This window comes from Vigna unguiculata, chromosome 6, assembly GCF_037176805.1.
Source record: "Vigna unguiculata cultivar grain cowpea cultivar isolate G323 ecotype 2 chromosome 6, ASM3717680v1, whole genome shotgun sequence".
NCBI lineage: Eukaryota > Viridiplantae > Streptophyta > Magnoliopsida > Fabales > Fabaceae > Vigna > Vigna unguiculata.
The window spans coordinates 34,612,600-34,684,688 of NC_140797.1; the positions used below are offsets into that span (position 1 = coordinate 34,612,600).

The 72,089-nt window shown below is 30.2% G+C and overlaps 5 protein-coding genes across 9 annotated transcripts; 4 read left to right on the forward strand and 1 right to left on the reverse strand.

Annotated features, from left to right (window-relative positions):
• Window positions 1-7,901: 7,901 nt before the first annotated feature.
• On the forward strand, window positions 7,902-12,123 carry LOC114186580 (calcineurin B-like protein 3). The gene is made up of 10 exons (XM_028074533.2): window positions 7,902-8,103; window positions 9,000-9,045; window positions 9,129-9,283; window positions 9,606-9,688; window positions 9,877-9,936; window positions 10,574-10,682; window positions 10,847-10,899; window positions 10,983-11,063; window positions 11,193-11,305; window positions 11,945-12,123. The coding sequence occupies exons 3-10, from the start codon at window positions 9,160-9,162 to the stop codon at window positions 12,000-12,002; spliced, it is 681 nt and encodes a 226-aa protein (XP_027930334.1). The 5' UTR covers window positions 7,902-8,103; window positions 9,000-9,045; window positions 9,129-9,159; the 3' UTR covers window positions 12,003-12,123.
• Window positions 12,124-13,370: 1,247 nt separating this feature from the next.
• Window positions 13,371-16,867, forward strand: LOC114187599 (FKBP-like peptidyl-prolyl cis-trans isomerase family protein). The gene is made up of 8 exons (XM_028075884.2): window positions 13,371-13,583; window positions 14,066-14,248; window positions 14,355-14,389; window positions 15,180-15,273; window positions 15,472-15,532; window positions 16,108-16,153; window positions 16,417-16,487; window positions 16,580-16,867. The coding sequence occupies exons 1-8, from the start codon at window positions 13,519-13,521 to the stop codon at window positions 16,670-16,672; spliced, it is 648 nt and encodes a 215-aa protein (XP_027931685.1). The 5' UTR covers window positions 13,371-13,518; the 3' UTR covers window positions 16,673-16,867.
• Window positions 16,868-21,077: 4,210 nt separating this feature from the next.
• Window positions 21,078-33,419, forward strand: LOC114187950 (Got1/Sft2-like vescicle transport protein family). 5 transcript variants are annotated; one of them, XR_014995825.1, is made up of 4 exons: window positions 21,078-21,512; window positions 25,127-26,757; window positions 28,061-28,219; window positions 32,154-32,290. XR_014995825.1 is itself a non-coding variant. In XM_028076398.2 (4 exons), the coding sequence occupies exons 1-4, from the start codon at window positions 21,325-21,327 to the stop codon at window positions 33,115-33,117; spliced, it is 672 nt and encodes a 223-aa protein (XP_027932199.1). In that variant the 5' UTR covers window positions 21,113-21,324; the 3' UTR covers window positions 33,118-33,419. The 5 variants fall into 5 exon arrangements, 2 of the variants coding, with proteins under 2 accessions (XP_027932198.1, XP_027932199.1); XR_003605364.2 differs by having other exon boundaries at window positions 21,079-21,512; window positions 25,127-26,778; window positions 27,013-28,219; XR_003605365.2 differs by having other exon boundaries at window positions 21,079-21,512; window positions 25,127-26,778.
• A 10,774-nt stretch (window positions 33,420-44,193) lies between these two features.
• On the forward strand, window positions 44,194-47,997 carry LOC114188024 (LRR receptor-like serine/threonine-protein kinase RGI3). Its single transcript, XM_028076507.2, has 2 exons — window positions 44,194-47,143; window positions 47,395-47,997. The coding sequence occupies exons 1-2, from the start codon at window positions 44,329-44,331 to the stop codon at window positions 47,850-47,852; spliced, it is 3,273 nt and encodes a 1,090-aa protein (XP_027932308.1). The 5' UTR covers window positions 44,194-44,328; the 3' UTR covers window positions 47,853-47,997.
• Window positions 47,998-51,488: 3,491 nt separating this feature from the next.
• LOC114186560 (kinesin-like protein KIN-14F) lies at window positions 51,489-62,373 on the reverse strand. The gene is made up of 18 exons (XM_085674891.1): window positions 62,178-62,373; window positions 61,706-61,875; window positions 60,062-60,225; window positions 59,364-59,507; window positions 57,382-57,741; window positions 57,067-57,135; window positions 56,714-56,938; window positions 56,524-56,605; window positions 56,332-56,427; window positions 56,071-56,250; window positions 55,228-55,334; window positions 54,501-54,681; window positions 54,215-54,377; window positions 53,883-54,136; window positions 53,413-53,576; window positions 53,143-53,334; window positions 52,337-53,046; window positions 51,489-51,850 (listed from the first exon to the last, which is right to left on the reverse strand). The coding sequence occupies exons 2-18, from the start codon at window positions 61,863-61,865 to the stop codon at window positions 51,691-51,693; spliced, it is 3,411 nt and encodes a 1,136-aa protein (XP_085531017.1). The 5' UTR covers window positions 61,866-61,875; window positions 62,178-62,373; the 3' UTR covers window positions 51,489-51,690.
• Window positions 62,374-72,089: the final 9,716 nt, after the last annotated feature.

Here is a 72,089-nt window from a genome sequence, read left to right on the forward strand (position 1 = left end):
TAACCTGAGATAAAAGTAGTAGCATTTTCTTTTTTTCTTTTTATTTTTGTGTGATATTGAGGTCTCCACTTTTTATTTCATTGATATATCTTATTAGGTTTAATTGTACTTTTTTTTACAATATTCTTAATTTTGGTTTTTAGTTTTGTTCCATAATTTTAGTTTCTTAGTTTTCTTTATTGTATAAAATGTGGTTCATGGATTTTATTTATATAATTTTCATTTTTTCATTTTTTAATTATTTATAACTTTATTCTATAAGACTCTGAGATTCATTTTTTTTTCTCTTTCTTCATTATTTTCTTAAGAAACTTTATCTTTTTAGCTTTTCTCTTTCCATATCTCTTTTAAATTTCTTAGTTTAATTAATATCTATTTCAACATCGTATAAATATCATATTTTGGAATGGAATACACCAACTTTTTATATTTATTACTTATAATAGAAGTCACTTTTAAGGAAATTTTTCTTTGATAAACAATTAATAATATGTTAAATTTAGAATGTTTGTTGAAACTCATATTGACTTAATGCACGTGAAACTACTAAAAGGTTGAAAACAATTTTATCAAAAATTTATAATTTTGAATTTATTAGTTTGATAGAAAACTTGTACATGTTAACATGATACATTTTAAAACAATCTAGTTAAATAACAATCATTTTTAGATGTTATTATTTTGTGAGATTTATTTTATTTAAATAAAATAATATTAAAAAATCATAATATTTTATCAAGAGTGTTACATTTCTCCATAAAAGACTGATCCCTTTATGTGAAGGTTTCAACAATTTTTTTTTAATTACAAAGTTTAATACCCTTCTTGTTTCTCTGTTCTAACATCAATAATTACCTTAATTTGCCTAGAAAAATGACGTTTCTGTTCAGAAATTTTGATAATTTATCTGAATGCTTCTATATTTATGTTTATTAGTTTGATATGTTTGTTTTGTGAAAAGTTTTGTGTATCAATTTTAGTTGAAAGAGAAATAAAATGAAATTTTCATTTTGTATCTTTTAGGGTGCTAAAAGTGAGTCATGATTCACTTCACTTTTTATGTTTTAAATATGAGTTAACTCAATCTGATTTTATTTTTATGAGTTGAAAATTTTGAAGTTTGGTTTAATTTACTATAGATTAGTGGATCATTTAAGATTGTTTTTCTTTTTTAATTAACTAAATCTACTTTTATACAGCTGTATAAACAAAGTATTTAATTATTTCATCAAATATTATTATAAAAATACAATTAAAAAATAAAATATCAACATATATAATTTGATACATAAATAATTAAAAATATAAATTATTTAAATATTATTTTTATTAAATCTTTTAATTTGTGAATAAAGTGAATCGTATTTAATTTTATTCACATTTAAAAAATTTTAATATTTTTTAATAAAATATAAAGATAATGATATTTTAACCCATTTTTTTTACTTACTTTTAATCTGTCATTTTAATTATCTTTAAATTATCACACCACATTATTTCAAAAATTAAAATAAATAATTGAAAAATAATTAAAATGATAGATTAAAAATGGATAAAAAAAGTGAGTTAAAATATTATTATCTCATCATCTAATTTGAATGGTAGTGAATTGTTTCACAAGTTATAATTCATTTGAAATAATTAAGTTTCTAACGAAATTAATTTAATTTGATGAATATATAATCTAATCAGTCGAAATGACATACTATAGTATAATACATTTATATTCTTTTATATAATTTAGTTAATTTTTTTTATTTCATAAAAGAATTTAATCTAAACTTGTAAAAGATATTTTAAAACGCGTTGAACATTGTGAAACGGGTTTATTGGGTTCCCTAACTGCAACTAGTTAGTAATGTAATAAACTTACTTTGAGGTGAGATTTTGGGTGGTGTATGAAATAAAATCTTGTTCTGACAAAAATATTTTAACATCTTTGCATTAACATGAATAAATCATAAAATGACAAATTGAATAACATCATTCATGTTCATCCTTTTATAATCATCATTGTATTTTCACTCAAATATTTTTTATTGAGTTACAAGATGGTTGCTAATTTCTTCTTCATCTCACTTAATTCTTCAACTTACATTTTACATTTTGTCTGCAATGAAATGGTTGTTTGTAGATGACAAAAATTATGTCTTCACGGGTATTATTGTATTACGAGTATTTATTATTTGTAAGTAATATGGATATTTTAATATTTGTTAATAAACGAGTTAAACACGCTATCATATTATTTGTATTCGTATGTATTTATTATTCATAAAAATTAAAATTAAAATGTAATTTATATTAAATTAAGTTAAATTTTATTAAAAATAATTTTATATTTATATTTATTATATTATATATAAATAAAATTATAAAATAATTTATATTTATTAGATTAAGTTTAATTAAAATTAAAATTTAATTTATATTTTTATATTTTTTAATTTTATTTCAATTTTATTTTAGAGATTTATAAAATATACTTTTTTATATGGGTACTATGATGCATCAATACTTCAACTTGGGTCCATGTCCGACACATATGTGTCTAATACTTTAATATACTTTATTGATATTTATTAATGAAATATATAATTTATAAAGTCGTAGTACACCACAAAACAAATATTTGAATAATGATCAATTTTAATAACAAAAAACAATTAGTCACTATATAATGACAAATTTATGTATCAATTTAAAAACTAAAAATTATTGACAACTAAAATAGTTTTAAAAAATTATAATCGGTCTCTAAATTGATAATTAAAATAGTCTGTATATGAATTTGTTTCTAAATTGGTCACTAACATTAGTTGCCAAAGTTTTGACTACCAAAATAATTGACTTCTAGATTGGTCTCTAACATTAGTTATCAGGTTCTGGCTATTAAAAAAAATTAGTTTCTAATTAGAAAATTGGTCTCTAAATTGGTTTTTAACATATTTTTTGTTAATAAAATTGATTATTATTTAAGAATTTTCTCGTAATGGTACTTTTATACTGACAATAATTTATATTTTTTATGTTGACAACTTTAGTACATATAGTTTTAATTTTGATTCACATTTAATAATCATATTTTTTTTATGTTTTTAAGAATTATTCTACAATTTTTAATATTCATATATCACATGTCTATCACGTATCACATTCTATTATTTTGAAAATTTACGTATCAATGTATCAGATATGTGTGGTATCCGATACACTTATCGTATTTGTGTATCACAAGTATCTACATATGTACGTGGATTTTAAGAAATCTATAGGTATTTTTTAAACGAGTACTTAACAAATAATGATGCAAGTAACAAGTTAACTTTTTTTGTTAACGATCGAATTGCATATAGTCATTATCCGTCTCTAACTCGATTCATTGACATCCCTAAATTTGTTGTGTTGGAAATCACTCATAATTTAAAACTTAATAAAACATCTTACAAATGTGTGTGAGACAAAGTTAATGGACCATTACCTTTAATAATAACAACATGACATAATCATTCAATGTCCTCCAAAACATTTAAAACAACACAAAGGTACAAGTTATTCAGTTATAGACTTTTGCAAATTAATATTTTAATGTTAAAATCAATTTGCATTAAATAATTATGATTTATTTGGATACAAATAACGGGTTTGATATTTGACAAGTGATTGAAATATATGGTAGTTGCTACCTTACTTGGAAGAAAAAAAAAAAAAAAAAACCTTTGTTGTAAAGTGTTAGTTGTAAGACTAGTAGTTGCTTCTCCTGAAGAAGAGATGTTCCCACCTACCATTATTTAAGTCCTCCAATTTTATTAAACTCTCAATTTCAAAATATTTCCTTTTTTTAAGATGTTGCATGTACTTTATCTAATGAATATTTTTGTATTGAAGTGTGTATAGTTGACTAGTAAAGTTTTCATTCACAGTTGTATTCTAAGATGGCTTATTGAAATTGTCTTGATATAATATTAGTAGCTTAATTTTAATATATTAATACATTAATTGTATTAAAGTGTACACGGTCTATTTTACTAAATAACACTTTTAGTGTGATTTTGAAGTAATTGTCACAATATCTAATTATTTAAAAATTAATTATTGATTGGTGAAATTTTACATATACATATCTTTATGGGTTAACGCAAAATACCGATTAATTTACCAAAAATGTTTATAAGATTAAAGTTTTCCAATGACAATAATTTTAAAATAATGTCATGCACACGAAATACAATTTAACCCCTAGCTATTTGTAATTTTTTTAAAAAGCGACCCAAATTAGTAATATAGAAAAAGAAATGATCTCTTTTTGATAAATTAACCCAAGACACTTCTAAATTTTTAAAGCACCTTCCAAACCATTTTACATGTGATTCATTTTAAATTTTCATATTAGATACATTCCACCATTATTAAACGTCAATTTACCAAAATAACCTAATTGATTTTACTTAAAAGGTATTAAAACTCAATCAAATAAAAAATACTAAGATTAAAGTGAATCATAAATATAAATATATAAATCACATTAATAATTAAGCCTTATATTATCATTTAGTTATTTTCATCGAATATAATTATATTCAAAATCATAAGACACTCTCACACCTCAGAACATACGTATGGCCAATTCTTTTAGTTTAAAAAACACTTTAAAATTAAAGTTCAAAAATGGGTGTTTTAATTAATAATGTGAAGTATAATAATTGTATCTAATTAAAGTATATATATATATATATATATATATATATATATATATATATATATATATATATATATATATACCAAACTAAATAAACAATATCTTTAGAAAAAAAAAGGAAAAGTTCATTTGATACTTTGTTTTAAAAGTTCATTTCTTATGCAATGTGGGATGATAAAATATTCGTATTGTTTTCACAAGAGAATATGAATTACGAGATGAGAATGTAAAAGCATAAATATCTTTTTGGTTCTTATTTTTGTAGTATTTGTTGCGGATGATCCTTATTTTGACAGAATGTTTAAAATGATCCTCATTTGTACCGAATGTTTAAAATGATCATCATTTTCGTGTTTTATTTGGTAATTTTCTGTAACACTGTTTAAATCATTAACGGAGCATTGTACATGTGACACGGTTTATATTAGGGTGTGTTACGTGTACTGTACCTATGTTAATTAACGTTAATTTATCAATTTAGGGAAAATTTTTGCAATTTGGGAAATTTCTTCATAAGAGGGTCTTATCAGGAAGACCCAAGAAAAGAAGAAGGTTGGAAGAGTGGGAGTTGAGAAAGGATAACACACAAATCAACAAAGGAAAAAAATGTAGCATATGTCGTCAGATTGGACATAACAGGAACAATTGCCCAGATAAGCCTGTGAATGAACAGACTGCAACACCTGCTGAAATTACACCAGATACCCAAACTGCTGAGAATGCACCAACTACTGAGAATGCACCAACTGCTAAAACTCAAACAACTCAACCACTAAGGAATGAAGTGGAGAGTCAAGCAGCATCACTACCAACACCAGAAGAACCATATCAGCAGTTTAGGATGAAATTACAGATTAGGAAGATGTCATGATAGCAGCTACAAACGTCTTAGTTATTTTTTAGAATTTCTGATGTATAATTCATTATTGATGTACTTCATTTTGACTTTTCTTCAACTTCGTTCAATTTCACTTTTGCCAAACATTAATGTAGTGCATTTTGATGAGGATTAATTGATGTTATGAATTTAACTTTTTCCAGTTAGATAAATTTAATTTTTTCCAAGCTTAGATCAATATCACTTACTTATTCAATGCTCAGATTAAGATATCATTTTGAACATGTTGGGACTAATATCAACAGAATCAAACTCATTCATTTCTTCATTTAACAATAATACAAAACAGATTGAACTTTAAAAGATTACACACAATAACAGTACAAATAATACAATAACAACACAAGGGAACCCTATTACTAATTGTAACCTCTTCTCATCAACCTTCAATAACTTCTCCAAATCATTAATATGCCTCATTTGTGTCATGATGATGACATCCTTTTCATCAACACCACCATTTGAAAAAGTTGCAGCCCACATGATTGGAACCACCACTCTGTAAATCAATAAACCAAAAATTAAAACCAAATTATTATTAAAATAAAAATAAAAACAAATTGTACCCAAAATTTTCTACCAATATTATTTAGAGTTCTTGCCATCCTCAAAGCTGTCATCTCTCCGCAGTTACAAGTCGGGGTTAATCCATTTGTCATTGAACCACCAACAGTGCACGAAGTTATACAACACTGTTGCCTCCAACGATTACAACTAGAGGTAAAGGAAGAAGATTGGGACCGTAACATACCTATATAATGGGATTGCAGGAAGAAGAAGATTGCAACAACACCAATTGAAAATGGAGAAACAAGATTGTCAAAACTCACCAAGTGTCCAAACATTGCTTACCAAAACACTAGCTCACTTATTTATTCCCAAATATCTAATTACTACACCTGTACAGTACACGTAACACACCGTAATACAAATTGTGCCACCTTCCGTTAATAATTTAAACGACGTTACAGAAAATGATCAAATAAAACATGAATTGCGAAAATGAGGATCATTTTAAATATTCTGTAAAAATGAGGACCATTTAAAACATTTTGTCAAAATGAGGACCATCCACGACAAATACTACAAAAATGAAGACCAAAAAGGTATTTAAACCTATCGAATATTAACTACTGACAGTTAAGAATAATAAATATGTACATAAGGATGAGATAAAGTAGTTTTTTAAAAAGATTAAAGGATAAATACGATGCTGTGAGGAAGTAGCTAATGAAATAAATATATATTTAAAAGATAAAATTAACAACATATTATTTAAATATGAGAATATAAATAATAAGAATATTTAGAGAAACAATATTAAGAATATTTAGAGAGAAATAATATTAAGAATATTTTAGAGAAATAATATAGATTTTACTTTCTGATTTGTGTATGCCGTCATCAGAATAAATACAAATTATGTTATACTTAACAATCATATTAAAAATCTTTTAATATTTAAATGTAATATAGGGTTAAAAATGAAAAGGATAAATTAAGTTACGAATATGATAGATACCAAACTCATCTGATTTTATTACTAAGTTATGAATATTTTTATGCCACAATGTTTATTTTAATTATTATATTATGCTTATTAATATCGATGAATATTAATTTTAAATTTTTTTATTTCGTACTATCTTTTAATTGATATAATGGCAGTATCATATCCATTATTTTTATTATATTTTAAATTTGATTGAAAACATATAAAAATGCAAGTGTAAGATGAACACTAAAATACACAATATAAAAGTATAAAACAAAATTCCATAAATAAAAAAAATGAGAAATACTCAAAAATATATTTGATTGATTAAACAAAATTAAATTTATACAAACTACCATATAAAACTGTATATTATTCTGTTATTTTTTATCCTTAATTATTTCAACAAATAACTTCATTATATATTTATGGTCTAATAAGATAGTAACTGAGCATTGATAAGTTACTAATTACTGATTTTTAGTTCCAAGTTAATTTTTCAGTCTCTCAACAAAGAAATTTACTTGTTAGACCAGAAAAATAAAAATTAATTTAATTAAAATATAATAGCAAGAATGGAAGTCCCACTTTCCAAAATTCAACTTATACTTATAGTTTTGAATCAAACTCTAAAAAAAATCACTGATTTTGTTAGAAGTGATGAAATCAAACGAAATTTGTAACAACTTATGATTATTTGGTAGTTTGAAATATTTTATAGATAACTTATAACTTATAACTTATCTTCTATTTATTAATTTTTCAGAGATAAGTTTATGATATGAAAAATTGAGTTAACCTTTGATATAAAATAAATTGTCAGAGGTTCTTGTGGGTTGTACTCTATCTGTCATCGACAACATCACTTGCGTCACCTTCATAAACACATTCTTTCCAATCATCCATTCCACTTCCCCAAATTCCTTTTAATTCCAACCAAACCCTTAACTTCTCCAAATCTTCTACGCACTTTCTTTTTCCTTTTCTGGTGTCTGATCTTCTGCCTCCAAGGTCTGATTTTTTTTCCCCTACCCTTCTGGGCTGTTTGTTTTTTCAATCATGGTTGAAGCTGCATAACAAGATTTTATGGTGTATTTTGATGTGGGGTTCTTCAGTTTTCTGTAAATTTTGTTTCTTTTATTTTGTGTGTTGATTCGGTGCCGGTTCCCATAGATCGATGGGTTTTTTTCATGCTTGTGAGGTGGTGGATATGTGTGAGCTGTGAATTGCGCTGAATTCATAATTCGGTAACCTTAAAAGTTTGTAATTTTTTTATGTGGGGATGTTGAAATTTGAATCTGGTGTTGCTCCAAGGCGATTTTGAGAGGTTTTGTGTGAGGAGCTTGATGTAGGGTCATGGATTCTGAGTTTGTCAATTATCAGTAATTTTATGTTTGTGTTTTGAAGATTATGGACTTACTGAAAATTTGTTTTTGATATGGGCATGTGACCAATGTAGCATTACCCCCATCTTGCTGAGTAAGGTTTTGTTTGTTTCTATTTTTGTAGTTGTTATGTAGGGTGTTATCTTGAGTTCCTTAATGCCTATTAATTTATCAAATATTTGTGGAAATTTACTTCAACATCGAAAATTTTGTAACTAGCTTAAGGAGTGTCAATATATAGACATATACACACATCATTGAAATGTGAATTTTTATGCACATTTTCTTGTGATTCAAAGTGAAAGGAAGAAAGCAATGCACAATTTATATAGCCTGGAATGTTGATGTTTGTAGTTCGTGGTGATAAGTACTTTTAATTTTCAATGAATTCTGTGTGTTTGAAAGTGGGACTAGTGGTGTTGCTTTATTTTCAATTTGGGTACCTTCTGATATGAAAATGGCATCAATATCATGTTTGAAGTCTGAAACTAGGTTTCTTTTTCTCTGTTGTTGCCTTTTCAGATCTTGCCATTTGGGATTGTTCACCGGAATTGGAAATGGTTAAAAGGTTGGTTTGCCTTGTGCCTGATTATAATGACTTTATTAAGGACGAACTAAATGAAATTTCTAACTGATTTATTCTTGGAACAGTTATGGAGTGTTCTGATTTGCGAAAGATATCATGTTGCAGTGCTTAGAGGGATTAAAGCCTTTATTTGCTTCCATATTGAGATGTTGTGATCTGGACATATACAACCAGCCGAGAGGCCTTGAAGATCCTGAACTTCTTGCTAGAGAGACAGTGTGTACGTACTTACCCTTACTATATGCTTATAATTCATTACTTGTCTTTTTGTTCTTACATAATTAGATTACAAATAAATTCTGATTTTTCTACTGAGAATATACACTTCTGAATTCCTTTATCTTCTATTATTCCATCATATTTTGAGGTAATTTAACTAGTGGCAATGAACAAAAAAATAAAAGAAAAAAGAAAAGCATTAGTATGAAAGCTATAATTATTTTGTTTGTAATGGTGGATTCTATTGCCGCGAACATTGCTGCTAGGAATTAAATACATAATATTGTACTGAAAAAAGGGTATATATTTTCTTGTATGTGCAGTCAGTGTAAGTGAAATAGAAGCACTTTATGAGCTCTTCAAAAAGATCAGCAGTGCTGTTATTGATGATGGGTTGATTAACAAGGTTGGTCTGTTTTAGCTTGGCCTTTTCCAACAATGAAAGAAAATATATGCCTAATTTTAAGTTTTATTTATCATTCCGTATCTATGCTGTTTATTCTATTGTTCCATTTTGTCATTTACTTTCTTTTGAAGGGTTTAGTTTTAGAAACTCTATCAGATGTTATATTCAACTTTAGATATCATTTGCAGGAAGAGTTTCAGTTGGCATTGTTCAAGACAAACAAAAAAGAAAGTCTTTTTGCCGATCGGGTATTGCTTTCGTTTCATTTTATTGATTTCCTATGCAAATATCTTTACTTTGACACATGAAACTCTCTTTCTATGGTCATATCAGGTTAATATAGACACAGATACACAGAAAAAAATTGGTTCTCTGTCTAATGCTTAATGTAATGACTGAAATTTTGGTACTTCTCCCTTTTTTGCTATGTTCCAATGCAACTGTTTTAGCAGTTTGACATCTATATCAATCACCTTGTCTAGTCATACTCATTTCTAGATGTTCAGTTGTCTCTGTATTTTATAATTTCTTCTCATTGGTATGTGTATAATATTGCATATTATGTCTACTATTGCATCATATTTGTTTACACATACTAGCTTGAATAGTTCACCGAACACAAGGATTGCGAAAATTATGATAAACTTATGTACCTTGAAAGGATGCTATTTTAAAAATTAGTCTGTGCCTGTTTGCACATGCAATTAAAAGGATGGCATATTTAATGCAGTACGAGATAGTTTATTTACTTGCACAAGTTGTGTATGCACACAATGCATGCTATGGTATACTACAGCCTTTAGCTTAATATGCAACCAAAGTATTATATTTTGTGTTTGTTCAACAGAAACTCATGCGTAATGAATTTTTCTCTAATTCTTTTAGGTATTTGATTTGTTTGACACAAAGCACAATGGAATACTGGGTTTTGAAGAGTTTGCTCGTGCTCTCTCCGTTTTCCATCCAAATGCCCCTATTGATGATAAGATTGAATGTATGTTGTAAGGGTTTTTCTTTTTGTACAATTATTAGTTTATCATTAATTTTGTGTTCACCTTTTAAAATTTAGAACGATGCATGATTGAAATCCAGTCTTCAGTTTTCTTCACTGACCTTTTTAAGCAAACAAAACTAAACCCAAATGATATCATGTTTCAGTTTCCTTTCAACTGTATGATCTCAAGCAGCAGGGTTTTATTGAAAGGCAAGAGGTACTTAGTCAAGTTTGTTTAATTCTAAATTTTGTTTCTCTTCATTCCAGACAATCCTGATTTTTGTATGTCTTTTTATGCAGGTGAAGCAAATGGTTGTAGCTACACTTGCTGAATCTGGCATGAACCTATCAGATGATGTTATAGAAAGTATAATTGACAAGGTTTTACCCCATTCTTCTTTCACCTGCATTTCTAAGTTCTAACTGTACCCACTTGTCTCAAGAGTCTCATTCTCTCTGTTTGAAAACACACATGGATGGTTTTAACATTTAAGTTTTGGATTTCTGTAGACCTTTGAGGAAGCAGATACAAAGCATGATGGCAAGATTGACAAGGAAGAGTGGAGAAACCTTGTTCTGCGTCATCCATCACTTCTGAAGAACATGACCCTTCAATATCTCAAGTAATTATTCAATTTATATTTTTTCTTGTCAATTTCTGCAGTACACTTTCCAAAGTAGACAGAGCAAAATAACTCTTAGTAAGAGGGTTCATGCTTAACTCAACTTCACATAACCGACTTGTAAAGTAAAAATTGCACCCCACTTATATATATATATATATATATATATATATATATATATATTAATTTGGCCTTATTCCTAATTGATACGAGATCTCCAACACCCCTTCCGTCGATGAATGAACATCACGTGAGATTAGACAATTTGTGAATAGTTTAACCGAAACTTGATAACAAAACAATGACATAATAGTTTCAAAGAACTTGATTAGGATAGGCTCTGATATAATCTTAGGAAGTGAGTTTATCTCAAACTTTAATTTTTACATAACGACTTGTAAAATGAGGATTACACCTGTTTATATATTATAATGTGGTCTTATTCTAATCGACATGAGATCTCAAACAATAACATTGATCTTTATAACTTCATAACTACTCATTACTGAATCTTTGTTTAGAAAAGTATGATAGTTGCAAGTTAAGTGTTCATCATGAGTATCCTACTAACATATATTTTGATTTGTCCTTTGTCTTTCACTGGGCTTTTCTGATACCCTTTTGAATGTGTTTGGGCAGGGACATCACCACAACATTCCCAAGCTTTGTGTTCCATTCACAAGTAGACGATACTTGAAGATAATTTCTCCTATGGTTCCATCCTTTTGGGCTGCAGGGCCACTTGTGTAGAAAAGGGCATGCCACTTTTACCATACATTTGTTACATCTTTGAATAATATATTTTGTTTTGTGGATTCTTTTGCTGCTTTTCTTTATCATTTTTTTTTTCTTCAAATTCCGCACAGATTTGGTTCCATTTTTCAAATCTAGGATTTCAAAAGCAAGATGGAAGGTTGTGTAGAGTTTGGTTTAAATTGTGATTTATATTTATATTTTATATTGATTGAGAAAGATATTTGTGATGCCCCAATATTTAGAAACTATAAAGCCTCATTTTTAATGCTTTTAACCAAGTTTGAACGTGTTTGAAGTTCTTAAAATTCGTGCTTTTCTATTTGAAAAATATGAACGATAACATAATTTTTGTTCTGAATTAAGAATTATACATCCAAATACACCTTAGAAAACACATAAATTGAGGAAAAAAAAAATTAAATTATCTTCTTTTACAACATTGTGCCGTTTTAACTTTCAAAAAGCTAAGGAAAGTAAATGAGTTCATAAAAAAATTTAATATAAACTTTTAATTAAAAAGCTCAAATATAGCTTTATGGAGATGGACATAGTGGGTATGGATCGTGCGAATATGGTATTAAACTTTAGGCTTCTGTTTCCTACACCCTTATAATTACTGTCTGCACCCCATGTAATAAGATGGTCCCTAAAATATTTATTTATTTATATGAGAAAGACAATTTTACAAGAATAGAGGAGAAGTAAATTGAAGTTGTTCAATAATAATTATTATTATTTTAAAATCACATAATAATTTTGAAAAAAGTTGCATGAAATCTACGTTTCTTTCAATTCTTATGGTAACATCTAATAATTATTGTTTATTTATCAAACTCTAATTTTACTTAAATTTTATAATTGTTCAAACTTCTAAAAGTATTTATACCTCAAATGCATAATAAAACTTAACATTTAAATAAAAAAATTCAAATAATTAAATAAAAAAAGAACCAAGTTCAGTTAATTTAAAAATAAAAATTTAATTGACTTAAACAAAAACCACAGAGAATCAAACTCTAACACAGAATAAATTAAATGGATAGAAAATATAATTAAGTTAAAAAAAAAGCTATATTTGAAATAAAAAATGTATACTTTTTCTAACAAACGAAAAATAAAAAGAACATTTTTTTTAAATATACTCTAAAATCAAATTTTCTCTCTCTCTCTCTCTCTCTCTCTCTCTCTCTCCTTTATTTATTTTTTGTCTAATTAAATAAAAAGAATCAGTACAACATTATGATATTTTCTCTCTGTTTTTAGTTTTGCCTTTTCACTTTGCATTTATAATGGAAGTTGCAAACAGTAACTAATTCTGGGCTTGGTGGGTGAGTCCATACTCATCAGCAAGTACCTTACTTTTGGATGGAGTCATAGAGATAGATAATGTTTTGTTTGATGATTGAAATGAGTGGCCACACAAGTATCAACCTTTATTCTCAATTTTCAATTTGAGTATGGCAGTTCTATCTTTTCTCTTGGTTCCATCTCCATGTGCTGCCTCTGTGCATGCATCTCCAAGGTATGAAATTTCTTTCCAATCTCATTTTTCTTAGTAATTATGTCCAAATGTGTCATACCCTTGAAATACTTATTTTACATTAATATAATTGTTTATTGTAAGTTGAAAGAGGCCAAATGGTAAACCTTTTTGTGAGAATCAATCCAAATTTTCAAACATTATGCTTGAAGATAGAAGACACACCCAATCTATGGAGAGGGTTTCTCTGATTTATTGTAATGGGGAGAGTTTCTCAAGACTGTGCAAAAATCTTAATGTGGTGAAATGAAATAAAATATTTTTTAGATGGTGAAATCTTAATGGGAAGAGGTTCAGAATAATTCATGTCTTTCTCTATTTTTCTTTTGTGACGTTGCTTTGTGTTTATCTTATATCTTTGCTCCTCATTATGAAAATGGATTCTTTTGATGCATAAAGTTGTCATCATGCTTCTTGAGAAGCATCTTTGTTGACCAAGTGCTTCAAACCTCTGATAAATTCAGGTGCTTGGAGGATGCAAAACTCAGATATGCTGAGTCTAATAACAGAGTCTCCATATTAACAGTGAAAAGATTTTCAAGAAGGATGGTTCTTCAATTTCTGGGGATTAATCACATGATATGGCATGCTTCTTCTGCTCTGGCTGCACCAATTATGCCAGACATGAAGGAACCTGAACTCATACGGTTTGTCTGTCTTTCTTCCTTTTTTTAACCTAATCTAATATTGTGAAATGAAAAATGTTAGTGTATCATGATTTGTGATTTACTATTTTTTATGTGAAGCATCTAGGACTTTGAAGCTACCTAGTGGAGTGAGAATTCAAGGTAAACAATTTTTGAACTTCCATGCTACATTCCATCAGTAAAATGAAGCATGTATGTATGACATAAATTGTTGGTGCAAAAACACTTTGATGATTCACACTTTTTGTCTTCTTTGATGGAAAGACCAACAACCTTATTTTCTTTTTATTTGAGTGTGTATGTGTTTTTTCCCACATCCCATTGTAAGTATAGAATTGTATATGTTTTGAATGTACTGTGTGTATAATGCAGACCACAGTATGTATTTATACTATGTTACAAAATCAATTATAATAAAAACACTTAATAATTAGAAATCAATCATCCTAACCTAATTTCCTAGATTATATAACAGTTAATTTCCTATATTTTTTAACTGTTGATTACATTATAACACTCCCTCTCAAGCTGGAGCATATATGTTATATGTACCAAGCTTGTTACAAATGTACTCAATTTGAAGGTCTCTAAGGGACGGTAAATATGTTAGCCAATTGATTGTTAGAGTTGACAAAATCAGTAGTGATATCTCCAGAGAGCGCCTTTTCTCTAACAAAAATGACAATCAATTTCAATATGTTTGATTCTTTCATGGAAGACCGGGTTTGATGCCTGATTACATTCTAATAGTAGATTAAGCAACACTTCATTCTTCCATGTTTCTTCAAATACACGAGTGAATATACTTGATAAAATCATTGAACTATAATGCATTTTAGTGATTTTGCTATTCTTTCCTATTGAAATAAATCAAGCTATCAATACAAGTCTTTGTACATAAATAGGTATTCATATGAAGTTTTCGAATTAGATATTGTTGAAGGGGAAGGACCAGAAGCACATAATGGAGATGTGGTCAAATTCAATTGTGTATGCAGGCGTGCAAATGGATACTTTGTTTTCAGGTAATTGCAAACTGAATTTTTCACATACATGATATTCCACTGATTACCATGATTCAAATCATTATTGTATTCTAACACACACAAAACACAACCATTCAATTTCTAGTTCATATTTTCCCCCTTAATTTCCCTTAAACCAGTTTATCTGATCCAAACCTGTTCTACTGTTGCATGGTTTCATACTCTAATTCATGATAGTACAGTGGACCAATTCAGTGGAGAAAGTACACCTGTTACACTTCCCTTGGATGAGAACCAGGTAAGTTTTTTTCATTCAACTTGTATGTTTACTATTCAAATGTAAATGAGGTTGTATTGTCATTTTTGTCATGAGCATATAGATGTATTATTGTCAGTCTGCTGAACCTTCAAAATATATTGATGTTGATATATTAAAGAAGTTTTTAATATATTTTAAAACATCAAAATTGTATTTATCGATGTATTTTGAAGACTTAGTAGAGGGACAACACCACAGACTCAGCAGAAAGTCTAAATTCTGTAGTGTCCTTGACAATTTAGTTGAGTGTGGGGGCATTCTGTTGCTACTTAACTCTAGTCATCGTTGATTATGTTTTTCAAACATTCTTCCAAGTTGAGTATTCCATTAACCATAAAATTCAGCTCTGACTTCTTATATATATGGCTATTGCCTTTTACTCTGTTCATTGTTTTTCTGCATTTTAGACTTTAACTTCTTCACCAATTAACACATGACCATAGTCATAACAAGATTATATTATTTATCACTTGACATTCAAATTCTTGGTTCTTGTTCTTTTGAAATCAATTATGAGGTCTCATTGTACTAATTTGCATTTCTTTTTTATGCAGATTATAGTGGGCTTAAAGGAGGTCCTCACAGGCATGAGAGTTGGTGGTATGTTCTTCCATGGCATTTATGAGTTGCTATATATATATATATATATATATATATATATATATATATATATATATATATATATATATATATATATATATTACTCCAAACTTTGGCATGCAATCCATTTATATACGTTTCTAACATATGATTATAAACAATATTTAAACATAACAATGGACATGATACAAAAACATGTTAAATTAAGGTCAATTAATTAATGTTGTCATTGTAATTTTTGTGGCATTTACTTGTACTTTTAGGAAAGAGAAGAGCACTGATCCCTCCTTCAGCAGGATATGTAAACGAGAACTTGAAACCAATACCTGAAGAGGTTAGATTAGATATTCTTTTAATTGCTAAGCTAAATTCTCAATAATTATATTTGATTGTAATAGTAGATTGATGTGCTTTTGTTAATTGCAGTTTGGCCCTCGTCGCAGCCTTTTTTCTCATGCACAGGAGCCGTTGGTTTTTGAAGTGCAACTCTTGAAAATTTTGAGCCCTCCAATTTATTAGTTGTGCTTATTTATTTTATTTTATTTTATTTTAATTCTACTTTCAATTTTAGATATCTTAATTGTGGAGTCTTATTTGTATTTAAATTATACCAATTGAATACATTTGATGTTACAAATGTGATTTTATTTTATTTAATAATTATGTAACTTTAATATGTCATAAATCAATATTATGAGAAGCTAAAATAGTAAATTTGAGAAACTAATTATAGTATAATTGTAGTATTTAAGGGACCTAATTAATAAATTATAATTTGAGAAACTAAAATAGTATAAGTAATGTCAATTAAGAAGAGAACACAACTAACTTTGAGTGTATATGTTGCCTTTGCCAAGAGAATCTTTTGTTTTGGTGTCAAGTATGATTGTACCATGATTAGGTACAATAATGGATTAACAATATCAATCTAAAATGTAGAATATACTCACTACATTGTTCATTACACATTCTCAACCCGAATAAATCATCATCAACATAGATTCTCAATTTAAAATCACATATAACATATACAAATTACACATGAATAGTGTTCAAAACAACATGAATCATCAACTCAAAGTAGTTGTTTTTACAAGTTAGTAAAACCAACTTCAAATTCGTATGTGAAGAAAATTCCTTACATTAACTATGACAAATTTTATTATAAAAAAAATTCTTTAACTTTTCTCTACTTAATATCTTAAGATGTGTCATCCTAAAAATCGAGATAGGAAACATATCTTAAACCATCGTATCTCATGAATGCATCAATTTGTTAAAATAAAATGATCCAACATTAGTGAGATCGAACGATCTATATACACCCATGAGAGCATCTAATGTACTTAAGATCTTAATGGTTTTGATGATAACAACTACTATAATTGAACTGAATTAATATTTTATATATAATCTAACTTGTGTGTTAATGTTGCTGAATGTCACAAATCCATTTTTTTTCTTTGATCAAAAGTCTATAAGACTTTGTTTGATGTGTTATTAGACAAAGTATGTTATTTCAAAATTCATTTTGAATTCAATTCTGATGAATTTAATCAAGTCGTAATAATCAACATATTTCTAGATAACCAAATATATGAAAGATTTAATAAATGAATTATATATATAGCTATATGTTTTAAAGTTGATACACATTTGAAAAATTAATATATATCTGATTTGAAGCTTCAACAATAATTTTCCAGATGATGTATAAAAAGTTGAAGCTGAAAACGAAGAACAACAATAAAAAAAACAAGTTACACCAACACAAGATTCATATTGTTCTCTACAAATCTTTCTATCATTCATTTAGTGTGTTCAAAAGAGGGAGTATGAAAGTTATTTTAATATTTCTGTGTATGTTTGATATGTTTGGTGCTAGACGACTTAGTATAGTGTTATAAAAAAAAAGTATAAGACTTTATTCACCCCTTCTAGAGCGTATCACACACACTAATTCAACAATTCCATATATACATGTAACAAAATGGTAAAAACTTCACATATTTTAAAACATACACTTGTAGTCATCATATGTTGTTTGAGCGATCTATCTTCACAAATGAGAAACCTAAATTAAGATTTTAATAAATTATTGATGCCATGAATTTATTAAAAAGAAATCTTGCTAAACTTATTTTAGTCTATCTATAGAGGGCGGTGGCTGCCGGGGGGGGGGGGGGGGGGAGGTGGGTGGGTGGGTGGGTGTGTTGGTTTGATTGGATATTATCTAACTTATTATGAGAATTGGATTGTGAAATCTATGCTTATTGAAATAAATGATTTTATGCTATTGATGGTAAAATTTGTGACGAGGAAAGAATTGGAAATTTCAACATATATGATTGTTTTGGTTTGGTTTTAAAAATTAGATAGTGAATCCTTACGTTTTTAAGTCGATTTGAATAAACCTTTCATCTAAGTTGAGATATCAATTTGGTAGATTAGCGATATCTGAGATTGTTCTGATATAAATTAAGAGTATTTTGGTACTAGAAAAACAATTGAATTACTAAATTAGATAACCTATATCACGTGTAGAAAACTCTGCTAAGGTGTTGGAAGGTGTTTTAAGTTGGGTGCCAACTTTTCTTGTTGGGCACTAGGCTTGAGGGGTTTTTTACGTGGATTGAATGTGATAGAGGACTATCCCTAAATTCCATACAAGAAGAATTTGAAGATTGACCTTTACAATTCAAAGGACCTATGACAAGGGCATGGAGCAAGAGATTGGAAAATCGCATCTATTCAAGACTCTTGATACTACAAGCAACTGCAAGTGAAAATTCAAAGGATATGAAGATCATGGCTTGGAGCACTTTTGAAGGATAGTTATTAGGAAATTAATTTATATTTTTGAACTTTGGGTTTTCTTTTCGAAAATAGTTATGTTCTATGTTTTTGGGCTTTGGATTTTCTTTTATAAATTAATTTATGTTTTGGTTTGGGCCTTCTTGTAAGGTTCTTAGGTTTTCTTAAACTCGTGTGCCTATATATAGAGGTACCAAAAACTATTGTAAACACTTTTAGCCATATATTGAATTTGATTTTATTAAAGAGAGGATTCTCTTTGTTCTTGGCTTAGGCCTTCGGTTCTTATCAAAGATTAACATCTTTATGACGAATCTTCACTTGACTTATCAATCTGCTAGATTGTGGCGTCCTCCATCTCTGTCTTATTCTGCGTTCTTCTTTGATTTATTTGTGTCGTGCCTCTTGAGGATTCAAATTCAGAAACGATCATATAAGATCGTATCAAAATGAAGTATAGTTGTAAAAATTGGAAAATAGTGAAACATGGAAAGACGATGGTATGTGGTTAATGTGCGTGTTAGGTTGTAGAAAGATTGGGTTTTGTGCCATGCAACATATGGTCTAGCATTTTATTATTTTATGTGTGGACATGTGATATAAATGAGTAGGAAGAATGATGTCCAATGGAAATGATGATGATTTCTTGAGTTTGGTTTGAGGTTGTGATTGAAAAATATTGTTAATTTGTGAGTTGTATGAATGTGGTTAGTTATAAGAAAAATTAACTCATTATTTGGTGTTAAGGCATCTATTGTGTGAGCTTGATTGTTAAGTCATCCTAATTCTACTAAACTTACATACTCATATAGAGAATAAATTTTATGTGGCGAGAGTTGAAGGAGGTTCCAGTGTCGGAATTTGTGAGAGAACACATTTCTGGCTAGGCTATAATGAACTAACCATGTCATAAGGGATTTTAGACCATGTAAATCTGGGCAGGTCGTAACGTATTATAATGTTACATGGTAGGTGCAAGACTTCATGCATATTTAGCTCAATACATGATATTTTGGAATTGAGTACAGATAATGACCATGTTTTAATGAATTATGATTATCTAATATCTGGGATTTCAAATGAGAAACTAATCACACTCTTAGATTGGAAGACTAGATTTAAGAAATTATCATCAATATAAATTTTAAAAATAAATTTTATAAAATGAATAAATTTGTTATGTATTAGAATTATACATTGTAAAGTTACATTATAAAAATTGTGGAGATTTTTATTAAAATTAAACATATTATTAATATTAGTGAACACACATGCGATCTGTGTTCACATTTATTTTTAGAATATAAAGAATATATAATTAACTTTAAAATAGTTGTTAAATATAAAATTGGAAAAATAAAATATATACACAAAAGATGTTTTCAAGATGAAGACAAAAGAGATTTTTAAAATAATGATTTGAAGTAAACTATTTATAAAATAATTAATTTAAAATAATTAACTTTTAAAATAACAACTAAAGGTAAAATTGAAAAAACGAGATGTGAACACAAAAAAAATCTCTTTATATAATTATAGATTTTATATTATAAAATATTTGAAATTAAATATAAGATATCTATATATTTAGATATCTTTGATGAAAATTTATTATTCTTTCAGAGCATATTAAATATTTATTTTATTTATATTTTTTAATTATATTTATGTAATTTAATTTTTTCAATAATTTAGTGATGTAATTATATTAATAATATTTTTATTTGTACTTATTCACACAATCTTATATTATTTATTAAGACATGAAGATAAAAAAAATAAATTAATAAAATAAAGTAATAATCACATAAAAAATATAAAAGTTTTAACAATCAATCAACATAAAAAGAAATTCAATGTAGGTTTAATTTAAAACAAAAAAAAAAACTTAAAACTTAAATTTAATCAAGTTCACAATCTTTAAAATAAATAGATAAAATTTTATAATTCAATCATATTAAATATTTTTGACCTCACAAACTTAGAAATAATAACGTATCAATTCATCTAACACTCAAAAGTTGAACATGGACATTTTCAATTTCATATTTAACCCTAAACATACGAATAATTATGATTTTACATCTTTATATAATTTTGAACTTCTTACCTGTATAAAAAAAAAAAAGAAGAAAAAGAAAAAAAGACTGAGAAAGGGTGGTAAGGTATTGTAGCAATCCAGTGGTGATTTCAACAATACAGAGCAGAAGCAGCTATTCAATTCTCAACAACAACAACAGAAGCACTCAGCACACAACAGTTAAATCCACACATCAAATCGCAAACCCTAATTCATTTCATTTCCCTCTTTTCTCCCTCCAAGCAAGGGTCACTCGCATTTGGAATTGGCGACCAAAATGCAAGGGTGGTTCTCGGCACCGAGCGGTGGTGAGGAGGAGGCGAAACCCTCGTCGTCATTGCTTGCCGATTGGAACTCCTACGCCACCGCCCAATCCTCCCAGGACAGCTCCAATTTGGGTCTTTCCTTCGATCTCGAATCCGCCGTCAGGTCCGCCAACGACACCGTTTCAGGCACCTTCAGCGTGTAAGAAACCCACTTCAATCTCTTACCACGCCTCTTTTTTATTTTTGCTTCATGTGTTTTTATGTAAAAGCAAGTATGGTTTTAATTATGAAGAGAGAATGATGCGTTTGGTTCTGTGTGTGGTGAGAATCGTGTAACAGCTTAGTGTTTGTTAGTGAAATTCCAGATCCGTGCCTGAGAAGCTTGGGGTGGGAAATATTTGTCCCTAGTAATACAAAATCATAAGTTAGTCTAAAACAATCACAATTATCGGTCGAATTAGGCTCAGTTTGGATAAACTTGTCTTTGGAAGCACTTGTAACTTACATAGAAGAGATTAGGAAAGTATAACGGACTGGGAATCTAATTTTTCTAACTCACTTTGGCTCTATTTAGATAAACTGATCTTTTGAAGCACTCATAAGAGAATAAAACAAGGAAGTAAAACAAGGTAGTAAAATGGATTTGGACTCTAAATTGAGTGATCCAGTCTAAAGCGTAAAAGTAAGCAATTTTGATTGTTGATGAGAAATCGATAGTGGATGTTATTGTACATTCATGCAAATCACTTTTGTCTTAAAATATCATTGGTTGATTTTCTTTCTTATCAACAAGCGTACTTCTTCCACTCCATAAAGCGAGTTACTTGTTTTAAAGGAAGCAGATACAATTAACTAGACTTGTCCTTCGTAAGTTAAAATCAACTTGTGCTTTTAATTTTAAAAGAAGCTCATTTATACAACTTCTTGAAAAGCTGAGGATATAGGTGCAAAGTTTTTTCTTATGGAAGAAATTTGATTCATTTTACCTTTATATGTTCTTTTCTTGTTAGTGTTTTAGGGAGAAATTTAGCCCAACAAAGTCTTAGTTTATAAGCATGAGACACTTTACTTTAGTCCTTGAAAAGAACCAATGTGACTGAAATTTGTAATTTCTAGGGACTAAGGTGTAATTTTTCTATTTTTAAGGATGGATGAGTACCATGTCTGTAGCCATTGGTACAATCCATTTAAACATGAAGATATTGTTAAAATAACTTTAGCATGGATTTTGTTCCCTTTATTATTATAGTTGTTGTTGTTGTAGGTTTTGATTCGTTGTACTTCTAGTTATTTTGCATATTTAAGAATAACTTTAATTACTCAACAGATAATTCAACGGGTTTAGAAAAAAAAATCATTTTTAGAATGTTAATTTAATTAGAGTCATGTACACTGTTGATTCAGAAGGAAGTTTGACACTCAACTAGATTTGTGCTAGGCTAACAGAACCCTCAATAAGGGATAAGATAGATGTAGCTAGGTGTTATTAAGCTGCTTAAGGGCAGGACTACACCAATATGGAAAGCATTATTATCTTGGGATTAACTCTATTGCTCGTGAGGTTTTGGATCAAGGAATTGCCTAAGGTGTTTCACACCATGAAAAGTGTTCATCATATACAAGGGATAAATCTGTTTTGGTAACCATGTCGTGTAGACCAGTTGGATAGAGGGGACTAGAGACTAGTTTCGCTGGTCCCAACTTTTACTCTGGCTCAAAACTTAAAACTGGCCATTTATGTCTTTGATGCCACTGGAAACTTGAGCCTCCCAAAACCTACCTGTTAACTATAATAAAGAGGGAGACATTGAACTAAAATCATGTGTTTCTGAGACAATACAAATGCTTTATTTATATAGAGAAAAAGGAACCAATACAATAAATATAGGAGATTTGATATCCTCTAATTGTAAAGATATGGTACAGGAATAAATAAAAATATTCCTAAATACATATATTATCTAGATATTCTTGGTTATATATGATATGCTCATTATTTCTATAATTACAACTCTACCCTACAAGGTGGACCATATAAGTCAAATGTGCCTAGTTTGTTGCAAATATAATCAATCCTTGGTCCTCTTAGAAACTTGGTGAATACATTTAGTAAATGTTCACTATAGTTGGCAAATCTAGTGGTGAATACATTTAGTAACTGTTCACTATAGTTGACATTTAGTAACATTTAATAACTTTTCTCTTATGAAATGAAAATTCACCTCAATATGTTTGCTCCTCTCATAAAATACAGGATTGGAGGCTACATCCAATATTGCCCCATTGTCACATATAAGGTGCATTTGGGAAGTTTTTTAAAAAATTGAAGCTCTTTGAGGTGTTGTTTTTTCCATAGCTCACAAGTGATTAATGCCATTATCCTCTATTATGCTTGTGCACTTGATCTTGTGACAACATTTTGCTTCTTACTTTTCACAACATTAAATTACCTCACCCAAGAACACATTAAATAAGTACAAGAGATTTGATATCCTTTAATAATAAAGATATGATATGGGTATAAATAAAAATATTCCCAATAATACATATATAATCTAGATATTTTTAACTATATAGGATGGTGCTCCTTATTTCCGTATTATAAAGTATCAAATGTTTCTTAGTTTTCTCTTCCATTAACATGTTATATAGGGCTATCCAAGATGCAGCCCTTATCGATATATACCTTGTGGATTTCTTCTTTTAAGGCCATGTCTCATTCCCAGTTTCTCCCCAATCCCCCGCCCTCATTGTTGTGTACTCATTCTAGCATGTTCATACCTAATTTCCAGCTGCCAGCACAACCATTGCTCCACGATTGTCATTTGATCCCATGTATAGCGACCCCAGCATGTCTTTATTTCCATCACAGTAGTTAGTTTCCCACTGGACCTACCTCCACTGGAATGTCATGCAGTCTCATGAGTTGGTACTGACATTGCAAAATCTCCTTCACATGTTGTATTCATCTAATTGTTCTCTACTTAGATCCGTGGTGCTCTCTTCCATTCAACCTCTCCTTCATTGTGTCCCTTCGAAAGGTGCCTTTTAGTTTTTTGTTTTGGTACCCATTGTGACCTTGGGCTAGACCTGCACCATCAGATGGTTCCAAAAACATTTTGAGACTAAGTTTCCTACTCTCAATCTATTGTCTGTACTCCTCTCCACTTAAAGTTGGTTTGGAGGGGAGCAAAGCAACTATGACACATAAGCTTTGCTTATCAAATGGCGTTCTGAGTAAGATTAAATATACCATGTCACCACCAACACTGACTTTGGCTATCAGCAGGCACTCTATGTGAATCAAAATTGATACCCAAACATGCAACATTTTGTAATTCACCATTCAAATCTTGGGTTGGTAAGATTACATAGACCATCTCTTCCTACCAATGCCCGAATGGCTATTAGCAATCACTTTGTGGACAAAATTGACACCCATATATTCAGAATTATCAAATCCTCCCTTCATCTATCCTTTGAGCATATTTTTCATATCATTAGGAGGATGCTAAGGTTGTTTACGTCAATGGCACCTAGTATCTCTGTAGGTGCATTAATTATTTACTTAAACCTGATGTAGATTCAATGGGCTACAAGAAAAGTAATTATTACTGCAGATGTTGATATTTAATGTTATTTTTATTAATATTTCCTTTGTGTACCTAACTTTAGGGTTAGGGTTTTAGGCAAATGTCTTGCCTCTATTCATATCCTATATATTTACATCAATAAGAAACACAACAGTGCAAGTATACACTGTTTTTCTGTCCATCCTATTTGTTCAAGTGGGTTTCTCTTATTTGTTCTCAGGTTTGGTCACTTATCTGAAATGGCTTCAATAGGTTCTGCTCCTTTCTTTTCGGCTACTTCGACCATTACAAGTGCAAGGCTCAATTGGAAGAATTATTTGTCTTGGTCTGCCTCTGTTGAATTATGGTTCCTTGGTCGAGGATACCATGACCACTTAGAAACTGAACTCAACTCTATTCCTGATGCAAACAAATCCCAATGGCAAAAGATTGACTTCCAACTATGTGCTGTTTTATGGCAGTCAGTTGAGCCTGATGTCTTAAAGTTGCTCCGATCCTTCAAAACTTGTTTCTCTTTTTGGAAGAATGCACAAATTTTTTTTGCTAATAATATCCAGTGTCTCTTTGATGCAACTGAAAGATTGACTTCTCTCAAACAAACCAACCATGATATGGTCTCTCATATGATTGAGGCTAGGGATGCGGTAGAAGAAGTTAAAAGATTCCTAGTGGCAGACTCATTAGAGGAACTCAATAAGAAACTTGATAGATATTATATGGTCTTGATTTTGAGACACCTACATTCAAATTTTGATCATGTTCGTGATCAAATTCTAACTAGTGATCAAATCCCTTCTATGGATGATTTAATCACTAGATTCATCCGTTTGCCTTACCTTATTAAAGATGACAATCAACATGAAATTATTGAAAATTCTACCATGACTTCAATAGGTTCTGCTCCTTTCTTTTCGACTACTCCGACCATTACAAGTGCAAGGCTCAATTCGAGGAATTATTCGTCTTGGTCCACCTCTGTTGAATTATGGTTTCTTGGTCAAGGATACCATGACCACTTAGAAACTGAGCTCAACTCTATTCCGGATGCAAACAAATCCCAATGGCAAAAGATTGACTTCCAACTGTGTGCTGTTTTATGGCAGTCTGTTGAGCCTAGTGTGTTCCAGATGTTCCGATACTACAAAACTTGTTTCTCTTTTTGGAAGAATGCAAAAAATTTTTTTGGTAATGATATACGATGTCTCTTCGATGCAACTAGAAGATTGACTTCTCTCAAACAAACCAACCATGATTTGGTCTCCCATATGGTAGAGGCTAGGGATGCGGTAGAAGAAGTTAAAAGATTCCTAGTGGCAGACTCATTAGAGGAACTCAACAAGAAACTTGATATATATTATGTGGTCTTGATTTTGAGAAGCCTACATTTAGATTTTGATCATGTCCGTGATCAAATTCTAATTGGTGATCAAATCCCTTCTGTGGATGGTTTAATTACTAGACTCATCCATTTGTCTAACTTGATGAAAGATGACGATCAACATGAAATTATTGAAAATTCTACAATGGTAGTCCCTTGTGGAAGAGGAGGAGGTCGGAACATACGAGGAGAACGTGGTGGTAAGAGTGAACGTTTAAAATGCTCATATTGCAAGAGAATGGGTCATACTCAAAAAAATTGTTATTCCTTGCATGGTTTTCCAATAAAAGCTGGTCATGTGTCTAAATTTGAAAGATCAAAATCTAAATTTTTTTATGGAGAGTATCAAGAATTTTTGAGGTACAAGTATGAGAAATCAATCAATGAAGGTCAATCCTCTTCAATTCCAAGTGTGTCAACTACATGCATTTCTCAATTTCTGGAAGGTCATAGTCCATAGATTCTTCATTCAGGTGCCTTGGACCATATTTATGGTAACATTTCTTCATTTTCTTTCATTTCTTATCGAATTTTTTTTCATTTTTTTACTCTTGTCAATTGATTCAAAGTGACTTCTTAAGGAGCTGGTCAAGTTTCTTTATCCCCTTCACTAAATTTATATTGCCTTGTTCATTCCTTATTGTCCTTACAATTTAATTTTTCTAAGTTAATTGACTCGGTCTTTAAGCGGTTTTGTGACCTGCATTGCTAATTCTTTTGTTATACAGGAGCATGGTACGAGTTGTCTAATTAGAGAAGGATACGAGTCATGGGGTCTTTATTATCTAAAACAATGTCCTTTAATATCTTGTTTTGCAACTCCAACTTGAAAACTTTTACATGATCGTTTGGTTCACTCAAGTTTATCAAAATTGAAGATGATGGTTCCTAGTCTCAAACACATCCAAGCATTAGATTGTGATAGATTGTGAATCTTGTCAGTTAGAAAAACATGTTAGATCTTTTCCTAAAATGTTTGAAGCACAATGTCTTTCTGTTTTTTCTAATACTCATTTTGATATTTGAGAACCAAGTTGTGTTGCTTCTTTTGGTTTCATTTATTTTGTAGCTTTCATTGATGATTTCTCTTGACATACTTTAGTTTACTTATTGAAAGATAGATCTGAACTTTTATCCATTTTTAGCTCTTTCTTCGGTGACCATAAAAACCAATTTGGAAAGACAATAAAATTTCTCAGAGGTGATAGGGACTATTTTTCTGTTGTGTTTTCTTCATTCTTATTTTCTCAAGGAATTTTACACCAGTCAACACGTTCTCATACTCAACAACAAAATGGTATAACAAAAAGGAAAAAAAAAATCTTATTGAAATTGCACACTCTCTAATATTGAATAATAATGTCCCTGTTCATCATTAGGGAGATGTAGTACTAACTAAGTGTTTCTTAATCAACATGATGCCTTCTTCCTCCCTTGAGAATGAAGTTCCATGTTCTATAATTATTCCAAATGATCCTCTATACGATGTCTCTTCACGTGTTTGGATGTACTTGTTTTATTTATAGTGTCTCTCCAAATCTTGATAAGCTTTTTGCAAAGGCTATTAAATATGTCTTTTTGGAATATTCTCTCCTTTAGAAAGGGTATAAATGTTACTCTCCCTCAACTTGAAGGTATTATATGTTTGCTAATGTTATCTTTTTTTAGGACACCCTTACATTCTTGTCCTCCATGGAACATTCTTTATTTGTTTAGTAGGTCCTTCATGTACCATATGTGATTCATTGATTATTCCTTCTTCCTCTCAAATTGAAGTTTGAAGTATAGATGACATTGTTCCATCGCCTCTTCTCACATACCGGTGTTATGCACAAATCACTCATTTCTTGCCTGAAGATACTTGTGACTTAGATCCTTCATCCTCATTGACTTCTCCTGACTTTGACCATGCTTGACCTTTTGCTCTTAGAAAAGGTATTTGATATACTTGTAATCGTTTGTCTTGTTCATATTACGCTCTTGTTTTCTCCTTGTCCACCATTATTAGGCACTTGGTCAACTTATGGTGGAAAACTATGATTGATGAAATGAATGCACTTGAACATAGTGGTACTTGGGAGTTTATCCCTCTTCCTCGTGGTAAAAACTCTGTTGGTTGTAGATGGGTCTATGCTTTTAAGGTTGGTCTTACTTGTAAAGTAAAAAAGTGTCAAAGCTTGTCTTGTAGTTAAATGATTCACTCCAATTTGTGGTCTTGACTTTTGTGATACCTTTTCTCTGGTGGCTATATGGTAGTCATCTATCATTGGCCTCTTCACCAACTTGACATTAAGAATGGCTTTCTTCATGTTGATTTGGAGAAGGAAATTTGCATGGAGCAACCTCCTAGATTTGTTGCTTAGAAGGAGTCTGATTAAGTTTATAAATTACATTGGTTTCTCTATGGCTTGAAACAATTACCTTGAGCTTGGTTTGATAAAGTTAATCATTGTGCAAACTTTTGGATTCAAACGGTGTGAGGAAAATTCAATGTTTCATTCTCATACTTTTTTTGGGAAGTGTGTTTGTTTAATAATTTATGTTGATGATATTGTTATTATAGGAAAATGATATCCCTATAATTGCTCAATTAAAAATACCTTTTTTAGCTACTTTTAGACCAAAGACCCAAGCCATCTAAAATATTTTCTTGGTATTGAAGTGACACAATAATAAGGTGTTGTGTCATCATTTCATAAAGAAAATATGATCTTGATATTTTGGAGGGAACAAACCTGACAATTGCAAGCCCATTGATAGGAAAGGTATAGAACGTTGGTGGGAAAACTCATTTGTCTCACTATAACATGACTTGATCTTTCTTATTTAGTGGTAGTTGAGAGTTAATTTATGCGAAACCCTCACATTGATTAGTGGAATGTTGTTATTCACATTCTCAAATATGTAAAGGAGAACCTTGGACATGGATTGTTGTATGAGAACAAGGGAAACACTGGCTAGTGTGATGTAGATTGGGTTGGTTGTCCCATTGATAGGAGATCTACCACAAATACTGTGTATTCCTTGGAGGGAATCATATGTATTGGAAAGTAAGATACAAAGTGTTGTCCGGTCTAGTGCAGAAGTTGAGTATAGATCTATGGCCCTGGTTACATGTGAACTCGTGTGGGTTAAACAACCCTTTTAAGAGTTGAAGTTTTTGTGAAAATGAGTAGATGAAGATGTATAGTGATAACGACAGCTATTTATGTTGCCTCCAATCCAATATTTCTTGAGAGAAGTAAACATATAGAGATTGATTGTCATTTTGTTAGAGGTAAATTGCTGTCCAGGAATCCTATCACTGGGTTTGTTCGCTCTAATGAGCAACTCACAGACATTCTAACTAAATCTCTAAGAGGACCTAAGATTCAACTTTTATGCTCTAAGTTTGGTGGATATGATCTATATACTCCAACTTGAGTGGGAATGTTGAAACATAATGTTATTTTATTAATATTTTCTGTGTACCCAAGTTTAGGGTTAGGGTTTTAGGCAAGTGTATTGCGTTCTTTTGTATCCTATATATTTACATCAATAAGAAACACAACAGTGCAAGTACATATGCTGTGTTTCTAACCATTCTATTTGTTCAAGTGTGGATAAAGGTGATACTCAACTAAAGTAGTCCATCAAACATTTCATACTACTTAATGAGACTTGATGTTAAGTGTTGGAGTAGATATGAAGTGATAGCATAGCTTTCGCTACTTGTGAATTCATTTGGTTCACTGTACATACTAGACAAGTCAGCTGTTTGCTCATTCATCTTGTAGAGCTGTCAAAGTTTGCTTGCCATCACCATTATATTTCTTCTTCACCAGCTTATATCCAATTTCACTTTATTACACTTTTTTTTTTTAAATTCTCTCTTCTCTTTGTTTGAAACCATGTTTACTAACAATGAGAAAGTGAGGAGTTCACTGCAAGGGGTAGAAAAAGAATGGATTGAAGACTTGGACAAATAATGGAAGGCCAACATAGCTTGGTTACTCAAAGTTAACCATTTAATGTCTATTATATCAAAATCATTTTTTATTAATTTTTTGCAGTGTGCCGTTATTTGTTAAAGACATTTTTTGTAAGCACTTTGAGAATCCCTTCAAAGTTAATTTTTTTAAGGAAGAGAATCAAAACACTTAAGTACTCCACTGAGCATCTCATAATTCTTGATGTTGGACTTAGGTACTCCATGATACCAAAATCGGAATCATACTCTGCTCTATAACACTTGGCCTGTTTGGCTAGGACCTCTGCATGAGTAGCCTTTTCCTAAATATTGACAACCCACTCTTATTTAATTTATTTGTCTTTGTGTGTGTATGCGTGTCTCTCAATGTCCTATATTTTAGACATTGGCGTTTGTGATTTATAGTCTTGTAATGTTGGATATAATACTTAAGCATTTCATGGTATCCAAGTCCTTATCAGTATGTTGATTCCCATCAGTTGGGAATAAAGTTTGTATGTAATTGTTTTTTTCCTTTACACACCTCTTTCACGAAAGGATTTCTAACAAAATGTAGTTAACAATAGTATTTATTTTTTAAATACTAAGGAATGTCATTCCCGTCATTATGTTACTGGGATCTTATTCCCAAAAGTAAAATTTGATAACGTGAAACAAAATTCCTGTGTTTTCCTAATATCAATGTGATCATCTAAGTGTACACATGATATTTCTCACTTCTCTCTTGTGTCATAAACTTCACTGTAAGGTCATATTAATTTATAAGGCTGAGTCTTGGTGTCAGGAACTTTTGTGAATTAATGTTACAACCTATAAAGCTCAGATATGGACATAGACACGGATACGACACAAATACGACATAGACATGGACATGAAAATATTGCTAAATTTAGAAAACGTAAAACACGGGACACGGCCTGTATATACATATTAGTTTCAAACTTTCAACTAACACACTGACGACTAACACAAAAATGAATCTAACCTATCTATCTAATATCCAAAAAAGTGAAAAGTTGTGATCATATTTTTTCCTTAATTTTGTAATCATAATAGAAACTTATGTGGTATCTTACAAGTGTATGGGTTTTTTAGAAAAATGATTGAATTGTGGTTATTAATATTGTGTTGATGTCATGTCAAATACAAAAAGTGTTTTTCAAATTGGACACTTGAATGATACATGTGTCATACGAGTATCGTACGCGTGTCGGTGTGCAATATATGTTGGACACGGGACACGCCATTGATGAGGCGTGTCTGGGCTTCATAGGTTACAACTGAAAACAGGTTTCTGATGCAATTGTCTATGGGAAAATTGGCTATTTTGTCTGCCTTATATGCATGTGATAAGGTGGTGGAGTTGGAAATAGCTTTTGTTAGACGAGAGCTCTAGGGCCTAAAATTGGCCCTTTTAAAACTTATAAGCCTAGGTTAGCCTGAAAACTTAAAAATGTACGTTGTGGTAAGACTTTTTAATTGGTAAATAGCCTAATTCTAAATAGGATAATGGGCCTAAAGTTATACCTGATGTAGCTTAGACAACTTTACCCTTTAAACATGTCAAGTTATATCTTCAAAAAATTTCTGTAAAAATTTAATAGCATAGTATTACTGATTAAAGGATGTCAGCGAGTTAGGCCTTACAGCTTTTTAACTAAATAGATTTTTTGTGAAAGCTTAAGCTGGAAAAACTTGTGGTAAGTTTGCCTTATTGGTTTAGGCTTGACTTGGTTTTAGAGTATAAAATGGCGCAGAAAGAACATACATTCTCCTAATTTGTTTTAAATGGATTTTCTACATCATAGCAAAAGAACATGCTGGTAAGAAAGCCTTTTGTAACAAATAATGATGATTTTTTGCCTGGGCTTATCAAGTAATTTGTTTCTTATTATTTAGGGTTTCCAAAGGCGTGAGAGATCTACCTGGCAATTTTCAGTCTGCTACTAGTAATGTGCCTTCTGGCAAAGCACTTGTATATTTTGGTTTGCTTCTGGCAAGTGGAGTCTTCTTTGTTTTTATAGCATTTACATTATTCCTGCCCGTCATGGTGGTTATGCCCCAAAAGTTTGCTATATGCTTTACACTTGGCTGTGGATTTATTATCGGATCATTCTTTGCTCTCAAGGGTCCAAAAAACCAGCTTACTCACATGATGTCAAGGGAGGTAACTTGCTACAATTTCATTTCCTATTGCTGATATGTTGCTTCAATGAATTTGTTTGGTCTCTTTGATTCCCGCTTTGCTGCTTCTTCCTTACTGTCGCTGTTATAATTGTTTTTCAGAGGCTCCCTTTCACATTGGCTTTTCTAGGCAGTATGATTGGTACCATATATGTATCAATGGTGCTTCATAGCTACATCCTCTCTGTGGTATTCTCTGTAGTGCAGGTATCACCTTCACGTATCCTTAAAAATTCTTCCTTGTAGCTTAGCCATGCCCATTCCCCAATCCCCAATCCCCAATCCCCTTGTGTTATTCTTTTGATTTGCTGTTTATGCTAAATATTTTTTGACTTCTGTTGTATTGAATTTATTATAACAATTAGGAACACTTCTTTCAATCTAGCAAAACCAATATAAATTTAGGAACTGCTAATTACACACTCTTGATAGTGTGCTTTATGTGATGTGTGGGTAGCTGGGTGTGTGGAGATAGATCTTCTGTACACATTTTTTTATTCTTCTGTCATGCTTCTTTATAACTATACATGTCTTTACATTAAAAATGAATTTTTGACTTCACTTGCAGGTTCTCTCACTTGGCTATTATTCTATATCATACTTTCCTGGTGGATCTGCTGGAATGAAGTTTCTAACTTCTGCTCTTACCTCTTCAATAATGAAATGTTTTGGACGGTGACCAATTTTTTGGTTGACAATTGAGTTGAGTTCGGACCAGTGTCTATACAGTAGTTGACTTGTAAATTTATCTCTAAAGATCTATCTGCCGAAGAGACCTACTGGGTTGAAGCATGATCTAACACTTTCCTAGGGTTCAACGTTTATTGCCACTGCCCTATCTGAATGGAAAAAAAAAATGATTTGCCTCTTCGCCTCATGTTTGTGAAAACAAAATAACATTGTCTGATTGATGAAGTTAATTCTACCTGTGTCGCTCCCTTTTACAGTTTGAATTTGAAATAATCTTTGTTTGTTTGCGAATTTCATTTTTTGATAGGGAATTGATTTCCCCCTCTCGATTTTATCACATTATGTCATGAAGATGCAGACGTCACCCTTTTGGCATGGAAGTAGATTAAAAAAAGACTTGGATGGGTATAACTTATCCTTCCATAAATGTAGAAAGGGTCTAAATTATCTGAGATCGATAATATTTTGAATTATACAAGCTAAAATACGTTTTTAAACTGTGCAACTAGAAAATTTCATTCATGAATGATTTAGATTTTTCACTGCATGAGAAAGAGGAAAGGTTACTTTTGTGAATTGGTCCTTATTGGAGTATGGTGGATGTTGGTTGGATTGTAGCGTCAGTGGTTAAAGTGGAATGATGAAATGGAATCTGAGAGATTTGGTGATCCAGCCAAAACAATGTGCAGAAATTTGGTTGAAACTGCAACCATCTGGCCCTTCCTCCCCTCACTCTTTTTGGTCCCCTCTCTTCTGGACATTCTTGAATTCAATACTATAAACAGACATAACCTTTCCCGGGTTTAAAGGACCAAACTATGTTCCCATTCAACTTTTGACCTGGCTAATACATCTTAGAAGGGCATTGGCTTTTGCTTCAGATTTTGGAAAATTTTTAATAATTTGGAATCAAAATCACACTATTTCTGATGAAAAAAACCTACCTTTGTCAGTTTTGCATAAATGATCCTGTAGTAAGGTAATGATATTTACTCTGTTTGTGAGAGTAAAAAGGAAATGCAAACAACATCCTCCTCCTCTTCAAGTCCCACACTGATATGCTTTTTTTTTAGTGAAATATTTTTTTAATATCTAAATTCTAAAGTGAAATTGAAATTTATTTCTGTTTTAAATTTTAAAATAATTTGGTATTTAAACTTTAAAATAAATGAATATAATTAATTTAATTTAATTATATTAATTTTTTTTACGTGTCAAACATATTTTACTATTATATTTGAATTATTTTGATAAGTTTTGACTCGAATGTTGATTTTAAACACAATCTAACAAGTTAAAAAAAATTAAAGTTATTAGTTTAAAATAATTATATTCATTTATTTTTAAAGTTCAAAAACAATTATATTTGAGATACGGACGAGTTATAATTTCAATTCTAAATTTAAAGACTAAAATAATAACCCTTTCTTCTTTTTTCTTAATTTCCAAAGTGCAATGAAGCAAAAGAGTTTGTGTACCAATGTTGACTGGTGGAGTTGATTTGACAAGTTGAACGAGGTGTGGTTTTGGTGGAAAGGAAGGGTTTATAAGCTCTGTTTGTAGTGATTACCTCTCTTTTTAATAATTTATAGCCATTGCAAAGGTTATTAGGGAGCATAAGCCCCGGATTCAAGGGGATATTTGGACATAATAATGGCTGAGACTGCGATTTGACCTTTTAATATGAAGATTATGTGACGAAGCCATGTTTCTATTCGGCAAAAACCTTTTTAATAATGGAATTATTGATTTGCATGGATCATCTTCATCCAGAGAAAACAAAGCTTAAGTCAGTGGAGCACTTTCAAACTTTCAATAAACAAAAAGTGAACTTATGAACAAAATCAAACTTGAGACTCAAATTAATCAAATATAAAACCATGTTCATTATGATGGAGTCAATAATTTGAATTCTTCTCAATCAATTTGCTAGATGGTGGATTTCAATTCTCAAGGCCACACATAATTAGAGAGAAATGTCTAAACTTAAAAGTAGCAATGTTTTTTTCCCACTCTTAAAACAATTCACATTCATTATAAGGAAAGAAAGTAGAAATGAATGGAAAGATGATAGATGATTTCATTGATATAGTATAATATTTGTTTATACATTAATATATTTAAAATTATTTTATAAAATTATTTTTTAAAAATAATTTAAATTATAAATTAATTTTTAAACATAAAATTAAAATTAAAATTTAATATTTTAATTTTAATTTACTTATAGAAACATAAATATTAAAGTGATAGTCGATTATATATTTATACAATCGATTATCTTTTGAGATGCACAGTAGATCTTCATAAATTTTTACATCCATTAATTCAAGGAATGTTTAACTCATCAAACTCTTTTCAATTTGTGTGAATTTTTACTTTTTAAACTTCCAACTTTCACACTTTCTTTGCTTTTCTTTCCTCTTAAACTTTTCGTGCTCATAACAAACAAAATCTTAATATTTAGAGTAACATTTTCTATTTAAGAGTTTAATAACTTAAATACCATAGTTTGGTTATAATCTGATTCATCCAATCTAACTTAATCACACATATTAACTAGGAATCACAATATAACTACATTTTGATGTGATTTGAAAGTGGCAAACGACAAATAGTATTTTGGATGCATTGATTTGTATGAGTGTTGTTAGGTACTAAAAACTCCACGTGTGCCATGCATAAGGACAAAAGTTGTCACATGATATTGCAATAGTAGAATAGCAATTGCAACAGTTGAAGAGCATGTCAAAATTCTCTACCTTTCGATACAAAATCATAAAATCTCTCACCATCTTCTCTTTGCCCTCATAATGTAATTTGGCTGAACACATAATTATCAACACACTCTTGACTTAGTTTTAGAAGAAACAAGTTTGGAACCTTACATTTTATGAATATTTAAACAAAAAGTTATAATTTGTTAACATATTCTTTTATCTAGTGATGTATCTAGGGTATGAAAAGTTTCTCATTTATTTTTTCCTCTTCTCTCTCTATCTTTTTCTTTTTACCCATCAATGTCCATGTGAGTAGAAGGAGTAGTTAAAGATAATGCTCAACTAATATTGCATAGATTGGCCCATATCGCACACGCCCACAAATAATAGTTCTGTAGTACCTAATTCATAAAGGCTTACCGACACAACAAGGAACATGAATTTTTGAGACTCATTATTGCTATCAAATAGAGTGATGAAGGTAATGTGTTGATGTGCAACATTAAATCTTCTTTCATCTTTTTATCTTCATTTTTTTTATATCCTTGCAATTTTATTTTTTACTATATATTGGCATTTGTAAACATCAGGTTTATACTTAGAGATGTCAAAATCGATTAAAATTCGTGAGCTTTCTAACTTGGTCCACCAATAATTTGATTTATCCGGGTTGAACCTATAGTGAGTCGGGTTGACTCACCAACTCGCATATAAAAAATCACACAAGTATTTTTTATTATGTTGAGTTTTGCATTCGGGTCACATCAGTTATTATTTGTAATTTGTTGTTAGATAGTAATTTGTATTTTTGTCATTTTGGTTTGTATTTGGAGTTTAACATTATTTTAGATTGTATTGAACTTTATTTAGATTTTAATCAGAACTATAATTTAGTTTTTTTTTTTGTAACCGATTAAAAAATGTATTTTTTTAATTAAGTTAGCAAGTGAGTCAACTCATTTAACCCACCAACTCGTGGTAGGTCGAGTTTAAATTTTTTTTTGGCTCACTAATAAATGAGTCGAGTTAGATTGGCTCACTAAATGGCCAACCCATAGTGAGTTGACCAGACCGAGACGGATGACCCATTTTGACAACTCTACCTCTATGTTTGTGCTACTGTATCTAAATAGAGTTACCTTTCAACTAGAGTTGTCAAATTGGGTTGGAAACCGCGAGCCAACCTGACTCACCACGGGTTTGGACCGGGTTGGGTTGAAATTTTTTTACAAATTTTAACATGGATTAATTTTTGACCCGACCCACCTAGAATTCAGTCCACCCGGGTTGAACCCGTGGTGAGTCGGGTTGGCTCACCAACCCACAAATAAAAGGCCACACAAATGTTTTTATTATGTTGGGCTTTGCATTTGGGTCAAGTTAGGTTATTTTTTTTAGTCAACACATTGGGTATTTTTGTGATTTTGGTTGTAGTTGGAGTTTAACATCCTTTTGGATTGCAATTGGAATCTATTGAAGTTTATTTCTATTTTAATCATAATTATAATTTAGTTTTTTTTTTAGATTGAAGAAAAAAAATTGTATTTTTTTAACCTACCAACCTGTGGTGGACCTTGTCAGATTCGGATTTTTTTGACTAGCTAATAAGTGAGCTAGGTTGGATTAACTCACTAAGTGACCAACCCGTGGTGAGTCGAGTCAGACCAAGCCGGATTACCCGTTTTGACGGCTCTACTTTCAACCACCTCTCTTTAACATGCATAATTGGTGCTTGTGTTTTGTTAAAAAGTCACAAAAATAAATATGATCATTTTAATTTAATATAAAGTTTGAATTAGAATAAAAACAATGTTTTGCTCTTCCATATAATTTTGTAGTTGTTGTTATAAAATTATTAGTTTTTTTTAATTGTTAAATGTTTTTGTTGTTATGAAATTATTAAATTTTTTAAAAAACTGTTAAATGTTCATAATAAAAAGATTTCAAATGATTTTAAGGATCAATTATATATATTAAAATCAATTTATTCTTAGTTTATTTAAAAACTTGTCAATCTTTTTTTTTCTTTTTTACTTTTCTCTAAATTTTTAAATCCAATACTCATCTTCTTTTTTTTATTCAATTTTTTTTCAATATTGAATATTATCAAGCCTGCATCAAAACTAATTGATAAGATTTTAAATAAAATAAGTTTTTGTCTTTCTTTTTATTTATAGTTATTTTTTCTTGATCTGATTGTATATGTGACTGTTTTTCTTACCACATGTGAAATTTAAGCCAAATAGATAAATCACTATTAGTTTAGATTTTTGTAGTAATATATTTGGTTAATGTATTAATTTTTAAAAGAAAGTTAGAAATTTTTTAGATTTTATAATCTTGGAAAATTTTCTTGAATAAATTAAAGTAATAGAAGTTAAATAAATTCTTTATTATAGTTTACATGGATTGCAAACCAAGATTAGATACACATGAATGAACTAGTGTAGAAACTATTATCTTTTATAAGGAACGGTTTTGTTAGGGTAAGAGGGTATACCGAAAACTCTTAAGTTAAATTGAAATTATGTTGCTTTGATTGATTTGTACATGTCAGAAAATGTTGATAAATATACAAAATTGCTAGGTTTACACATAGGTTTCATTCAAGAGATACAACATAAATAGGACCTAAGCTCAACCACATAAGAAATTGACATCACTCTCAACCCAAAATCTTAACACAATAAGTTTATAGGTCTTTATCCTTATATAGTGCTTCACTTTCTCATTTCTAACCAATGTAGGATTTAGATTCACACTTGGATTCCTAACAATCTCCCCTTCAAGAGTGAGTCCCTTCATCCACATTGGTACACTTCCCCTCCAGCGGAAGCATTACACTCCCCTTCCAACGGAAGCATTTCCAACCATGAGTACTCCTTTTCTGTCTTTTATATACTGTCGTTCTTCTTAACGGGACACGCTTACTTGAAAGCCTTGTTAGGAAGACTTTCGATACAAGGACTATACTGCACTCGTCTGAGCCGGTTTTAACATCGGCTCTGATACCACTTGTTAGGATTACAAATGGGTTTCACTGGAGAGATACAACACCAATGAGACCTGAACCCAACCACATGAAAAATTGACATCACTCTTAACCAAAAACCTTAAAACAATGGGTTTATGGGTCTCATTCTTATATAGTGCTTCTCTTTCTCATTTCTAACTAATATCGATAAATACACAAAATATATTTATGTGTAAATCCTGAGTTTATGTGACGAAAGTCTTGAATGTGAAATACCAAATTTAATTATTTTTAATTGAGTTTATGCTAATTTTTGTTTCGTTTATTGAATACTAAAATTTCAAAATTACTGTTTTAGTCTTAAAAGATTACAGTGAAAGTAAATAATGATGTTTTAAAGCCTATATAATATCTTAAAAAATATTTTGATTTTTCTTAATTTTGTACACTGCCTGACAACAACACTATTCACTTTTGAACCAAATTAGTGTTTTAGCTATGCTTTACTATTTAGTTCCATAGGAAAATGCAACTAACATTTGGTTTCATGTGCCTAACACTGCTATGTTTTTTACCTTTACCAGAATCTGTCTTAGGTTTGTTTCTCACTTTTAATATTCTAAGTTGGTGCTTCGGAGTCACAAAATATATTGTCAGAATGTGACTTTGATCCAATCATATAAATTATATTTAATTTCCACACATGTTTGTCACAAACCTTCAAAATAGGATCCATACTTTATTTCTAAATCATAAAACTTCAGCTACAATAGTGGATAAGAAAATCACAAGAGGAAATCATCAGTTATTCAAATTATGTGATCCAATCTCACCAATCACAATTAATTCCCAAATCATGATGTTATTCAAATTATATTTATAAATCATAAAGAGAAAAAAAAAACTTGGGAAATATGGTAAAAGCAAAAGAAGAAAATGCAAGTAACATTTTTCTTTTTATTTTCTTTCTAAAATAGCTCTTGAGTTTACAAGTAGAAAAAACCTTGTAAAATGTGTGATCAAAGACTAAAAGGAATTATAAAAAAAAAAGTTATGTAGTTGACAAGGATGGATTTGAATTTAATAATCGATATGATGAATATTTATATGAATTTCTCGGATTTATTTATTTATTTTAGTATAAAATAAAGGCTAAAAAGGAATTATAACATGATTTTTGTAGTTGTAGATGGGAGTGTTAAGAATATGTTTAAAGTATAAGTCTTATCCATGATGTTAAATTTAAAATTTAGATTTTGTAACATTTAGTGTGTACTTTTAAGTATAATATAAATATATAAGTCAATATTATTTTTTTCAGAGCATTTACAACCTAATAAAGTCAAGATACTTCTTTAAGTGATTGAACATTGAAACTCTAAAATGTTCCTAAAAATGAGGAAAATATAAAGAAAATGAAAAATCCACTCCATACAAAATTCTAATTAGCTGAAAATTAAATATATTTATTCTCTTATTGTTGGAATCTGATCAAGAAATTGTTAAAAGTATTCTTTAAAAATTAAAGACAATAAAAAAATGAAAATGAAAAGAAATTCAAAAGAACATCTATTTTCTAAAAATAAATAACCAAATAATTAAAATTCTAATTTATGTTCTTAAATGTAACTAGACTTTTAATATTGATTATTTAAAAGTCTACATTCTTCTAACACTCATAAAAACATGTTTTTATATTGGTATTATAGAAAAAAACCTTCTATATAATATGAGAACAATCTTAAACCGAAGACCTAAAGATTGCATGAGACCCTATTCTTCACAATAATAAAAAATATATATATATTTAAGTGGACAAAGGTTTGGAATTTTTTTGTGATTAATTATAGATTAATTAAGTGGATCTAATAATTGTTTTCATTGAAGATATATGTTTGATTAGAGATGAATGAGCTCCATAACTTTTCTTCTCGTTCTTCTAAAAATTTGGTTATTTTATTGATAGCACTTAATGGTTTTGCCTCGGAATTACCAAGTGATGATAGAAAGTGTCTTCATCCTTATTTCATGTGCTGGAATAATGGTTTGATGTGTAATGTTCATAGCATGCTCCAAAGGGTGGCCATTCTTATATACTATTTTTCTCAAACAATAACAATGGTGGGGTTGGAGTAGGACAATTTCCAACTATACAATACCATCCATAAATAACTTGTGTGTGCTTTTCTTCAAAGAATACAAGTCAAATTGATTTTTTTAATATATATATATATATATATATGGTGAAGTATGAAGAGTGAAGTAAAGTTGTTTTTGGTATGGATAAATGGATTTTCTGGGAGGTATTGAAGTAGAGGGGGATGAGTTGAGTGGTGAGAGTATCAGAAGGTTTTTGTGTAGAAATAGATTTGAAGTTTTCATAATAGAAAAATGATTAACATTGTGGGTGGAAGGTTATAACCATCACAAGGGAAAAATTTCCAAACAGTTCGACATCAATGCATTTTATTTGAATAATTGAGTCTAGAAGAGCCTTTATTTTGAATTATTTGTATTTTATAACTTGAGTTCTATTACATAATATCTATTTTTCCTATTAACTTAACATTTTGCCATGTTATTTTGTCTGTGTTTTCTTCTTTTTGCAATGATCATATTTATTAGTTAAGTCAGAATCTATTATCTCAAAAGAATGGTGACACAACTGTTTAACTTTTGGATTCAATTTCTTCTTAGATTAAATCATTTAAAAAATTTATATCATTTTCTTTTGACCTTAACCTCCTCTACTAATATTTATGCAATTAATTTTTTTTGGGATAATTATAATAGAATACTCAAGTGGATAATCTGATTTAATTTTAGTTGTGTGATATTTTATTTCAGTAGTACTAATCTATTAAAATATGATATTACATTTAAATATTCAAATGTAATTATATTACTATTTAAAAAATATTTATAGAGTATGCAATACAAAAGCTAAAAATGATTTGAGATTATATAATGTAGAAAACTTTGGGAATGCATATTCGAGAGAGGGTAAAATGGGAAATTTGATATCCATGTAGGACAAAAAATTGAGATGTAGGAAAAATTTGGCTATAGTGAGAGCATAGTCTCCTCCTTCACTTTGAAAGGGTGAAATAACTTTTACACCCTTCCAAGTGCTTTTCAAATGTAACTAACCATACATCAAAACCTACCTTTTACTTTAGAAGGCATTTTTTTTTTTTTCATCTGAAAAAGCCTCATCAAATATTGCCTTCAGAAAACCCTTTAACTAAATTATCTTTTTCTTTTCATAAAATGACTTAAAAGTCTTTTTCAACAATCTTGTGAGCTATATAGTACAAAACCTTTTTTAATCTAAATTTTGTAGTTTTAACCCGTGAGTTCATAATGGTGACTAAGTTACAAAGAGGTGTTTAAAGAGATGATTGATCTTTGATTAATTTAATGTTGATTTTTGAATTTAGCATTTGAATATTGAAAAGGATGCAACGTTGTTCCTTCCATTGAAGGCCACCATACTTTTCATTGTTTTGAATTCATTCTTTAAACTAAACACTATGAGACAATGTTGGCAGATCTTTCAGAATTTTATATACCCTTTTTTATTACACATATTCTCACCTCCATGTGCACTTCACTTCTTCATCAGATTCCTCACCCATTTCCTCCATCTATGTATAAACAAATCCAAGTTACTCCCTTTACAATCAACTAACTACACAAAAAAAAAAAATCCTCTTCCACCAAAGTACTCAAATTTACACTACACATCAATACTGAGTTTTACATTCTCACAAGAGTTAATATCTAAGGACTTTTAATCGAACATTCAGGTATGTCAAAATAGATTTCGATCCGTGAGTTAGATCGAAAAAAAATTGATTTTTTAAATATAGATCAAACTGAATCTAATTTATTTAATTTGGGAGTTAAATGGGTTAAAGTCGAATTAAGAGTGAGTTAATTGTATTTTACCGAAAACAATCTTTATTAACTTTTTAGCATTTTTTGTAAGTTTTTTATTATAATTATTTACTACGTATAATTATGTGGGTTGACAATTTAATCTTTTTAAATTTTAAAATGTTGTTCAATAATGTTTAAATTATTTAGATATTTAATTTATTTGTTTACTATAAGTTGACACTTTAGTTTTAATTTACTATATTTATAATTATGTTTGACAAAATAGATTATCAGTATGAATGTAGTGCTATTAAAAAATAAATCAGAGTAAATTCGCTTTGGTTGTACTGCAATATATAAAATAAATCGAAAGAGCAAACTATTTTTAAGTGAGTCAACCTTTTAATCCTACAATTCATGGTGGATCGTATCAGATTACAAAAATTTTGACTCATAAAAAAGTAAACAAAGTTGAATTGACTATTTTTAACTCAGATGAATTGAGTTTATAAATAATGTAAATTTAGCTAAGGTAGTTGTTAAAAACATATATGTTAAATAGATGAAAATGAACTGTTTACTTTACATCATGAGTTAGTTAATTGAGGAAACAACATCTGAGCATTGTTTGGTTACTCTGGGAAAACAAACAAGGTAACAACTATGAACAACATGAATGCCTTATCAACTTGAACCACATAAAATAGGTGGACCACAAAAAATGGAGCTAGATAAACAAAGGGAGAAGTTATATTCTTCACTAAACAAATCAAGAACTATAAAACAATGAAAATAATGAAATATGTATCATATTGTCTGTTATGTTGGATCATCAGCCTATCACTATCATTGAGGTAATAACCCTAATTTTCCATTAGTTCAAAAGCCATTTTCCTATCTACATATTTTCCTAGTCTAGTGATAACCACATTTACTTTGTTTCCTCCCAACCGTGGCTACTAAAAGATTATAAGAGGATGAAACAATAATGACCAAATAATGCAGAAAACAAAGCAGGATAATAATGTTAGAGTCCACGTGGGGAGCAAAAACTTAGGAAATCTTTTTACATGATTTTCAGTTCCACCATTTTCACCACTCTGACATATTAGTATTTTTGAAACACAGTTCTAGCTAACAAAGAGTGTCAACTCGGAATCATTCAAACCGTAGAATGTTGAAACTTCCACGTCGATTAAAGATAGACAATTTTATAGTACATAAGTGTGTGCAAGTTTACTTTTTTTAACATGGTATCAGAACCATTGTTTAAAGTCTATCCTAGTGAGATTTGTGTTGATTGGACATATACTTTCACTTATTATCGGATCACCTACTAATGTCTAATGTCTGGTCCTACTACACATGAGACGTATATTCCTTTCGGCCTCTTACATGAGAGGTTAAATGAGAAATTTAGCATAATGAAAGACTAAGCAACATGGGAAGAAGTATGAGTGTGACCATGTTTTCATTATTAAACAACAACTTCCATTACAATAATAAAAGCATAAAGAATCAAGGTCTTGGACCCAGATCTTCTACTCTTCTTCCTCTATAAACAAAACATGGGGTTTCCCCCTCTACAATCCCAAAACAGATCAACCGTTCTCTTCTCTCAGCAATGCCTGGAAGCTTAAGGAATCTGTCACTTTCTCCCAAAATCTTCTCCTTCACCTTGCTTCTTTCATTAAACTCCCTTCTCTTTTTTCCATGTTGTTACTCCCTTGATGAGCAAGGTGAGACTCTTATAGCATGGAAAAACAGTTTAAACATCACTTCAGATGTGTTACCATCATGGAACCCTTCAGCCTCAAGCCCATGCAACTGGTTTGGGGTGTATTGCAACTCACATGGAGAAGTGGTAGAGATAAACCTCAAGTCAGTGAACTTGCAAGGCTCATTGCCTTCAAATTTTCAGCCTCTAAGGTCCTTGAAGATTCTGGTGCTCTCATCAAACAACCTCACTGGAAGGATTCCAAAAGAGATTGGAGAATATCTAGAGCTCACCTTTCTTGATCTCAGTGGCAATTCTCTCTTTGGTGAAATTCCAGAAGAAATTTGCAGCATCAGAAAACTTTTGAGTTTGTCTCTCCATACAAATTTCCTTGAAGGCAGCATTCCATCCAACATTGGCAATTTATCAAGCCTTGTGAACTTGACAATCTATGATAATCATCTCAGTGGTGAAATTCCAAAGAGCATTGGCTCCTTAAGCAAGCTCCAAGTTTTCAGAGCTGGTGGCAATAAGAACCTCAAGGGTGAGATCCCATGGGAGATTGGAAACTGCACCAACTTGGTTGTTCTAGGCCTTGCAGAAACCAGCATTTCAGGAAGTTTTCCTTCTTCTATCAAAATGCTGAAAAAGGTCAAAACCATAGCCATATACACAACTCTGTTGTCAGGTTCTATTCCAGAAGAGATTGGAAATTGCAGTGAGTTGCAGAACCTGTACTTGCATCAGAACTCTATCTCTGGCTCAATACCAAGCCAAATTGGAGAACTCAACAAGCTTAAGAGTCTACTTTTGTGGCAAAACAATATAGTTGGTACTATCCCAGAAGAGCTTGGAAGCTGCACAGAGATCAAAGTCATAGACTTATCTGAAAACCTTCTCACAGGTAGCATTCCAAGAAGTTTTGGCAACCTTTTAAATCTCCAAGAGCTTCAGCTAAGTGTCAATCAGCTCTCTGGTATAATCCCCCCAGAGATTTCAAATTGTACTTCTCTGAATCAACTGGAACTTGACAACAATGCTCTCTCTGGTGAGGTTCCTGATCTTATTGGCAACTTGAAAGGCTTAACTCTTTTCTTTGCATGGAAGAACAAGCTAACAGGAAACATTCCAGATAGTCTTTCTGAGTGCCATGAACTTGAGGCACTTGATCTATCTTACAACAACTTGATTGGTCCTGTACCAAGACAACTATTTGGTTTGAGGAACCTCACCAAACTTCTGCTTCTTTCCAATGAGTTATCAGGCTTTATACCACCTGATATAGGAAACTGCACAAGCCTCTACAGGCTGAGGTTGAATCACAACAGAATAGCAGGTAATATTCCACCAGAAATTGGTAACTTGAAGAGTTTGAATTTTATGGACATGAGCAACAATCATCTCACTGGACAGATTCCTCCAACACTATCTGGATGCCAGAATCTTGAGTTTCTAGACCTTCACTCCAACAGTCTCACTGGTTCTGTTCCAGATTCTCTTCCCAAAAGCCTTCAGTTGATTGACTTGTCAGACAACAGGCTAACTGGTGCATTGAGTCACACCATTGGTTCATTGGTTGAATTAACCAAACTCAACCTTGGAAAGAATCAGATAAGTGGAAGAATCCCAGCAGAGATCTTGTCTTGTACTAAGCTACAACTTCTGGACCTGGGAAGCAATAGCTTAGATGGAGAAATTCCCAATGAAGTTGGTTTAATTCCTTCATTGGAAATCTCTCTCAATCTTAGCTTCAACCAGTTTTCTGGTAAAATTCCATCCCAGTTCTCTGGCCTTACCAAACTAGGAGTGCTTGATCTGTCTCACAACAAGCTCTCAGGGAATTTAGATGCCCTCTCTGACCTTGAGAATCTTGTCTCCTTGAATGTTTCCTTCAATGGCTTCTCTGGGGAGTTGCCTAACACTCCATTCTTCCACAAACTCCCTCTCAGTGATCTTGCTGAAAATCATGGTCTCTACATTGCCGGAGGTGCTGTGACTCCTGCTGACAAAGTCCATGCTTCATCAACCATGAAGTTCATCATGTCCATTCTCTTAAGCACCAGTGCAGTGCTAGTACTGCTCACAGTATATGTCTTGGTCCGTACTCACATGGCCGGCAATGTTCTCATGGAAAATGAAACTTGGGAGATGACTTTGTATCAGAAGCTTGATTTCTCCATTGATGACATTGTCTTGAATTTGACATCAGCCAATGTGATTGGCACTGGAAGCTCTGGAGTTGTGTACAAGGTGACAACTCCAAATGGTGAAACACTGGCAGTTAAAAAGATGTGGTCATCAGAAGAATCAGGAGCATTCAATTCTGAAATTCAAACACTGGGGTCAATTAGGCACAAGAACATCATCAGGCTTCTGGGTTGGGGATCAAACAAGAACCTGAAGCTTCTGTTTTATGACTATCTCCCTAATGGAAGCCTGAGTTCATTGCTTCATGGTTCAGGAAAGGGAAGTGCTGAATGGGAGACAAGATATGATGTTATATTAGGTGTGGCACATGCACTAGCATATTTGCACCATGATTGTTTGCCTGCCATTATCCATGGAGATGTCAAAGCCATGAATGTGTTATTAGGTCCTGGATATCAACCTTACCTTGCTGACTTTGGCCTAGCAAGAACTGCAACTGAAATTGGTGACAGTTCTAACTCCAAGCCAGTTCAAAGACATTACCTTGCTGGTTCATATGGATACATGGCTCCTGGTATTTATCTTACCTTTTTTACTAAAATTGAATTAATTGTTGAGTGATTAATGAAAAAAAGTAGTTTTAGAATTTAAATGAGGTGGACTTGGTTCATGACTTTATCTATACTTTTTAACCTATGGTGGATCAAACCAACCACATATGAACAAATATTATTAAGAAGGTTTTGATTCATAGTTCTGATACCATGTTAAGAAGTGAACTTTTGAACACTATACTAATTTGTGTTGTCTTTGGTTTATTAACAGAGCATGCATCTCTTCAGCCTATAACTGAGAAGAGTGATGTGTACAGTTTTGGTATGGTTCTACTTGAGGTTCTGAGTGGAAGGCACCCATTAGACCCAACTCTGCCAGGGGGTGCACACTTGGTTCAGTGGGTTAGAAACCACTTGGCTAGCAAAGGAGACCCTTCTGACATTCTTGACACAAAGTTGAGAGGGAGGGCTGATCCAACCATGCATGAAATGCTACAAACCCTAGCAGTGTCGTTTCTATGTGTAAGCACTAGATCTGAAGAACGTCCAACAATGAAGGATGTTGTTGCAATGCTGAAGGAAATTAGACCCCTTGAGACCTCAAGAACAGACTCTGATGCATTGAAGGGAGGTTTAACCTCACACACTTCTCCCCCACCTCCTAAGAATGTGGTTTCTCATGGATCTTCTACTTGCTCTTATAATTTCTCAGATAACTCCATCAGTTGAGCATGTATATGAAAAATGCATCTCATGGAGAAGCTATACTTCATTCCAATTTGTACATAGCCTAATGCAGTGCCAATTAGAGGTGTCTGAATTATTAATTAAATGATATTATAGTAATATAGTGTGGTGATTTTCCCCCTTTTAATGTTATCTCACACAGAGGATGCAGATTTCAAGTATTCATATGTATGTTGGATATACAAATAAGGATTAAATATGATTTTAGTGATCTCAAATTAAAATTTGTCTTTACCTAAAACTTTGATAATAACATTTGAGTTGTTTACACCGTTTATTACATTCTTGTTTCATTGTTATATGATCACTAAAATATGTTCTAGTTCTTGTTAACATTTTATCATCAAAGAATTTTCTTAGCTTGTAGAAATTAATCTTCCTGAGTGAATGCTGATAATTTAACTGTATATTAAGAGAAAGGGTTCAAATCTTGTGGAAAGTTGAAACAATGATTGGTTGTTTTGGATATATGTGTTTAGAATTTATTGATGGAGAACAATATTCCATGACTCATTCTCTTTCTCTCTCTGTCATAGATCCAAGCCAGCCTTTCATAACAGTACTCACATGGTCCCATGTTCAACACCACATGTCCATGTGCTGTCTGAGAGAGACTCACTTTCCAACCATTAGTGAAAAAATCACTGAAACTAACACTAACTTCTTCATTTTTTTTACATTGATGTTTACGTTATTATAGTTCGTCGGAAATTCTACGTTAATCAAAGATAAAATAATTTTATAATACATAAATAAATGCAAACTTCACTTTACACATCAATTTTGTAAAATTAATTAAGCTTAAAATTCACTTCAAACATAATTGAACATATATGTTTCATTTTCACCATTTAAAAAACAGGATAAAATATGTGAGGTTTCTGACAGTGAAAGGTTGCATGCATCGTAATGAAATGCACATGCATATGTGCAGGAGCATTATAAATGGAACAGTGAAAGATGACATTGCATAACTATGATACTTACCTGCTCCCAAACCAACTTCGGTATTAGTAAGTCAAACTTTGTTTCTGATATCATTATATTTAAAAAAAAAATAAGATAATAAGTTTGTAGGATTTTTCTTTATAATAGTAATTTTATTACTTTTAAGTAATGTAAATCTCGTATTCATATTTGAATTTCTATCAATATATATCAATATTTTTCTGTTGTAAACTATGTTATTTAAAAGAAAAACAATAAATTCTTTTAGATAGTAATCATATATTATAACTATAAGATAATTATTATAATTTAATTTTTAGTTTTTCATATTCCAATTATATACTGTAGTACAATTTTGTTTCTTTATCAATTTTCTATAAATATGTAATAAATTGGTTGTTGTGACCTTGAATGATGGATGTTGACCACAAATCTTCAATCGATTAGGGAACATCTAATGGTAAAGGATTAGATAGTTTAATAAAAGTCAATTATATTAGTCACTAATCATAAAACTATTCTAAAAAGAAGTTTTTTTTATCATTTATTAATATCATTTCATTCAAGAGAATTTTGTTATTTCTGAAAAGAGATGTTATCTGAGTGTTATATATTTACTTCTTGATTGAAAAAGAAGTGTTGAAGATTCATTAAAAAGGCTAATGAATATTTTTTTTAATTTGTATTGATAACTTTGCATTAGTGTTTAGTGTGTTGTAAAATTGAGTGTTTTTTGTAAATATTTTTGAAACGTGTTTTATGATTCTGTATTTCTTGTTTACATAGAAATTCTTACAATTAGATAATTCAATATTTCGGGAAAAGAAAATCAATGTAAATTGTCTAGATTAATTAGAGAAGAATGTAAGTAATATATAAAAATTTTGTGACTGATGTATTTCATCTTTCTTCCCTAATTTTGGATTCTTTGTTATTGTTGGCATTCACTAACATTTACACTTAATTTCTCTTACAACATCATGAATTTAATATTTTTTATTATTTTAAAACTCATTTTTAAACTAATTCAGCCCATCTTTGAGTCCTTCTTTGTTTTACTATTAAATTATAAAAATTCTGCCAATTATAAAAAATATAATAAATTATTATCTAAAAAATAATGAAAAAACTATAAGAGCACGAAATAAAACTATAATTATTGTAAATTCAATGGTTATACTCCGTTCTTATTTTATTTATACGCAAAAAAAAAAAAATACACTTTTGCAATACTATTTTGAATTTAAGTACTTTTACATCGTTTAATGATATTTTTTAGAATATTTTAACTTTAATTAATTTCTGGCATTTTTTTTGGTTTTAAGATAAGAACATTTTAATTAGAAAAATACTAGGACATTAGTAAGATTTAATTTAGATGATTAATTTGTTAATAAGTATATGAATTCATTTTGATTAATCCAAAAATTCTTGCAGGTGCACATATTTCAAATCAAGAGATTTTTTTTCCCATCATTTGCAAGGTTTGACGAAGCTTTTTGTAGTTATTGAAATTCTTAAACCAAACTATTTCATAGTATCTTTGAAAAAGCCATCTTTGGCTTTACCATGCAAAGAGTAAGAGAAGGACAAAAAGAAATATTATGGTGGGATAATGTCAGAAAAAGAAAAAATCAAGAAATGTGATAGAATAAGAGATTTAAGATATGTTAAAGCAAAATTAGAGTACGACTTTGAGTGTTATTTACTAAAGAAAAAATATAAACATGTTTTGTAAAAATAACGATTTTTTATTTTTATTTTATCTTTCAAAAATTATAAAAGTAATTTTAAATTATATAAAATTGATAAATTTGAAATCCATGAAAAAGTTGTATTTAATCCTTTAATTTTCTGAAATTCAAAATAAATATTTTTATCTTAATATTTATTTTAAGATAGTAAAATATAATTTAATTTAAGAATCTTGAACAAAATTTGTGAACGTGTCATATTTTATCACATATTATAATAATAATAATAATAATAATAATTACATTTTAGAATAATTATTTCATATCTGTTTCCTATACTCTTAAATAGATAAAAATAAATAAATAAATAAAATAAAATCACCAATACTTCGTATATTCAAATCTTAATTCTTTAAGAAACTGAAATTAAATTAATTTATTATAATCTTAGTCTTTTATGACAATTATAACAATCAATTATCATCAGAGATTAAGAGTTTGAAAATTCTCTAGTTAGAATTAACTTATTCCAAGTATTAATTCAAATTAGACAAACTCATATTAAACAAGTTAAAGGCCGTCAAACTCATAAAATCATTAAGCATATTAAAAAAGTAATTAAATTAAATGAATCTTTAATCAATTAAAATATAGTGTTTACATGAATTTAAGTCTTATACATTAATCTTAAAGAAATACATTAGACACTCATTTTTTCACTAGAAAGAGAATTTTGGATTATCACTCTAAGAATTTTAAATTTATTTCATCCTCCAAAAATTGTATAACATCTCTCCCTAATAATAAGAATTTTATTGGACCCAAATAAAATATTACATACTTCTACAAAAAAAAAAAGAATAAAAATAAAGTGAAATAGCACTAAACACATCAACTGAAAAGGTCTTTAGAGAATTTTGTAAATACCTTAATTAAAAAGAATATTCAACAAAAACATGTACACAAGAAAACTCAGTGACTCAGAAATATGTATTGATATACCAAGCTTCAAATTACAAAAACATGCTCAAATACAAGGGATGAGTGGCACATACATATTAACCTCAAAACCTCAGTTTGTATAGAATTGTGTGTGTGAGGAACTCAAACATTGATTGTAGTTCCTGTACAAAAAAAAAATACTATAAAAAAAATGCTCACTGTGTAACATGAAAACCTCAAGATAAACCAAAAAACTTTCCACGTGGGGTAGATCTGCTTCTTCTAAATTCAGGCGTGGATGTATTGCTTCCTTCTTTAAGATTGCTGGCTGAACCATTCAAAACTTTGTTTTCAACTTTGCTAGCCAATAAATGTTCTCCTGCTTGAACAATTCCTCTGCATGTGGACAAAAAGGTTCTATTATCAATACCAGTAATGCTAATATTTTTGCATATGCATTTGTAAAACTAATCTTGAATCAACATGAGTTTGTAGTAACATGCTTGTTCTGTGGTAAAAAAGAGCAGAAAATTGATTTTGACACAAAATATTGTTTGGATACTGTAGTCAAATTGATTTTGAGTGTGAAATTACCAAAATAGCTTTAGTCATCAAAGCAGTGTTGATGCAAAAAGCTACTTCTGATAGTTATAATAAATAAAAATAAGAAAAAGTAAAAACTGTTCTTTAATAAGTTAGAATTAACTAAGCAAGTTAGAAGTTATTTTTTAGAAAAGCCTAACACAAATTTTCTTTTGCATTATTTTTTCTAAGCGTTTTTTAAAAAGTTTGGAATCATGTTTCAACATTTGCAAACATCATGTAAACTCAAGATGAAGTATGTCTTAAGTTGATCCAAACACACCCTACTGTTAGCCATACCTTGATTCAAGGTTCTGAAAATTCCTTGCAAAGTTCTGACGTATCTTTTTGAGATTTAAAGCACCGTGGACAGCAGACTCCATAAATCTAAGATCATTTTCAGCCTCAGAGTAATCATTCTTTGGAGGTGTCTCAACATTACTTTCACTAGCAAATTCCATGTCAGGAATGAATGGTGAGGTCAAATCAGGCTTTTGAATCTTGAAGGGTGATAGTTGATTAGGCTTGGCCTTAGCCTTACTCTCAACCTTGCTTTTTCTGATACCACCTTGTCTTACTGCACTAAGTGCTTGCTTGAATTGTTCCTCTTCATGTTCTTGATGAACTTTCTTATAGTTGAACTTCTGGAGGTTGAAGATAGTTTCCGAAATGTTTTCATGCTTTACTGTCTCTTGTGAACTCACATACATTCTTGTGTTATTGTCAGTGGATGCAACCACTGGCATTGTGACAAGGGATTTGTTAGCAGCTGGAAATGGATGCTTTAATATTGGTTGGTTGTCCATTGTTTCAGTTTTTACTTTGCTTTTAATGACTGTCCCTCTATCATTGGATTGTGATCTTCTCACTGGAGGAGATGGTGATCTTCCCTTCACTGAGCTCACTAACTTTTCTTCAGTCAGAAAAGACATTTTTGGCATAGAGTCCTTCTCCATTAATGTTGAGGGAAACCTTGACCTTCTTTGCTTACCTGAAGAGCAACTTCTAGACTGAAAAAAGAAGTTCAAATTAAGTAAGAGCATATATGAATCTGCATCAACATGGCACAATGTCCAAATGCATATTTACATATTTTATTTAACTACCTCCAAGCTTCTATCATCCATAAGTCTTTGACCAGTTTCATGCTTGGTGTTGCCACTGGCACCATATTTTGGTAATTGAAAAGGTGAAACAGCTCTTGGTTTTTGAGAATCAATGGCGTTTCTAGCATTCCCAGCCTTCCACTGCTCAAGTTCTGCTTCCTTCCTCTCCAATGCCAATTTGAGATTTGATATCTAAAAAAATAAAGAACCGTTTACATATGTTGTGCATGTTACATTCAAAATTGCACTACTTGTGACTAAAACGCAAACCTCTTCCTTTAGTTCTCGGATTTCACCAGTTTCTTTGTTAGATTGAGCAGCCCCAAGTTCAATGGATGAAACCCTCTCAGCAAACTTTAGTGTGCTAATTGTCTCTCCAAAAGCATTAAGTTCAGGATTTATATGAACAAACATCAATGTTTTTGCATGCCCTCCTATTGGTAAAAGAAAAGAAACACATATCTCAAGTTAATTTTGCAGAAATTCAAAGCTAGCAAACAACAATGGCAATAACCAAAGTAATACCAGCATTTAAATTTCTATTCACTTATCAGCCTAATCTGACAACCTGGTCCCTAAAGAAAGATTGTACACATAGTGGTCAAATAGTAGTAACACCTATTATAACATTATGGTTGTCATAAGAGAAATGGAAAAAATTCCAAATCTTAGTGCTGCTATAACCTATTATTATTGGTAACTTGCATCAAATGGGAAAAAATTACATGGCAAAATGTTACCTAAAGAATCTTGTAACACTTGTGTGAGCTTGCTATTTCTGTAAGGGATATGTGGACTCTTCTGTGCCAAGGCAGAGATGACATCGCCAAGTGCAGAAAGTGATCTATTTATATGTTGAGCTTCCTTTAGTCTCTCACCAACTGCCTCAGATTTGTCAACCCTCTCACTTCCAGCCAAATCAACCAGATGGAGACAACCTCTTAGAATGGAGTTGGAAACTAACTCCCTTCCTCTAACATGAACAGTCAAAACACTGCAAAAAGTAAGAACATGGTTAAATATATTTCGTGGTTGTTGGTACTCATCTATGTTCATGAAGATGTCACTTTACCTATGGGAACGACTGCTTCTCTCATTTAGAGCTGTAGCACCCACGGCACGGTTCTTCTGACCAATTCTCATCAAGTCTAGAACATCTTGAGTACAGGTAACAGGAACTAAAAATGCATCAGGCACATTGATGCCATTCATTTGAGAATTGTTTCGAATGTCTAATGTATATCTTGTTAAGGAACTGAAATAACTACATAAATTTCATTGGTAATATCTGTATAAAATTAAGAGTTTGAACTGCCTTGCTGAAAGAAAAAATTATGATAGGACACTGCTTAAAGGATATCTTCTGTTAGAGCCATCACTGACTAGCAAATCTCTCACTTGTTCATTGTATATTTCAATCATCTGAACGAAAACTTCATACTTTATGGAATCAGACCTTTCCTTTGATATATGAAATAAATCACCCAAAGCCCTGTAGTTTACACCCCATGTCTCTTCTGTTGTAAGATCAGGGCCACTCTGCACAAGCAAGTTGATCACATTAATAGGCATGATAAAAAAAAATGATGGAACACGAAAATGTTTCGTAATTGAACTTATTATAGACCTGGTTGTTTTCTGATGTAGCTATAGTTCCAAGGTCTATAAAATGGACATTTTATCAATTTATGTTGACAAAAAACAAGATATGAAATTAAAATTTGTAAGAAAGCTGTTAAGTTAGAGGTTGAGTAAAGTTTCAAATAAGGAAGTTTTCAAGAGAAATGGCTCCAAACCAAGGTTTGAACTAGTATTACTAGAGTCTTTAAACTCAACAAATCGTGTGATGGTGTCTAAACATGTACCATAAAACACTGAAGTAGAAGGAAAAGCATATGATTGGTAAATAATACATGGATACCCCATGAAAAGAAAGCCAATGGTAGTAAGTTTAGAACCACATACATTGTGTTACCTTTTGTGTAAACAACAGTCAATAATAGCCAATTAATTCAAGATACATTACTTTAGTTTAATGAATCAACATTATGTAAAATAACTAGGACTACTATAAGTGTCTCATACCATTGTGTATGTTTTCCCTGAACCAGTCTGCCCGTATGCAAAGATGCATACATTATAACCATCTAGAACGGATCTGATCAAGGGCTGAGTGTCAGCATAAATTTGTTCTGCACATGACATAAAAAACATCATGAAAAGCATCAAACAAGTACATGACAAAAACTGTAAGAAACGCAATTTATTAGTAAGAAAACCATAAGTTTATGATGAATCAAGGAAAGATTTTACTGACTGAACATTAAACAGGAGAAAGAACTTTCCTGCAAGTATTTCAATTTCACAAAGAGACAGTGCTCAATTTATAAACAATAATAAAGAGATAATGAGTCTCTTCAATCCGAACCTGTCTGAGGAATCGAACATTGATAAGATTTGTGTGACTATTTTGTTATTAAAATATAATTTTAAAAACCAATTTAACAATAAATTAGAGACTATTTTGTCATTAGGCTATAGTATTAGGGATCAATTTGAATTTTTAATTAAACACATTCAAGGATCAAAGCAGATTTTTCCTTCTTTTATGGACTAAATTGACAATGTCTCTCATTTAAGGATCAAATTGGTCAGTTGCCCTAATATTAAAAATAATATGAAGTCTGTCCTCGATCCATTAAAAAGGTCACTCACCCTGTTATCCACATACCAAGAGGAGAATCAAGTCCCACATCTAGTAAAGATAATGTCAAAATACAATATATACAAGTGAGGGAAATCCTCATCTTAAGAGTCATTTCATAGGTTTAAATTGACCCTAAACCCTCTCTGTAGGAATATTAAACATAAACACAATGCCTCAATTGGATATTTTATTGTATTATATTGCCTAAACCCTTAAACTACCTTGTGTTACGGTTGTTCCAAAAACCTTATCGAATGAAAATACTCGTCTAGCATCTTTTCCATGCTTAAGGGGATTTATGATCATCATATCTCCATTTTCTCCAATATAGTCCACCGTAGACTGCCCATTTGATTGTCCTGGTAAGAATGGCCTCACTCTACAATAAACCCTAATGGCTCCTGCAAAACAGAAATTTATTAATCAAATTTTAATAAGTTGATCCATGAAACTCATTGTTAGGAACCCGGATTCTTATGCACCTTTAAGGTCTTGTACTTCATTGTAAAGAAGGCGGTTCTCCTCCAAAACTTTGTGGTAGGAAGTGGAGGCCACTTCAAGGCTTTTGATATGATCCTCTAAGTAATAGAACTCAAGTCAGTCCAAATATTATCATGTTATTAAAACACTTCTACAAACAAGATATTCAATGAAAACCAACTCTTAGATGTTACCTAGCCTACTCAGTTCTTCTTCCCACTCTGATTGAATTTGTTTGACCTCCAATTTTGTTTCTTCAAAAAAGTACTTCATACCCTGAAGCCGGATGAAAACCTTAGCACACTGTGCTGAACAGCTAATCCAAACTCATATGTAAAAGTAAACAACTAACAATAGCAATAACTCCTATGATCCAATTTATACCTCAAGTTGTTTCTGTTGAGTGTTGATTACTTCAGCATATTTTGCAGAATAGTTGCCATTTTGTCGAATACTATCACGTTTTCCACCACAATTGCAGAATTTGGAGAAGTCATTTGATGCCAAGCTACTTCTTTGGTTAAGATATAGTGAGATGGTTTCTATGAACTCTCTCTTTGAGAGACAACCCATGTCACCTTTCAATATTTTCTTCAAGAAAAGTCCAAGCTGCAAAGAATTGTTGAGAAGTGTACTTTGGTAAACCATTAGAACGAAAAGGAAAATGTCAAATGAATGGCAATTGTGAAGTTTGGAAACAAATATAAGTTGCATACAAAAATTAAACTATGGAGTACCTGAGTGCCTTGAGAAACAAGCAAAGATGAGAAATCCTTGACTACCTTGCTGAGTAAGGTATCAATTACCTACAAATTATAATCCATATCACAGATAAGACTGCATAAAGAAAAGAAAATCTTTATGCAGATTATCTAAGATTTGTTCCATTTATATATGTTAATTCTAGATTATCTAAGAGATTCTCATGCTTAGCTTAGTGAGTAACATACTCTTTTTATAATATTCATATATTAATCTTCTCAGAAACACGTTTTGTAAAAATTAGAAAAGAAGTTACAGCAGTACAACAAACTGGAAAGGATCTTACCGACCATTGCATTCAGAGGAAGATCTTCAATCCCATTGGCCTCTCTAAGGTAAGCCTGAAGAAGTCTGAGTCCAAAGTGATCATAAAGGAAAGCCAAAGCATTGGCAGTTCTGCTTTCCTCAATCAAGAACTCTTCAGATAATTGAAGAAATTCTAGCAGTTGTTCATACTGTGATGACTCTGACTCATCTAATGATTCATCAGCACTTTCACTGCCAACTATGGAGGAAGGAGACTTCTTTGGAAAGGAAGTGATCCTCACAGTTCCACCATACCTCCACACACCAACCCCACCAGATAACTTCCATTCATAAAACCCCTTCAAACATAGAATGCAGTCCACAACTTTATTGGATGAACCTCCCTACATTTTCAAGTTTTAAAACACAAACCCTCTTTCAACAGAAAACTCAAAAGTAGTGTCAAAATCAACAAACAGATCAAATCTAAGAGGGATACATGGTATCATCTTCAATAGAAAAAAAAATGGCAAGATGTGTTCTGAACAATCTATCTAGCATTGGTTTCATTTGCCAAAATTGTTTTGTTTAGAAACATATAAAATTTAAATTGATTTTATGATATTTAAAAAATTTTGTAAAGAAAAAAACCCAAATTTGGTTGAATTTGAATGGAATTGTGCTTACTTTTTAAGTTTTAATTAATTTAGCATTATACATAAAATAAGAGTGACAAGCATATGATTACTATTTCCCGGATATTTTAAAATTAAAAATGAAAAAAGTAAATATCTTGCATGAAAATACTCAAAAATACATAAAAATGTACATAATCAATTCAAAAAATATATATATATATATATATATATATATATATATGTATATGTACATGTATGAGTGTGTAAAGTTTAGAAACCATTTTCAAATATAGATGGATTACACTAAGAATTTTAATAATGAATATAAATTATTTTTAGTCCTCCTATAATTTTTTTAATTAGTTTTATGCAGTACAAAAAAATTATGAATACTTTTTATTTTAAAAAATATTAAACATATTTTATTTTCATTAAATAATTTTTATATAATACCAAAATATTGGCTATATTAGTTAAACCAGATCAAATTCATTCAATCTGAGAGTTTAATTAAAATTTATCGGCCAATATATACTTCTTTATTCTATCGTCTAACTACATATTATAAATAAATTTTTTAATTAATTTATATAATATATATCTGTTAATAAAAAGTATTTTTTATTTTTTTATATTATTTTTTAACATATTTTACTAGCAATTTTATTATTATTGATATAACTTATTTGATTGATTTAATTATTTACATAAAAATAAACTGAAATCAATAATAATTTTCCTCATATACTTTATAATTATAATATTATAAAATATTGCCCATTTTATCATTTTCATATTTTTTCACAATTTTTTTTTACCATTTTTACTTTTTTTATCCTAATATTTGTTAACCAATGTTTTAATTTTTTGTATAGTTTTTCTAATTTGTTAACCAATTATATCAGGTTTGAAAATATTATTGTATAATTATAACACCTAACAAAAAACAAATTATTTTTAACTATTTTCTATATATTTTATTATAATTTTATTTTTATATTTGGATGCTTATTTTTATTATAATAATAATAATAATTATTATTATTATATTTTTTATTGTTATTAAAAATGCATTTCCAGTAGTAACTATTATAGAAGTTATGTCCAAGATAGTTTCTTATCAGTTGCAAATGTAAAAATTTAAAATCTAATTCCCCTAAAAAGTAATTCATTTAGCAAAAGAATTCAACAATAGGTCTAAACAATACAGTGCGCATGTACTTCCAATTTTATTATTTTTTCTACGAACAAAAAGAAAAATATTTTATTAATTATTAACAAATTTATTTATAATTATTTTTTTAATTATTTATCACAAAAATAATTCCATATTTGAATGATTAAAAAGAGAATGGAACAAAAATAAATAGAAAATCCAAAGGCCAAACCTTCTCCAAATCAGATGCTTCAAATGTGAGAAGCTGCATCTCCTTAACAGCCTCTAAGAAATTCCTCATGTTCTCAAAATACTGAATTGCTGAGTGGGCCGCACCCTCTGCACATTGAACAGCAAGCCCAGGATTCTCCACCACCTATCCAGCCCAATACACAAAACAACCAAATAAAGAAATTGTCACCAAATTAAGACTTTGAAAACTAGGTTTTTACTTCCTACACCCCCATAATTTCTTTGTACACCCCTTCAAATTTTCAAAATGACCATTTTTTTTCTAGAAAAGTACATATTCCAAGAGCTTTCCAAAACAAGCTTTTCATACTTTTAGGAATAAAATATTTACAACAAAATTTTCGAAATAAAATTTTTGAAATATGATTTTCGAAACAAAATTTTCAAAACTCATGAAATTTATTCTTGAATATGTTTTCTGGAATGAAATTTCCAAAATAAACTTTCTGGAAAGCATGTAATGCCTTCCTCTTACATGAAGTGTATTATGGAAAGAGTTTTCCATAATACATGAAATATGTTCCAGAAATAGCTTCTCGAAATGATTAATGTCTTGTTTGTCCCGCATAATTTATAGATACTAATAATTTTTTATATTAAAAAATTGTATTTTTTCAGTTAAACTTATATTTATAAACAACAGGAAATTATAAAGTTTTGGAAAATGGAAAAGTGGACCTTGAGAACAGCACCAGGGTTGACTTTGTTGAGGACATTGCAGAGAATGAGACCATTGCGTAGGGCAAGGCAAAAGTCTTCTTCAGAGGGTGTTGCAGTGAGAGACAATGATGCAACATTGTCCATTTGGCGTAGCCATTCTGTTGCTTTGTATCTTCTCCGAGCTTCCACCATTCAACAAAAACCAAACCATTTTCATCACAAAATAAGATCACCAAAAAGATTGAACTATGTGAAAGGTGTAATAGGAAGTCACCAAAAACATAGAGAATGGTTGTATTATGTCAAAATCATCAAACAAAAAAGTTAAGGGACTGTTATTAGAAGTTAGGTAGAAAAACAAAGACACTAACAATGATTAGTAACAGCAAAGTGGCATTTTAAATGTTACGAATTTATGGTGCTCCTTGCTTAGATATAGGGTCTTGATAATCGTTAATGCTTAACATTATGCTCTAAAATCATAGTTAGGGACTATGATCATAATTATGTCCATAAAAAGATTAAAAATATATCTTCTAATCAATAATAAAATAACAAATCATAATGATAATATCTTAATACAACCCTTTAGGTTATAAGATACTTGGTGGCACAAATTTTGGACCCGACCCCTTAGGGACAAGGGCACAGTCCTACACCTTAATTGAGTGGTGGGGTGCTGATCCATTTTAGTACAAACACTTACCCCCACACACTATTCTTCATCATCAATCTCTTGCTACATCTCATTCTTTTTCTTTTCTAGCCACCCACACTTTGTTTAACATATAAACCTAGCTTTTTGTTTTTTAACATTGCTTTTTCTGCTTTTGTTAAGTAAAGGGGTCCAAGTAATAATTTGGTTGACCAAAAAACAAAAGAAAAAAAAAAAATGAAATTGTTAAAATAACCAAATGATATGTTGCTTCTTTTCTTTTCATTGGGTCATAAGAAACAAACATCACACCTAGAAACGTGCCTCAACTCAAGCATCTTTTGTCAATTATCTACTTTTTCACAAAGAGCTATTGTCTTCTTTCTTTTTTTCTTTCTTTTCTGGAAGAGGAACTACACACCACATATATTTGCAACAATTTTTGTTCAAGTTATGCCTACTTTCACAAATTGGCAGGTTGTATGCACCCTTTTGCTGCTTCCAATAAGGTTTTCCAAGAGAAGAAAATCTTATTCCCAATTCAGGGTATGAACTCTTTCAGCAAAGTGAATTATTCCCTCCATTTCAAATTGATCCATGTTAAAGTTTTTATACAGTAACAAAAAAAAAGTAACCACTTTAAGATAATAGTATGAAGGGATAAAATAGAATAAATTTTTAACATTTATCAAAACAAAAAACACTAAAGTGTAAATCAACTTGAAATATTAACATTTTTGACAGATTATGAGTGTACAAGTTCTGTATAGTATCAATCAATCTTGATCTCCCATGTCCTTGAAAAATATTAACTATCGTAAAATACAAACATAAAATTATTCCATTGAGAGATATTGAAAAAAAAACTCATACCAGTAATAATATATGAAGATTAAACTAAAATTATATTTACAAATTTGGTATTAAACTGCATTATTACACAACTGTATTTATATTATAACTAGATATTAATGGCATGCATGGTGTGTGACATTAAAGAAGCATACCTGCTTCCTCTGCCTTCCTCTGTGCCAATTCATTATCATTGAAACCTTCCTCTGTGACAGTGCATGAAGCCTCCTTGTTCATGGTGGTGACCACCAAACCCTTCAATCCTCTCTTTGAAGGAGATGTGAAAAATGAGTTTTGGCAACTCTCTTGTGGCATCTCAATCTCTCTGATAATCAACCAAGAAAACTGTATTAGATGATAATAGCATTGTATGCATACAAAAAGTTTCATACACAACACAATTCCTATGTATGATAATATCAGAATCAATAAACTGATTGTGGGTAGCTTCATACACATAGCAAGAACTAAACTTTTCATCTGATCAATTCTTACCTGGATGCAAACCAATTCTTACCTGATTGTGGGTAGCTTCATACACATTGCTCAACTATATTATGAATGGGTTTTCCTTATCGATAAATTTAAAAGAAAAGCACGAGATTGCAGAAAGAAGAGTAAAATTACCTGGGGAAGTGAAAGATTGAGAACAAGAAAGTTAAGTTTGGTGAATGAGGAGGTTAAGGAAATGGAAAGAGGGTTTTTGTGTGATGAATAAGCATTAGAAAGAAAGAAGAAGGTTATTGTGTGCAATGGTAGTGTGGATGTGTGAGTGTGGAAACTGAAGAGAAAAAACAGAAACACATGAAAACTTTCAAACGTCGTTATTGGCATTCTCAGACTAATATAGGACAAATGACTGCGTCAATTGACGGAGATTCTACCTATTCTTGCCGTCATATCTATTTTAATATTCCCAATAAACTAAATTTCAATATTAATGAACCAAAAGTTCTTCCGAAAATTAACAAATTTAAAAGCTCATTTATTTAAGAAACAGACATTTCTCTTTAATCTGTTACTAAAATGAACATTTAAAAAACATAAGTCTGGTTATTTTATCAAAATACATTTTGTACAAAAATAAATGGAAACAAATTTAATTTATATATATATATATATATATATATATATATATATATATATATATATATTAAACTTTTAAAGTGATTATTTACCGTATACAATAATCTATAATTGGATGACACTCAATTTTAAATAAATTCATATACCTTAGATGATGATAAAAATTTTAATTCTAACAAAAAATATTGAACATAATGTTATATATGTAACAAAAAAAAAAATTACAATAATTAATGCACATGTTAACCAACTGAAGTAGACTTCATTCGCAATTTTATAATCTTAGGTTTTACAATCTTTTATTACATTTTTTTTTATAAAATTATAGAGAAAAACAAATGGACCATTACCTTTATTTACCAAAATATTGTAGAAAAGGTAATTCAATCAAACTGTTATTTTTTTTCAGTATAATAATAATAATTTAAAAAACAAGTATAAAACAATTTATAATCTTATTTACAGTATAAAAATAACTATACGCAACAAAGAATTAAATTCAAAATTAAGTAAGTTTTAATATTATTTATTATTGAGTATAACGACAATATTATTTACTATTAATAAATAACAAATTAAAGACAATAAAAGACAATAAGGTCGTGTATAAATGACTTGAAAACACACTTCCTACCCATATTATTGTCTACTCGGTGTTGTCTCTCCGTACTACAGCATTCAAAATACAATAAATTTATGTTCTAGAGTGTTAATCTTTCCATTAATTTATAAGTTGATCTTTAATAATTAAAGTAACCTATAACTAAAATGTGATAATAGTGAAAATTCAGCTATTTTTGTTAACTTTTATTTATCCTTATTATCTATTTGACTTGGTATATTATTAGAATTTAAAATCTCATATATTTTTCAACTTAAAACTTAAACAAAATTTATCAACTTTATATATAATTGAGCCAATTTTTGCATAAATATTTTCAATTTACCGATGAAGAATGACATTAATCTATTATCAATTCACATAAATTCTGAATTCATGAGACTTCTAAAAAATTTAAGTAAATATATAACAAATTTCATAAATATGTTAATGCATTTCTATTATAGAATTTCTATCTCTTGCGAAATTCTTCTCGGTCTTTGATGTTCAATCCTAATTTTCTGATAAAATGAGTGAAAAGCTACAAATTAAGTCACATTTATTTGTATATCGTAATATTTATTTAGATTTGTATACGTTTTAGTCTTGTTCAAGCGTACATCGTAATATTGTTTTATTCCAAATTCAATATCTTTAATTTACAATCTTGTATAAATATCATCTGCACCCAAAAAGAAATCATGCACGTGATCAACACCAAAAAATTTCTTAATGCGCATGAAAATTGAATCTACTAATTGTTTTCCTTAATTATGTCAAGAAAATCATTACAATATACCATAACTAATAAGATCATCTTATTCACATATTCATATATTTGAACTACTCAATCAATCTTCTATCTATTTTAATATAAATGAAAATATTTTAATGGTCTTGTTGCTTAAAGCACCAATTACCAAATTAGCCTTTCTTGATTACTCATAATTTAAAAATTGTAATTTTTTATGAGTTTCATCAGTCTTCTTTATTTCATTTATTCTTTTCAAAGAGGTACTTTAGTCTCATGTGATCACTAAAAATATAAAAATAAACTCCATAAAGATAATGTCTTCACATTTTCAAAATCAAAACCATAGTAGTAAGTTTTAAATCATAAACAATTTGTTTCATGACTCTTCAATTGTTTGTAAGCATTAGTCACAAATTACAATTCTCTTTACTTGCACGAACATACTTCTCATACCTTGATATGATGTTTGCAAAAAACTTTATAGAATGTTCTTAACTTCGTGATGATTAGATTTGAAGAACTAGTTAGGATTTATTTAATTCCAAAAAAACTTTGTTCACTCCTTTCGATCATTTAAAAGATATCACTTCAAGTTAACTAAGTCAAAAGGACTATTATCTTTGAAAATTCATTTGTGAATCTTAAGTAATATCTAGTCAAACGTAACTTTAAATATTCTTATTGCAATTTTGCTTACACTTTAGTATGATATACACAAATTCCTTGAACTTATGCAACATATCTAAAGAATTTTACTTTTGACAACCAAAATTTAATTTAGCATGTAACTATTTCTACTTCAAAAACACCCAAAATTATTTCCATGCGATTTAAGTTATTTGTGATTTTCATAATAATAGACAAGTATGTCATTTATAAAGACAATAAACTTATCTAAATATTATTTTAAAATCTTATTCATGAAGTTAATGAATACAACTAGAGCCTTAGTCACTCTAGGTGACGAAACATACTTATAATGTTCATATTTAAGTTGTCTTTTATACCTCATTTTCTTTCATGAGAATTTGATTATATCCTTAAATTAAATCTACTATAAAAAAACACAATTTACGATTGATTCATCAAATTATCAATTTTATCTATAACAAATTTTCAATTTGTTTCTTTAACTAAACTAATTATGCTAAGGGACAACAAATACAACATCTACGCTAAATCAATCTTATAAAAAAATCACTTATAAGTAATCCTCAAACTTCATTAAGAAATACATTTATGCATTATTGTAATATTGGTACACCAACATAGTTTTCTTAATTAATATAGTATTTCTCACAAAATATAAAGATTTGCCCGAAGTTTTTTTGATATAATTTAGAATAGTTTGGTAAGTGTATTTCATTTATATGTTTCTTACGGACTTTAATTAACTTCTTAGACTGTTGTGAAATTACTTTACATTATTTTCTCAGAGAACAGGTACTTTTTACTAAAAAAATGACTCTTAATAAATTGAATATAATTTATGTAGATATAGAAAGCTCTCATCCTTTAAATTATTTATTTAATTAACATAATATATAATTAGTAATTGAGATTCAAACTATTAATTATACTACAATATAACTCCCGTGACTTAGTTTATCAAGGGTGTAGAATTACATTATCTTTTAATTTTATACTGACACTTAAGACATTACTAAAAATTCTCATATTACATAAAAAAAATTTTGTAAATTTATTAAAATAATTTACAAGCAAAAAATTTTTCCTGTTATTTTTTCTAAGGATCTGAATTGGCAGATAATTATTTTGTGGGTAATTATTTCCTACAAAATTATAAAATCCGTAAGTATTTTCTACAAAATTTATTGTGAAAAGTGTTTTATACAAAATATTTTACAACAAAATTAGCAACAATTTTTTTCATACCAAATTTATAAGTATTTTCTAAAAAAAATTCGAAACAAAATTGACAAAAATATAATTTTTTTTATTAATGAGATCACGTAAGTGACTAATTAATTTATGAGATAATAAGAAAGTAAATTAAAAAAATGCAAATATAATACTTATTTACACTACAACGTTATCAGTGAAGAAGTACACTTGTCACACAATCTTAAATAATAATAATTTTACCAAGATTTATTATGACCAAAACCAAGAAAATGCATTTAATAAACAACCAATGTGTTAGTTAATCAGTGCACCGATTACATTATAATTTATAGAGTTGAAAAAAAAGTAAAAAAAAAAAAAGACAGAGAACCAAAAATCAGCGTTATGTTGATGAAAAGGACATAAATCTAATTAAAAATTGGTTAATTAAACAGTAAAAGGGACTGCTAAAAGAAGAAAATAAACGATCTTTTGACTGTGGATTAATCAACATGCTTAATTAGCACTGATTTCGATCAATCAATTGTTGGTTTCTTAAGAACAAAATATGATTCATTGTTTATTTTTCTTCTTCTTTTTTTCTTTTTCTTTTCATGCGATGTGATTTGCTTTCATGTTTGGAAGAGAAATGAAAGATAACAAAAAAAAAGAAACACAAAGGTTGACAAGAAATGCACATAATATAAAAAGATAATGTAGATTTTAAAATTTTATTTTTATAATTTGTTTAATAATCGATTTATTCTATTATATATTATAATGTATGTATTATTTAAGTGGTCTTTTGAGTAAAGAATTCACGGAAAAGATATAATATCAATAAAATATTATTAGAATCCAAAGGAATTAAACCACTTATAACATGTAGTTTCCTTTCTTATAAGTTATTATTTCTTTTTTTCATTTCTATTTAATGTTAAATTTAGACTACACTTAAATATATCATTACATGAAATTATATCTATAAATTGAATATTATTATCCACAGTGGGCTTCAATGTTCCAATTCTAACCCAAGTTCATCCGGCAAGCATCATTAGGAATGACTATCGCGTTTCCGATGAATGGTCCGCTTTAGAGCGTTTGAGCTTTGTCATGATTTTATCCTTAAAAGGCGTCTCAGAGGGTGGAGGGAGGTAGAAGTATTTAAACTTCGTTTGACCTCGACTCCTAAACGATGTGAGACTTTATTGGATATACCAGAACAGTACTTATTTGCATTGTTTTTTTTTTGGATTTTAAAAATAAAATAAGAGGCAAAAGGTGAAGGTTGGATCCCTGTAATGAAAATGATTGAGGATGTTGCCTTTGTGCTTTTGGTGGTTTTACATTTTGCACCCCCATTTAGTGGACCACACAGAGGGGACCTTATCGTTTCTCTTTCTCTCATTATTTTGTTGATTCACTTTCGTAGCCTTTCTTTTAGGTTGGTTGGTTAAAGATGGAAGAAACTTCACCTACAAGCATGCATGTTAGTATTAGTGATCTTAGACTTTCTTCTTTGTCAAAAAGACCTGAATTACAAATGGATCATTACTAATCATGAAAACATTTTCTTGGTATGTGTGCTTTTTCATTTTCTCTTGTGTTTGATTTATCCAATTACTAGGTGAAACAATTTGAGAGATTATGCTAAAATACTTTCTTAAATTTTTAAATAAAGTATTTCCTAATGTATTCATGCAATGTAAAATATGTTTTTCTTGTAAAACTCTAAATAGTTATTAGTTTGAGTGGTAATGATTTTTTTTTCTAAAACAATATTTGCAATTACATTTACACGAAGATTAATAATATATATAAATCTTATATCAACTAAAGATAAAATCAATTTATAATATATAAATAAAGATAATTTCATTTTACGAGTCAATTTGAAAAGATGGATTTTAGATTTAAACTCACTTACTAATATGGTTAAAGTTTATCCTAACAAAATTTATTAAATTTAACGTATTATCTGTTATTAGATTGTCTGTTAATATCTATTCTTATAATCCATATGTATTTGCTTTGGTGCAAGGAGTGTGTTGGGTATTCCACATCAATTAAAGATAAAACTAATTTACACTATAGAAAAAGATACAATTTTCATCTTATAAGTCGGTTTGTAAGAATGAAATAATTATATTTATAAGGGTTAAATATGTTTTTGATTCTTCAAGTTTTAGTGAATTTTGGAATTAGTTCATCTTTAAAAGTTTATACCAATTTAGTCATTTATCTTTAGAAATATGTGAATTTTGTCCTTCTTACCAAATTCTGTTAGGTTTATTTGACATTTTAAACGTATTTTATGATAATATTTGAGTTAACATTGAAGCAAAAATGTGTCAAGCGGTGTAAACAATTTAAATACTATTATGAAATGCGCTTGAAAAGTCAGATAAACTTACCATAATTTTGTTAAAAGGACTAAATTCAGGCATTTTTAAAAATGAAGAACTAAATTGGTCAAAATTTTTGAAGAGGGACTAATTCCAAATTTTACTTAAACTTGAGGGATCAAAACATGTTTAACCCTATATATAATTATGAAATAAATTTTGTGAATTAAGAAAAAAGTTGATGTTGTTTGTAGTTGACCACCCTTAGCTTAGCTTGATGAGTGGAGAAAAGGTGGATTGAAAAATGCATCACACAATCTCATGTAATGCCAAATAGTAATATAATTGGAACCAAATAAACAAACCCTAATCCTTTGTTGGTAGAAAAGAAAAAGAAAAGGAATGTGTGAAATAGAAATTGTTGTTTTTGATGATTGATTTGGGTCCATTTGGCATTGGAAATATTGCACACTAGGATGCATATTCATATGTTATGATCATTCATTCACGCATGCTAATTAATCAATGTAAATGTTCCATTCTATTGCTAATCCTTTTATATTTATATTTATGTGCCTCTTTTCATATTTCTCAATGAAAAATTCCACACTTGTTCTACCCACATGGATGTGAAGGATGAAAAATATTATAACAAAAAATTTTACCTTGAATTATAGGGTGCGATTAACTTTTATGTTGGCATTAATGAATATTTTTAAGGGGTAAATAACTGTTCAAATTTGGCATCTTAAAACTGTTAATTTAATATTTTTTAACTCAGTAAATGAAATATATAAGGAGCGTCAAAACATTTATATATATATATATATATATATATATATAAAAGTAAAAGGATTAAACTTAATAACTTATATATATTATTTAAATTATCCATTACCTAAACTCTAATGGTTTAAAGTTTATTTTATATAATTTATTGTTTAGAAAAAAACTGAGGGGTTATTCAATTAACGAAATAATCAATTTCCAAGTTTAGAAACAATTCTAAATATTCTAAATATTGTCCAAAAATAACTAGGTTTATAGTTCATAATGGACTATTCCAATTCCAAATTAGTTGAAACTAAGGTATATCTGTGACATCCTATTTAAATAGATTAATCTACTAAAATAAAATATCGCATAGTTATAATATTAAGGAGTAAAGCTGACAGAAGAAACAAGGGTTAAAGAATGTACTTTAACAGTCATCCATAGGAGTACTTAGAGAGAGACCTGGGCATACAACACTGCCATAAACAAAAACAAACCTAAAGTTTAACAGTTGTGCAAAAGAAATGCTCTAAGAGCATGGAATTACAAGGCACTAGGGCCATAGAACTTCTTCGAAAGCCATACCAATGGGCCCACTAGGCTGCACTGTTACCACCATCAGGCCTACCTCCAGAAGTATTCTCATATGCTCCCACCAATGGTGATCATCGCAAAAGAGAAAACACAACAGAAACATACACAAAATACAAGGGTAAGCTAGTGTAATTTGAAACTTATCATAGTGTAAAAGAACAAGTACATAAACATTCCCAGACATACAACACAGAGACACATAAGTCATGTTATGGCAAACAAGCAAGACACTATGACTCAATTATCCGGATACATATACTAAGATGGGATTCATCGGACGCTTGCACTTGTGGTGGCCTCTACTGCTCTGCAGAGCCATTGCCAATGGGTTTCACCCTACCACACACAAGGTTAACCTTCAAGCATCTAAGGCCATTATCCTGCCAAAGACTAAGGTCTCCCGCTACTCTCACCATTTGGGTCAGTTTGCTCTACCTGAGACTCACTGACCCTTTAGAGTTTAGGGATGCGATAGTTACTTGAATCCATATCTTAATATATACACTACACACCACCATGAGGTCTCCCCATGAGACTCATGGAATTACGCCTATCACATACACATTTCCTGTCTCTCATACCACAACCACCACTTTCATTTCATACATCCAATTCTTATTTCACCCAATAATCATGTGCAATTCATGCCATCACTCATACCAAACATACCAATCTCGTTCAGAAAATCCAAACACCCAAGCATATTCACGTACATCATATTTAGGAAGAATAATCCAGACCATACGTGTAACAAATCATCCAAATAGTTAGTAAAACAGTACACACACTCACGAACTCGCTTAGGCGAGGGACTGGCCTTACTCAAACAGCGGGCTCTCGCCCAGGGGAGACATGCAACAGGGGGATTTCACGAACTCTCGCTCAGGCGAGGCCTTCTCGCCTGAGCGAGACAGGGCGTCGCTCAAAACGCGAACTGGTCGCCTAGGCGAGTGCTCGAGGCAGAATCTTGGGCGAGCCTCTGCTATTCTCGCTTAGGCGAGACGAGCTCGCCTGGGCGAGAATACCAGTTCTCCCCCATTGTTCCGCGCATGCAACCCAGAACAAACAAACCAAACATCATACTTTTGATTTTCACACAAGCACAGACATTTTCCAACTCATTTTATGCAACAACAGAAGGGAAAACGAGCACCCACAACGAAAGACAAAGAAAACTAGCTTCCCTTACCTCTGTTTTGGAGTACCAAAAGCAACCAACCCTAGCTATGGGGTATCGCAGCTACAAGAACAATAGTAGAGCTGAAACATGAAGATCCAGACCAAAACGGGGTTAGGAGATCGAACCCTAATATACCCAAAGCGCTCAACAACGAAGAAAAGGGGAAGAATTAAACTAAAGCTTTAGAGTTTGACTTACCAAGAGTACCAGATGGGTTAGGCTAGCTTGGAGATGGAAGATGATACGTGCCCTAGCAGAACTTTGCTTCGTAGAGGGAGACAAGAGGGAGCTCTGTTTCTAAAAACCCAGGCAGAGAGAAAAGAGAAATGAGGAAACAGAAAGGATATGGGAGTCCTACTGTTGGGCTGGCCTTGGGCCTACGAAAAGGCCAGACCCAAGAATATAACTATAAAAAGGGGTTTACAATATCTGAATAAGTTTGATGTAAGAATTATTCTAAAAGAAAATGAAATATTTATTTTCATAAACTAAATTTAAAGCTTTATTCATATAACTTGTCTGAATTCATATTCTTAACTGATTAATTTATTTTAACTTTCCTAACAATTTTTTGTTTTTCACTTTTAAAAATTTGTAAAAACGTCTTAAAATGGATATATGTTTGTGTGTGTCTAACTTTGATTTTTTTTTTTTTTTTACAGATTGATTGTATCAAATGTGAGATTCAAGTTTTAGGGTAGTTTTTTCTGTACCCCTATAATTTCAATTTGCACTCGCATAAGTATAAATATTCCAAATCTATTTCTTGACTTAAGATTTTCTATTTTTGGAGTGGGTAATCTAGGTCATTTTAAATTGTATAATTTAGAACGTTAAACATTAATATTTTTGTATTTTTTTAATGTAAAATTCAGAATACAAATTTATATTATGAAATTTATTTTATATTATACAATCCAGAATATAAAATAAAAATGTATAATGAATTATGTTAATATAAATTTTTTTTTATATTATGAATTGTGTATTTCAAAATACAAAAAATTAAAAAAAATGTATTATAAATTCTACAATTTAAAATATATTTAGTGCTCGAATGAAAGAACTTACAAAGGAAGTGCATGACAGGTGTAGAAGAATAAGAAAAAAAACGATGAAGTTGAGAATATAAACATAAATTAATTATTTCACACTTTCGTTTATATTATTTTCTTTCATTTAGGGTAAATTGGACATTTCATTCATATATGGAGGGACAGATTGAAATCATGGAAGTGCAAGAAGAATTGGCAAGCAACGTATAGGTTTGGGCTTACAAGTTTCAGGCCCAACGAACACAGGATAGTTATTATTTCCATTTTTCAATTTACCAATATACTTCTAATTTATATTTATA

Bases quoted from the DNA above. Each gene is read 5' to 3' on its own strand.
- LOC114186580 (XM_028074533.2), top strand. From the start codon at position 9,160: ATGTTGCAGTGCTTAGAGGGATTAAAGCCTTTATTTGCTTCCATATTG. The intron at 9,284-9,605 runs GTACGTACTTAC...TTGTATGTGCAG, and splicing joins TCTTGCTAGAGAGACAGTGT to TCAGTGTAAGTGAAATAGAA. The intron at 11,306-11,944 runs GTAATTATTCAA...GTGTTTGGGCAG, and splicing joins ATGACCCTTCAATATCTCAA to GGACATCACCACAACATTCC.
- LOC114187599 (XM_028075884.2), top strand. From the start codon at position 13,519: ATGGCAGTTCTATCTTTTCTCTTGGTTCCATCTCCATGTGCTGCCTCT. The intron at 14,249-14,354 runs GTTTGTCTGTCT...TGAAGCATCTAG, and splicing joins AAGGAACCTGAACTCATACG to GACTTTGAAGCTACCTAGTG. The intron at 16,488-16,579 runs GTTAGATTAGAT...TGTTAATTGCAG, and splicing joins TGAAACCAATACCTGAAGAG to TTTGGCCCTCGTCGCAGCCT.
- LOC114187950 (XM_028076397.2), top strand. From the start codon at position 21,325: ATGCAAGGGTGGTTCTCGGCACCGAGCGGTGGTGAGGAGGAGGCGAAA. The intron at 21,513-25,126 runs GTAAGAAACCCA...ATTTGTTCTCAG, and splicing joins GTTTCAGGCACCTTCAGCGT to GTTTGGTCACTTATCTGAAA.
- LOC114188024 (XM_028076507.2), top strand. From the start codon at position 44,329: ATGCCTGGAAGCTTAAGGAATCTGTCACTTTCTCCCAAAATCTTCTCC. The intron at 47,144-47,394 runs GTATTTATCTTA...GTTTATTAACAG, and splicing joins ATATGGATACATGGCTCCTG to AGCATGCATCTCTTCAGCCT.
- LOC114186560 (XM_085674891.1), bottom strand. From the start codon at position 61,865: ATGCCACAAGAGAGTTGCCAAAACTCATTTTTCACATCTCCTTCAAAG. The intron at 53,577-53,882 runs GTAACATTTTGC...TTTTACCAATAG, and splicing joins AGTGTTACAAGATTCTTTAG to GAGGGCATGCAAAAACATTG. The intron at 53,047-53,142 runs GTAGTTAAATAA...TTCTTTTTTCAG, and splicing joins TGGATGATAGAAGCTTGGAG to TCTAGAAGTTGCTCTTCAGG.